The following is a 68,364-nucleotide window of genomic DNA, read 5'->3' on the forward strand; positions in this document are numbered from 1 at the left end:
GGCTTAGGGGACGGGGATGGTTTAGGGTCCAGATGAGGGTACGACAATGCTTTGGGGGACCGTACGTGTGAGGGCGCGGGTTAGTGTTAGCGTACGGGTTAGGATTAGGGGACGGGTGAGGGTCAGGCTTCGGGGAAGGGTTAGGGTTAGGGTTCGGGCTAGGGTTAGGGTTAGGAGACGGGGACGGTTTAGGGTCCAGGTGAGTGTACGACAACGCTGTAGGGGGAGCGTACGTGTGAGGGCGCAGGTTAGTGTTAGCGTACGGGTTAGGATTAGGGGGCGGGTGAGGGTAAGGCTTCGGGGAAGGGTTAGGGTTAGGGTTCGGGCTAGGGTTAGGGTTAGGGGACGGGGACGGTTTAGGGTTCAGGTGAGGGTACGACAACGGTTTAGGGGGAGGGTACGTGTGAGGGCGCGGGTTAGTGTCAGCGTACGGGTTAGGATTATGGGACGGGTGAGGGTAAGGCTTTGGGGAAGGGTTAGGGTTAGGGTTCGGGCTAGGGTCAGGGTTAGGGAACGGGGATGGTTTAGGGTCCAGGTGAGGGTAAGAGAAACGTTTAGGGGGAGCGTACGTGTGAGGGCGCGGGTTAGTGTGAGCGTACGGTTTAGGATTAGGGGACGGGTGAGAGTAAGGCTTCGGGGAAGGGTTAAGGTTAGGGTTCGGGCAAGTGTTAGAGTTAGGGGACGGGGACGGTTTAGGGTCCAGGTGAGGGTACGACAACGGTTTAGGGGGAGCGTACGTGTGTTGGCGCGGGTTAGTGTGAGTGTACGGGTTAGGATTAGGGGACGGGTGAGTGTAAGGCTTCGGGGAAGGGTTAGGGTTAGGGTTCGGGCTAGGGTTAGGGTTAGGGGACGGGGACGGTTTAGGGTCCAGGTGAGGGTACGACAACGGTTTAGGGGGAGCGTACGTGTGAGGGCGCAGCTAAGTGTGAGCGTACGGTTTAGGATTAGGGGACGGGTGAGGGGAAGGCTTCGGGGAAGGGTTAGAGTTAGGGTTCGGGCTAGGGTTAGGGTTAGGGGACGGGGACGGTTTAGGGTCCAGGTGAGGGTGCGACAACGGTTTAGGGGGAGCGTACGTGTGAGGGCGCGGGTTAGTGTGAGCGTACAGGTTAGGATTAGGGGATGGGTGAGTGTAAGGCTTCGGGGAAGGGTTAGGGTTAGGGTTCGGGCTAGGGTTAGGGTTAGGGGACGGGGACGGTTTAGGGTCCAGGTGAGGGTACAACAACGTTTTAGGGGGAGCGTACGTGTGAGGGCGCGGGTTAGTGTGAGCGTACGGGTTAGGATTAGGGGACGGGTGAGGGGAAGGCTTCGGGGAAGGGTTAGGGTTAGGGTTCGGGCTAGGGTTAGGGTTAGGGGACGGGTACGGTTTAGGGACCAGGTGAGGGTACGTCTACGGTTTAGGGGGAGCGTACGTGTGAGGGCGCTGGTTAGTGTGAGCGTACGGGTTAGGACTAGGGGACGGCTGAGGGGAAGGCTTCTTGGAAGGATTAGGGTTAGGGTTCGGGCTAGGGTTAGGGTTAGGGGATGGGGACGGTTTCGGTTCAAGGTGAGGGTACGACAACGGTTTAGGGGGAGCGTACGTGTGAGGGCGCGGGTTAATGTGAGCGTACGGGTTAGGATTAGGGGACGGGTGAGGGGAAGGCTTCGGGGAAGGGTTAGGTTTAGTGTTCGGGCTAGGGTTAGGGTTAGGGGACGGGGACGGTTTAGGGTCCAGGTGAGGGTACGACAACGGTTTAGGGGGAGCGTACGTGTGAGCGCGTGGGTTAGTTTGAGCGTACGGGTTAGGATTAGGGGACGGGTGAGGGGAAGGCTTCGGGGAAGGGTGAGAGTTAGGGTTCGGGCTAGGGCTAGGGTTCGGGGACGGGGACGGTTTAGGGTCCAGGTGAGGTACGACAACGGTTTAGGGGGAACGTACGTGTGAGGGCGCGGGTTAGTGTGAGCGTACGGGTTAGGATTAGGGGACGGGTGAGTGAAAGGCTTCGGGGAAGGGTTAGGGTTAGGGTTCGGGCTAGGGTTAGGGTTCGGGGACGGGGACGGTTTAGGGTCCAGGTGAGGGTACGACAACGGTTGAGGGGGAGCGTACGTGTGAGGGCGCGGGTTAGTGTGAGCGTACGGGTTAGGATTAGGGGACGGGTGAGGGGAAGGCTTCTGGGAAGTGTTAGGGTTAGGGTTCGGGCTAGGGTTAGGGTTAGGTCACGGGGACGGTTTAGGGTCCAGGTGAGGGTACGACAACGGTTGAGGGGGAGCGTACGTGTGAGGGCGCGGGTTAGTGTGTGCGTATGGGTTAGGATTAGGGGACGGGTGAGGGGAAGGCTTCGGGGAAGGGTTAGGGTTAGGGTTTGGGCTAGGGTTAGGGGACGGGGACGGTTTAGGGTCCAGGTGAGGATACGATAACGGTTTAGGGGAAGTGTACGTGTGAGGGCGCGGGTTAGTGTGAGCGTACGGGTTAGGATTAGGGGACGGGTGAGGGGAAGGCTTCGGGGAAGGGTTAGGGTTAGGGTTCGGGCTAGGGTTAGGGTTAGGGGACGGGGACGGTTTAGGGTCCAGGTGAGGGTACGACAACGGTTTAGGGGGAGCGTACGTGTGAGGGCGTGGGTTAGTGTTAGGTAAGGGTTAGGATTAGGGGACGGGTGAGGGGAAGGCTTCGGGGAAGGGTTAGGGTTAGGGTTCGGGTTAGGGTTAGGGGACGGGGACCGTTTAGGGTCCACGTGAAGGCACGACAACGGTTTAGGGGGAGCGTACGTGTGAGGGCACGGGTTAGTGTGAGCGTACGGTTTAGGATTAGGGGATGGGTGAGGGGAAGGCTTCGGGGAAGTGTTAGGGTTAGGGTTCCGGCTAGGGTTAGGGTTAGGGTACGGGGACGGTTTAGGGTCCAGTTGAGGGTACGACAACGGTTGAGGGGGAGCGTACGTGTGAGGGAGCGGGTTAGTGTGAGCGTACGGGTTAGGATTAGGGGACGGGTGACGGAAGGCTTCGGGGAAGGGTTAGGTTTAGGGTTCGGGCTAGGGTTAGGGTTAGGGGACGGGGACGGTTTAGGGTCCAGGTGAGGGTACGACAACGGTTTAGGGGGAGCGTACGTGTGAGGGCGCGGGTTAGTGTGAGCGTACGGGTTAGGATTAGGGGACGGGTGAGGGGAAGGCTTCGGGGAAGGGTTAGGGTTAGGGTTCGGGCCAGGGTTAGGGTTAGGGGACGGGGACGGTTTAGGGTCCAGGTGAGGGTACGACAACGGTTTAGGGGGAGCGTACGTGTGAGGGCGCGGGTTAGTGTGAGCGTACGGGTTAGGATTAGCGGACGGGTGAGGGGAAGGCTTCAGGGAAGGGTTAGGGTTAGGGTTCGGGCTAAGGTTAGGGTTAGGGTACGGTGACGGTTTAGGGTCCAGGTGAGGGTACGTCAACGGTTTAGGGGGAGCGTACGTGTGAGGGCGCGGGTTAGTGTGAGCGTACGGGTTAGGATTAGGGGACGTGTGAGGGCAAGGCTTCGGGGAATGGTTAGGGTTAGGGTTCGGGCTAGGGTTAGGGTTAGGGGACAGGGACGGTTTAGGGTCCAGGTGAGGGTACGACAACGGTTTAGGGGGAGCGTACGTGTGAGGCCGCGGGTTAGTGTGAGCGTACGGGTTAGGATTAGGGGACGGGTGAGGGGAAGGCTTCGGGGAAGGGTTAGGGTTAGGGTTCGGGCTAGGGTTAGGGTTAGGGGACGGGGACGGTTTAGGGTCCAGGTGAGGGTACGACAACGGTTTAGGGGGAGTGTATGTTTGAGGGTGCGGGTTAGTGTGAGCGTACGGGTTAGGATTAGGGGACGGGTGAGGGGAAGGCTTCGGGGAAGGGTTAGGGTTAGGGTTCGGGCTAGGGTTAGTGTTAGGGGACGGGGACGGTTTAGGGTCCAGGTGAGGGTACGACAACGGTTTAGGGGGAGCGTACGTGTGAGCGCGCAGGTTAGTTTGAGCGTACGGGTTAGGATTAGGGGATGGGTGAGGGGAAGGCTTCGGGGAAGGGTGAGAGTTAGGGTTCGGGCTAGGTCTAGGGTTCGGGGACGGGGACGGTTTACGGTCCAGGTGAGGTACGACAACGGTTTAGGGGGAACGTACGTGTGAGGGCGCGGGTTACTGTGAGCGTACGGGTTAGGATTAGGGGACGGGTGAGGGGAAGGCTTTGGGTAAGGATTAGGGTTAGGGTTCGGGCTAGGGTTAGGGTTAGGGGTGGGGTCGGATTAGGGTCCAAGTGAGTGTACGACAACAGTTTAGGGGGAGCGTACGTGTGAGGGCACGGGTTAGTGTTAGCGTACGGGTTACGATTAGGGGACGGGTGAGGGGAAGGCTTCGGGGAAGGGTGAGGGTTAGGGTTCGGGCTAGGGTTAGGGTAGGGGAAGGGGACAGTTTAGGGTCCACGTGAGTGTACGACAAAGGTTTAGGGGGAGCGTACGTGTGAGGGCGCGGGTTAGTGTGAGCGTACGGGTTAGGATTAGGGGACGGGTGAGGGGAAGGCTTCGGGGAAGGGTTAGGGTTAGGTTTCGGGCTAGGGTTAGGGTTAGGGGACGGGGACGGTTTAGGGTCCAGGTGAGGGTACGACAACGGTTTAGGGGGAGCGTACGTGTGAGGGCGCGGGTTAGTGTGAGCGTACGGGTTAGGATTAGGGGACGGGTGAGGGGAAGGCTTCTGGGAAGTGTTAGGGTTAGGGTTCGGGCTAGGGTTAGGGTTAGGTGACGGGGACGGTTTAGGGTCCAGGTGAGGGTACGACAACGGTTGAGGGGGAGCGTACGTGTGAGGGCGCGGGTTAGTGTGAGCGAACGGGTTAGGATTAGGGGACGTGTGAGGGCAAGGCTTCGGTGAAGGGTTAGGGTTAGGGTTCGGGCTAGGGTTAGGGTTAGGGGACGGGGACGGTTGAGGGTCCAGGTGAGGGTACGACAACGGTTTAGGGGGAGCGTACGTGTGAGGGCGCGGGTCAGTGTGAGCGTACGGGTTAGGATTAGGGGACGAGTGAGGAGAAGGCTTCGGGGAAGTGTTAGGGTTAGGGTTCGGGCTAGGGTTAGGGTTAGGGGACGGGGACGGTTTAGGGTCCAGTTGAGGGTACCACAACGGTTGAGGGGGAGCCTACGTGTGAGGGCGCGGGTTAGTGTGAGCGTACGAGTTAGGATTAGGGGACGGGTGAGGGGAAGGCTTCGGGGAAGGGTTAGGCTTAGGGTTCGGGCTAGGGTTAGGGTGAGCGGACGGGGACGGTTTAGGGTCCAGGTGAGGGTACGACAACGGTTGAGTGGGAGCGTACGTGTGAGGGCGCGGGTTAGTGTGAGCGTACGGGTTAGGTTTAGGTTATAGACGAGGGGAAGGCTTCGGGGAAGGGTTAGAGTTAGGGTTCGGGCTAGGTTTAGGGTTAGGGGACGGGGACGGTTTAGGGTCCAGGTGAGGGTACGACAACGGTTTAGGGGGAGCGTACGTGTGAGGGCGCGGGTTAGTGTGAGCGTACGGGTTAGGATTAGGGGACGGCTGAGGGGAAGGCTTCGGGGAAGGGTTAGGGTTAGGGTTCGGGCTAGGGTTAGGGTTAGGGGATGGGGACGGTTTCGGTTCCAGGTGAGGGTACGACAACGGTTTAGGGGGAGCGTACGTGTGAGGGCGCGGGTTAGTGTGAGCGTACGGGTTAGGATTAGGGGACGGGTGAGGGGAAGGCTTCGGGGAAGGGTTAGGGTTAGGGTTGGGCTAGGGTTACGGTTAGGGGACGGGGACGGTTTAGGGTCCAGGTGAGGGTACAACAACAGTTGAGGGGGAGCGTAGGTGTGAGGGCGCGGGTTAGTTTGAGCGTACGGGTTAGCATTAGGGGACGGGTGAGGGGAAGGCTTCGGGGAAGGGTGAGGGTTAGGGTTCGGGCTAGGGCCAGGGTTCGGGGACGGGGACGGTTTAGGGTCCAGGAGAGGTACGACAACGGTTTAGGGGGAACGTACGTGTGAGGGCGCGGGTTAGTGTGAGGGTACGGTTTAGGATTAGGGGACGGGTGAGGGGAAGGCTTCGGGTAAGGATTAGGGTTAGGGTTCGGGCTAGGGTTAGGGTTAGGGGTGGGGTCGGATTAGGGTCCAAGTAAGTGTACGACAACGGTTTAGGGGGAGCGTACGTGTGAGGGCACGGGTTAGTGTGAGCGTACGGGTTACGATTAGGTGACGGGTGAGGGGAAGGCTTCGGGGAAGGGTGAGGGTTAGGGTTCGGGCTAGGGTTAGGGTTAGGGGAAGGGGACGGTTTAGGGTCCAGGTGAGGGTACGACAACGGTTTAGGGGGAGTGTACGTGTGAGGGCGCGGGTTAGTGTCAGCGTACGGGTTAGGATTAGGGGACGGGTGAGGGGAAGGCTTCGGGGAAGGGTTAGGGTTAGGGTTCGGGCTAGGGTTAGGGTTAGGGGACGGGGACGGTTTAGGGTCCAGGTGAGGGTACGACAACGGTTTAGGGTCAGCGTACGTGTGAGGGCGCGGGTTAGTGTGAGCGTACGGGTTAGGATTAGGGGACGGGTGAGGGGAAGGCTTCTGGGAAGTGTTAGGGTTAGGGTTCGGGCTAGGGTTAGGGTTAGGTGATGGGGACGGTTTAGGGTTAGGGTTAGGGTTAGGGTTAGGGTTAGGGTTAGGGTTAGGGTTAGGGTTCGGGCTAGGGTTAAGGTTAGGGGACGGGGACGGTTTAGGGTCCAGGTGAGGGTACGACAACGGTTTAGGGGGAGCGTACGTGTGAGCGCGCGGGTTAGTTTGAGCGTACGGGTTAGGATTAGGGGACGGGTGAGGGGAAGGCTTCGGGGAAGGGTGAGAGTTAGGGTTCGGGCTAGGTCTAGGGTTCGGGGACGGGGACGGTTTAGGGTCCAGGTGAGGTACGACAACGGTTTAGGGGGAACGTACGTGTGAGGGCGCGGGTTAGTGTGAGTGTACGGGTTAGGATTAGGGGACGGGTGAGGGGAAGGCTTCGGGTAAGGATTAGGGTTAGGGTTCGGGCTAGGGTTAGGGTTAGGGGTGGGGTCGGATTAGGGTCCAAGTGAGTGTACGACAACGGTTTAGGGGGAGCGTACGTGTGAGGGCACGGGTTAGTGTGAGCGTACGGGTTACGATTAGGGGACGGGTGAGGGGAAGGCTTCGGGGAAGGGTGAGGGTTAGGGTTCGGGCTAGGGTTAGGGTTAGGGGAAGGGGACAGTTTAGGGTCCAGGTGAGGGTACGACAAAGTTTTAGGGGGAGCGTACGTGTGAGGGGGCGGGTTAGTGTGAGCGTACGGTTTAGGATTAGGGGACGGGTGAGGGGAAGGCTTCGGGGAAGGGTTAGGGTTAGGGTTCGGGCTAGGGTTAGGGTTAGGGGACGGGACGGTTTAGGGTCCAGGTGAGGGTACGACAACGGTTTAGGGGGAGCGTACGTGTGAGGGCGCGGGTTAGTGTGAGCGTACGGGTTAGGATTAGGGGACGGGTGAGGGGAAGGCTTCTGGGAAGTGTTAGGGTTAGGGTTCGGGCTAGGGTTAGGGTTAGGTGATGGGGACGGTTTAGGGTCCAGGTGAGGGTACGACAACGGTTGAGGGGGATCGTACGTGTGAGGGCGCGGGTTAGTGTGAGCGAACGGGTTAGGATTAGGGGACGGGTGAGGGGAAGGCTTCGGGGAAGGGTTAGGGTTAGGGTTCGGGCTAGGGTTAGGGTTAGGGGACGGGGACGGTTTAAGGTCCAGGTGAGGGTACGACAACGGTTTAGGGGGAGCGTACATGTGAGGGCGCGGGTTAGTGTGAGCATACGGGTTAGGATTAGGGGACGGGTGAGGGGAAGGCTTCGGGGAAGGGTTAGGGTCTGGGTTCCGGCTAGGGTTAGGGTTAGGGCACGGGGACGGTTTAGGGTCCAGGTGAGGGTACGACAACGGTTTAGGGGGAGCGGACATGTGAGGGCGCGGGTTAGTGTGAGCGTACGCGTTAGGATTAGGGGACGGGTGAGGGGAAGGCTTCGGGGAGGGGTTAGGGTTAGGGTTCGGGCTAGGGTTAGGGTTAGGGGACGGGGACGGTTTAGAGTCCAGGTGAGGGTACGACAACGGTTTAGGGGGAGCGTACGTGTGAGGGCGCGGGTTAGTGTTAGCGTACGGGTTAGGATTAGGGGACAGGTGAGGGGAAGGCTTCGGGGAAGGGTTAGGGTTAGGGTTCGGGCTAGGGTTAGGGTTAGGGGACAGGGACGGTTTAGGGTCCAGGTGAGGGTACGACAACGGTTTCGGGGGAGCGTACGTGTGAGGGCGCGGGTTAGTGTGAGCGTATGGGTTAGGATTAGGGGACGGGTGAGGGGAAGGCTTCAGGGAAGGGTTAGGGTTAGGGTTCGAGCTAGGGTTAGGGTTAGGGGACAGGGACGGTTTAGGGTCCAGGTGAGGGTACGTCAACGGTTTAGGGGGAGCGTACGTGTGAGGGCGCGGGTTAGTGTGAGCGTACGGGTTAGGATTAGGGGACGTGTGAGGGCAAGGCTTCGGTGAAGGGTTAGGGTTAGGGTTCGGGCTAGGGTTAGGGTTAGGGGACGGGGACGGTTTAGGGTCCAGGTGAGGGTACGACAACGGTTTAGGGGGAGCGTACGTGTGAGGGCGCGGGTCAGTGTGAGCGTACGGGTTAGGATTAGGGGACGAGTGAGGGGAAGGCTTCGGGGAAGAGTTAGGGTTAGGGTTCGGGCTAGGGTTAGGGTTAGGGGACGGGGACGGTTTAGGGTCCAGTTGAGGGTACGACAACGGTTGAGGGGGAGCGTACGTGTGAGGGCGCGGGTTAGTGTGAGCGTACGAGTTAGGATTAGGGGACGGGTGAGGGGAAGGCTTCGGGGAAGGGTTAGGCTTAGGGTTCGGGCTAGGGTTAGGGTGAGCGGACGGGGACGGTTTAGGGTCCAGGTGAGGGTACGACAACGGTTGAGTGGGATAGTACGTGTGAGGGCGCGGGTTAGTGTGAGCGTACGGGTTAGGTTTAGGTTATAGACGAGGGGAAGGCTTCGGGGAAGGGTTAGGGTTAGGGTTCTGGCTAGGTTTAGGGTTAGGGGACGGGGACGGTTTAGGGTCCAGGTGAGGGTACGACAACGGTTTAGGGGGAGCGTACGTGTGAGGGCGCGGGTTAGTGTGAGCGTATGGTTAGGATTAGGGGACGGCTGAGGGGAAGGCTTCGGGGAAGGGTTAGGGTTAGGGTTCGGGCTAGGGTTAGGGTTAGTGGATGGGGACGGTTTCGGTTCCAGGTGAGGGTACGACAACGGTTTAGGGGGAGCGTACGTGTGAGGGCGCGGGTTAGTGTGAGCGTACGGGTTAGGATTAGGGGACGGGTGAGGGGAAGGCTTCGGGGAAGGGTTAGGGTTAGGGTTGGGCTAGGGTTACGGTTAGGGGATGGGGACAGTTTAGGGTCCAGGTGAGGGTACAACAACAGTTGAGGGGGAGCGTAGGTGTGAGGGCGCGGGTTAGTGTGAGCGTACGGGTTAGGATTAGGGGACGGGTGAGGGGAAGGCTTCGGGGAAGGGTTAGGGTTAGGGTTCGGGCTAGGGTTAGGGTTAGGGGACGGGGACGGTTTAGGGTGCAGGTGAGGGTACGACAACGGTTTAGGGGGAGCGTACGTGTGAGGGCGCGGGTTAGTGTGAGCGTACGGTTTAGGATTAGGGGACGGGTGAGGGGAAGGCTTCGGGGAAGGGTTAGGTTTAGGGTTCGGGCTAGGGTTAGTGTTAGGGGACGGGGACGGTTTAGGGTCCAGGTGAGGGTACGACAACGGTTTAGGGGGAGCATACGTGTGAGGGCGCGGGTTAGTTTGAGCGTACGGGTTAGCATTATGGGACGGGTGAGGGGAAGGCTTCGGGGAAGGGTGAGGGTTAGGGTTCGGGCTAGGGCCAGAGTTCGGGGACGGGGACGGTTTAGGGTCCAGGAGAGGTACGACAACGGTTTAGGGGGAACGTACGTGTGAGGGCGCGGGTTAGTGTGAGGGTACGGGTTAGGATTAGGGGACGGGTGAGGGGAAGGCTTCGGGTAAGGATTAGGGTTAGGGTTCGGGCTAGGGTTAGGGTAGGGGTGGGGTCGGATTAGGGTCCAAGTAAGTGTACGACAACGGTTTAGGGGGAGCGTACGTGTGAGGGCACCGGTTAGTGTGAGCGTACGGGTTACGATTAGGTGACGGGTGAGGGGAAGGCTTCGGGGAAGGGTTAGGGTTAGGTTTCGGGCTAGGGTTAGGGTTAGGGTCGGGGACGGTTTAGGGTCCAGGTGAGGGTACGACAACGGTTTAGGGGGAGCGTACGTGTGATGGCGCGGGTTAGTGTGAGCGTACGGGTTAGGATTAGGGGACGGGTGAGGGGAAGGCTTCCGGGAAGGGTTAGGGTTAGGGTTCGGGCTAGGGTTCGGGTTAGGGGACGGGGATGGTTCAGGGTCCAGGTGAGGGTACGACAACGGTTCAGGGGGAGCGTACGTGTAAGGGCGCGTGTTAGTGTGAGCGTACGGGTTAGGATTAGGGGACGGGTGAGGGGAAGGCTTCGGGGAAGGTTTAGGGTTAGGGTTCGGGCTAGGGTTAGGGGACGGGGACGGTTTAGGGTCCAGGTGAGGGTACGACAACGGTTTAGGGGGAGCGTACGTGTGATGTCGCGGGTTAGTGTGAGCGTACGGGTTAGGATTAGGGGACGGGTGAGGGGAAGGCTTCGGGGAAGGGTTAGGGTTAGGGTTCGGGCTAGGGTTAGGGTTAGGGGACGGGGACGGTTTAGGCTCCAGGTGAGGGTACGACAACGGTTTAGGGGGAGCGTACGTGTGAGGGCGCGGGTTAGTGTGAGCGTACGGTTTAGGATTAGGGGACGGGTGAGGGGAAGGCTTCGGGGAAGGGTTAGGGTTAGGGTTTGGGCTAGGGTTAGGGGATGGGGACGATTTAGGGTCCAGGTGAGGGTACAACAACGGTTTAGGGGGAGCGTACGTGTGAGGGCGCGGGTTAGTGTGAGCGTACGGGTTAGGATTAGGGGACGGGTGAGGGGAAGGCTTCGGGGAAGGTTTAGGGTTAGGGTTCGGGCTAGGGTTAGGGTTAGGGGACGGGGACGGTTTAGGGTCCAGGTGAGGGTACGACAACGGTTTAGGGGGAGCGTACGTGTGAGGGCGCGGGTTAGTGTGAGCGTACGGGTTAGGATTAGGGGACGTGTGAGTGGAAGGCTTCGGGGAAGGGTTAGGGTTAGGGGTCGGGCTAGGGTTAGGGTTAGGGGACGGGGACGGTTTAGGGTCCAGGTGCGGGTACGACAACGGTTTAGGGGGAGCGTACGTGTGAGGGCGCAGGTTAGTGTGTGCGTATGGGTTAGGATTAGGGGACGGGTGAGGGGAAGGCTTCGGGGAAGGGTTAGGGTTAGGGTTCGGGCTAGGGTTAGGGGACGGGGACGGTTTAGGGTCCAGGTGAGGGTACGACAACGGTTTAGGGGGAGCGTACGTGTGATGGCGCGGGTTAGTGTGAGCGTACGGGTTAGGATTAGGGGACGGGTGAGGGGAAGGCTTCGGGGAAGGGTTAGGGTTAGGGTTCGGGCTAGGGTTAGGGTTAGGGGACGGGGACGGTTTAGGGTCCAGGTGAGGGTACGACAACGGTTTAGGGGGAGCGTACGTGTGAGGGCGCGGGTTAGTGTGAGCGTACGGTTTAGGATTAGGGGACGGGTGAGGGGAAGGCTTCGGGGAAGGGTTAGGGTTAGGGTTTGGGCTAGGGTTAGGGGATGGGGACGATTTAGGGTCCAGGTGAGGGTACAACAACGGTTTAGAGGGAGCGTACGTGTGAGGGCGCGGGTTAGTGTGAGCGTACGGTTTAGGATTAGGGGACGGGTGAGGGGAAGGCTTCGGGGAAGGTTTAGGGTTAGGGTTCGGGCTAGGGTTAGGGTTAGGGGACGGGGACGGTTTAGGGTCCAGGTGAGGGTACGACAACGGTTTAGGGGGAGCGTACGTGTGAGGGCGCGGGTTAGTGTGAGCGTACGGGTTAGGATTAGGGGACGTGTGAGGGGAAGGCTTCGGGGAAGGGTTAGGGTTAGGGGTCGGGCTAGGGTTAGGGTTAGGGGACGGGGACGGTTTAGGGTCCAGGTGCGGGTACGACAACGGTTTAGGGGGAGCGTACGTGTGAGGGCGCAGGTTAGTGTGTGCGTATGGGTTAGGATTAGGGGACGGGTGAGGGGAAGGCTTCGGGGAAGGGTTAGGGTTAGGGTTCGGGCTAGGGTTAGGGTTAGGGAACGGTGACGGTTTAGAGTCCAGGTGAGTGTACAACAACGGTTTAGGGGGAGTGTACGTGTGAGGGCGCGGGTTAGAGTGAGCGTACGGGTTAGGATTAGGGGACGGGTGAGGGGAAGGCTTCGGGGAAGGGTTAGGGTTAGGGTTCGGGCTAGGGTTAGGGTTAGGGGACGGGGACGGTTTAGGGTCCAGGTGAGGGTACGACAACGGTTGAGGAGGAGCGTACGTGTGAGGGCGCGGGTTAGTGTGAGCGTACGTGTTAGGATTAGGGGACGGGTGAGGGGAAGGCTTCGAGGATTGGTTAGGGTTAGGGTTCGGGCTAGGGTTAGGGTTAGGGGACGGGGACGGTTTAGGGTCCAGGTGAGGGTACGACAACGTTTTAGGGGGAGCGTACGTGTGAGGGCGCGGGTTAGTGTGTGCGTATGGGTTAGGATTAGGGGACGGGTGAAGGGAAGGCTTCGGGGAAGGGTTAGGGTTAGGGTTCGGGCTAGTGTTAGGGTTAGGGGACGGGGATGGTTTAGGGTCCAGGTGAGTGTACGACAACGGTTTAGGGGCAGCGTACGTGTGAGGGCGCGGGTTAGTGTGAGCGTAAGGGTTAGGATTAGGGGACGGGTGAGGGGAAGGCTTCGGGGAAGGGTTAGGGTTAGGGTTCGGGCTAGGGTTAGGATTAGGGGACGGGGACGGTTTAGGGTCCAGGTGAGGGTACGACAACGGTTGAGGGGGAGCGTAGGTGTGAGGGCGCGGGTTAGTGTGAGCGTACGGGTTAGGATTAGGGGACGGGTGAGGGGAAGGCTTCGGGGAAGGGTTAGGTTTAGGGTTCGGGCTAGGGTTAGGGTTAGGGGAAGGGGACGGCTTAGGTTCCAGGTGAGGGTACGACAACGGTTTAGGGGGAGCGTACGTTTGAGGGTGCGGGTTTTTGTGAGCGTACGGGTTAGGATTAGGGGACAGGTGAGGGGAAGGCTTCGGGGAAGGGTTAGGGTTAGGTTTCGGGCTAGGGTTAGGGTTAGGTGACGGGGACGGTTTAGGGTCCAGGTGAGGGTACGACAACGGTTTAGGGGGAGCGTACGTGTGAGGGCGCGGGTTAATGTGTGCGTATGCGTTAGGATTAGGGGACGGGTGAGGGGAAGGCTTCTGGGAAGGGTTAGGGTTAGGCTTCGGGCTAGGGTTAGGGTTAGGGGACGGCGACAGTTTACAGTCCTGGTGAGTGTACCACAACGGTTTAGGGGGAGCGTACGTGTGAGGGCGCGGGTTAGTGTGAGCGTACGGGTTAGGATTAGGGGCCGGGTGAGGGGAAGGCTTCGGGGAAGGGTTAGGGTTAGGGTTTGGGCTAGGGTTAGGGTTAGGGGACGGGGACGGTTTAGGGTCCAGGTGAGGGTACGACAACGTTTTAGGGGGAGCGTACGTGTGAGGGCGCGGGTTACTGTGAGCGTACGGTTTAGGATTAGGGGACGGGTTAGGGGAAGGCTTCGGGGAAGGGTTAGGGTCAGGGTTTGGGCTAGGGTTAGGGGACGGGGACGGTTTAGGGTCCAGGTGAGGGTACGACATCGGTTTAGGGGGAGCGTACGTGTGAGGGCGCGGGTTAGTGTGAGCGTACGGGTTAGGATTAGGGGACGGGTGAGGGGAAGGCTTCGGGGAAGGGTTAGGGTTAGGGTTCGGGTTAGGGTTAGGGTTAGGGGACGGGAACGGTTTAGGGTCCAGGTGAGTGTACGACAACGGTTTAGGGGGAGCGTACGTGTGAGGGCGCAGGTTAGTGTGTGCGTATGGGTTAGGATTAGGGGACGGGTGAGGGGAAGGCTTCGGGGAAGGGTTAGGGTTAGGGTTCGGGCTAGGGTTAGGGTTAGGGAACGGTGACGGTTTAGAGTCCAGGTGAGTGTACAACAACGGTTTAGGGGGAGTGTACGTGTGAGGGCGCGGGTTAGAGTGAGCGTACGGGTTAGGATTAGGGGACGGGTGAGGGGAAGGCTTCGGGGAAGGGTTAGGGTTAGGGTTCGGGCTAGGGTTAGGGTTAGGGGACGGGGACGGTTTAGGGTCCAGGTGAGGGTACGACAACGGTTGAGGAGGAGCGTACGTGTGAGGGCGCGGGTTAGTGTGAGCGTACGTGTTAGGATTAGGGGACGGGTGAGGGGAAGGCTTCGAGGAATGGTTAGGGTTAGGGTTCGGGCTAGGGTTAGGGTTAGGGGACGGGGACGGTTTAGGGTCCAGGTGAGGGTACGACAACGTTTTAGGGGGAGCGTACGTGTGAGGGCGCGGGTTAGTGTGTGCGTATGGGTTAGGATTAGGGGACGGGTGAAGGGAAGGCTTCGGGGAAGGGTTAGGGTTAGGGTTCGGGCTAGGGTTAGGGTTAGGGGACGGGGATGGTTTAGGGTCCAGGTGAGTGTACGACAACGGTTTAGGGGCAGCGTACGTGTGAGGGCGCGGGTTAGTGTGAGCGTAAGGGTTAGGATTAGGGGACGGGTGAGGGGAAGGCTTCGGGGAAGGGTTAGGGTTAGGGTTCGGGCTAGGGTTAGGATTAGGGGACGGGGACGGTTTAGGGTCCAGGTGAGGGTACGACAACGGTTGAGGGGGAGCGTAGGTGTGAGGGCGCGGGTTAGTGTGAGCGTACGGGTTAGGATTAGGGGACGGGTGAGGGGAAGGCTTCGGGGAAGGGTTAGGTTTAGGGTTCGGGCTAGGGTTAGGGTTAGGGGAAGGGGACGGCTTAGGTTCCAGGTGAGGGTACGACAACGGTTTAGGGGGAGCGTACGTTTGAGGGTGCGGGTTTTTGTGAGCGTACGGGTTAGGATTAGGGGACAGGTGAGGGGAAGGCTTCGGGGAAGGGTTAGGGTTAGGTTTCGGGCTAGGGTTAGGGTTAGGTGACGGGGACGGTTTAGGGTCCAGGTGAGGGTACGACAACGGTTTAGGGGGAGCGTACGTGTGAGGGCGCGGGTTAATGTGTGCGTATGCGTTAGGATTAGGGGACGGGTGAGGGGAAGGCTTCTGGGAAGGGTTAGGGTTAGGCTTCGGGCTAGGGTTAGGGTTAGGGGACGGCGACAGTTTACAGTCCTGGTGAGTGTACCACAACGGTTTAGGGGGAGCGTACGTGTGAGGGCGCGGGTTAGTGTGAGCGTACGGGTTAGGATTAGGGGCCGGGTGAGGGGAAGGCTTCGGGGAAGGGTTAGGGTTAGGGTTTGGGCTAGGGTTAGGGTTAGGGGACGGGGACGGTTTAGGGTCCAGGTGAGGGTACGACAACGTTTTAGGGGGAGCGTACGTGTGAGGGCGCGGGTTACTGTGAGCGTACGGTTTAGGATTAGGGGACGGGTTAGGGGAAGGCTTCGGGGAAGGGTTAGGGTCAGGGTTTGGGCTAGGGTTAGGGGACGGGGACGGTTTAGGGTCCAGGTGAGGGTACGACATCGGTTTAGGGGGAGCGTACGTGTGAGGGCGCGGGTTAGTGTGAGCGTACGGGTTAGGATTAGGGGACGGGTGAGGGGAAGGCTTCGGGGAAGGGTTAGGGTTAGGGTTCGGGTTAGGGTTAGGGTTAGGGGACGGGAACGGTTTAGGGTCCAGGTGAGTGTACGACAACGGTTTAGGGGGAGCGTACGTGTGAGGGCGCGGGTTAGTGTGAGCGTACGGGTTAAGATTAGGGGATGGGTGAGGGGAAGGCTTCGTGGAAGGGTTAGGGTTAGGGTTTGGGCTAGGGTTAGGGTTAGGGGACGGGGAAGGTTTAGGGTCCAGGTGAGGGTACGACAACGGTTGAGAGGGAGCGTACGTGTGAGGGCGCGGGTTAGTGTGAGCGTACGGGTTAGGATTAGGGGACGGGTGAGGGGAAGGCTTCGGGGAAGGGTTAGGGTTAGGGTTCGGGCTAGGGTTAGGGTTAGGGGTCGGGGACGGTTTAGAGTCCAGGTGAGTGTACAACAACTGTTTAGGGGGAGCGTACGTGTGAGGTTGCGGGTTAGAGTGAGCGTACGGGTTAGGCTTAGGGGACGGGTGAGGGGAAGGCTTTGGGGAAGGGTTAGGGTTAGGGTTCGGGCTAGGTTTAGGGTTATAGGACGGGAACGGTTTAGGGTCCAGGTGAGGGTACGACAACGGTTTAGGGGGAGCCTACGTGTGAGGGCGCGGGTTAGTGTGAGTGTACGGTTTAGGATTAGGGGACGGTTGAGGGGAAGGCTTCGGGGAAGTGTTGGGGTTAGGGTTTGGGCTAGGGTTAGGGGACGGGGACGGTTTAGGGTCTAGGTGAGGGTACAACAACGGTTTAGGGGGAGTGTACGTGTGAGGGCGCGGGTTAGTGTGAGCGTACGGTTTAGGATTAGGGGACGTGTGAGGGGAAGGCTTCGGGGAAGGGTTAGGGTTAGGGTTTGGGCTAGGGTTAGGGGACGGGGACCCTTTAGGGTCCAGGTGAGGGTACGACAACGGTTTAGGGGTTGCGTACGTGTGAGGGCGCGGGTTAGTGTGAGCGTACGGGTTAGGATTAGGGGACGGGTGAGGGGAAGGCTTCGCGGAAGGGTTAGTGTTAGGGTTCGGGCTAGGGTTAGGGTTAGGGGACGGGAACGGTTTCGGGTCCAGGTGAGGGTACGACAACGGTTTAGGGGGAGCGTACGTGTGAGGGCGCGGGTTAGTGTGAGCGTACGGTTTAGGATTAGGGGACGGGTGAGGGGAAGGCTTCGGGGAAGGGTTAGGATTAGGGTTCGGGCTATGGTTAGGGTTAGGGGACGGGGACGGTTTAGAGTCCAGGTGAGGGTACGACAACGGTTTAGGGGGAGCGTACGTGTGAGGGCGCGGGTTAGTGTGAGCATACGGGTTAGGATTAGGGGACGGGTGAGGGGAAGGCTTCGGGGAAGCGTGAGGGTCAGGGTACGGGCTAGGGTTAGGGTTAGGGGACGGGGACGGTTTAGGGTCCAAGTGAGGGTACGACAACGGTTTAGGTGGAGCGTATGTGTGAGGGCGCGGGTTAGTGTGAGCATACGGGTTAGGATTAGGGGACGGGTGAGGGGAAGGCTTCGGGAAAGTGTTAGGGTTAGGGTTCGGGCTAGGGTTAGGGTTAGGGGATGGGGACGGTTTAGGGTCCAGGTGAGGGTACGAAAACGGTTTAGGGGGCGCGTAGGTGTGAGGGCGCGGGTTAGTGTGAGCTTACGGGTTAGGATTAGGGAACGGGTGAGGGGAAGGCTTCGGGGAAGGGTTAAGGTTAGGGTTCGGCCTAGGGTTAGGGTTAGGGGACGGGGACGGTTTAGGGTCCAGGTGAGGGTACGACAACGGTTTAGGGGGAGCATACGTGTGAGGGCACGGGTTAGTGTGAGCATACGTGTTAGGATTAGGGGACGGGTGAGTGGAAGGCTTCGGGGAAGGGTTAGGGTTAGGGTTCGGGCTAGGGTTAGGATTAGGGGACGGGGACGGTTTAGGGTCCAGGTGAGGGTACGACAACGGTTGAGGGGGAGCGTAGGTGTGAGGGCGCGGGTTAGTGTGAGCGTACGGGTTAGGATTAGGGGACGGGTGAGGGGAAGGCTTCGGGGAAGGGTTAGGGTTAGGGTTCGGGCTAGGGTTAGGGTTACGAGACGGGGACGGTTTAGGGTCCAGATGAAGGTACGACAACGGTTGAGGGGGAGCGTACGTGTGAGGGCGCGGGTTAGTGTGTGCGTATGCGTTAGGATTAGGGGACGGGTGAGGGGAAGGCTTCTGGGAAGGGTTAGGGTTAGGCTTCGGGCTAGGGTTAGGGTTAGGGGACGGCGACAGTTTACAGTCCTGGTGAGTGTACCACAACGGTTTAGGGGGAGCGTACGTGTGAGGGCGCGGGTTAGTGTGAGCGTACGGGTTAGGATTAGGGGCCGGGTGAGGGGAAGGCTTCGGGGAAGGGTTAGGGTTAGGGTTTGGGCTAGGGTTAGGGTTAGGGGACGGGGACGGTTTAGGGTCCAGGTGAGGGTACGACAACGTTTTAGGGGGAGCGTACGTGTGAGGGCGCGGGTTAGTGTGAGCGTACGGTTTAGGATTAGGGGACGGGTTAGGGGAAGGCTTCGGGGAAGGGTTAGGGTCAGGGTTTGGGCTAGGGTTAGGGGACGGGGACGGTTTAGGGTCCAGGTGAGGGTACGACATCGGTTTAGGGGGAGCGTACGTGTGAGGGCGCGGGTTAGTGTGAGCGTACGGGTTAGGATTAGGGGACGGGTGAGGGGAAGGCTTCGGGGAAGGGTTAGGGTTAGGGTTCGGGTTAGGGTTAGGGTTAGGGGACGGGAACGGTTTAGGGTCAAGGTGAGTGTACGACAACGGTTTAGGGGGAGCGTACGTGTGAGGGCGCGGGTTAGTGTGAGCGTACGGGTTAAGATTAGGGGATGGGTGAGGGGAAGGCTTCGGGGAAGGGTTAGGGTTAGGGTTTGGGCTAGGGTTAGGGTTAGGGGACGGGGACGGTTTAGGGTCCAGGTGAGGGTACGACAACGGTTGAGAGGGAGCGTACGTGTGAGGGCGCGGGTTAGTGTGAGCGTACGGGTTAGGATTAGGGGACGGGTGAGGGGAAGGCTTCGGGGAAGGGTTAGTGTTAGGGTTCGGGCTAGGGTTAGGGTTAGGGGTCGGGGACGGTTTAGAGTCCAGGTGAGTGTACAACAACGGTTTAGGGGGAGCGTACGTGTGAGGTTGCGGGTTAGAGTGAGCGTACGGGTTAGGCTTAGGGGACGGGTGAGGGGAAGGCTTCGGGGAAGGGTTAGGGTTAGGGTTCGGGCTAGGTTTAGGGTTATAGGACGGGAACCGTTTAGGGTCCAGGTGAGGGTACGACAACGGTTTAGGGGGAGCCTACGTGTGAGGGCGCGGGTTAGTGTGAGCGTACGGGTTAGGATTAGGGGACGGGTGAGGGGAAGGCTTCGGGGAAGCGTGAGGGTCAGGGTACGGGCTAGGGTTAGGGTTAGGGGACGGGGACGGTTTAGGGTCCAAGTGAGGGTACGACAACGGTTTAGGTGGAGCGTATGTGTGAGGGCGCGGGTTAGTGTGAGCATACGGGTTAGGATTAGGGGACGGGTGAGGGGAAGGCTTCGGGAAAGTGTTAGGGTTAGGGTTCGGGCTAGGGTTAGGGTTAGGGGACGGGGACGGTTTAGGGTCCAGGTGAGGGTACGAAAACGGTTTAGGGGGCGCGTACGTGTGAGGGCGCGGGTTAGTGTGAGCTTACGGGTTAGGATTAGGGAACGGGTGAGGGGAAGGCTTCGGGGAAGGGTTAAGGTTAGGGTTCGGCCTAGGGTTAGGGTTAGGGGACGGGGACGGTTTAGGGTCCAGGTGAGGGTACGACAACGGTTTAGGGGGAGCATACGTGTGAGGGCACGGGTTAGTGTGAGCATACGTGTTAGGATTAGGGGACGGGTGAGGGGAAGGCTTCGGGGAAGGGTTAGGGTTAGGGTTCGGGCTAGGGTTAGGGTTAGGGGACGGGGACGGTTTAGGGTCCAGGTGAGGGTACGACAACGGTTGAGGGGGAGCGTACGTGTGAGGGCGCGGGTTAGTGTGAGCGTACGGGTTAGGATTAGGGGACGGGTGAGGGGAAGGCTTCGGGGAAGGGTTAGGGTTAGGTTTCGGTCTAGGGTTAGAGTTAGGGAACGGGGACGGTTTAGGGTCCAGGTGTGGGTACGACAACGGTTTAGGGGGAGCGTATGTGTGAGGGCGCGGGTTAGTGTGAGCGTACGGGTTAGGATTAGGGGATGGGTGAGGGGAAGGCTTCGGGGAAGGGTTAGGGTTAGGGTTCGGGCTAGGGTTAGGGTTACGAGACGGGGACGGTTTAGGGTCCAGATGAGGGTACGACAACGGTTGAGGGGGAGCGTACGTGTGAAGGCGCGGGTTAGTGTGAGCGTACGGGTTAGAATTAGGGGACGGGTGAGGGGAAGGCTTCGGGGAAGTGTTAGGGTTAGGGTTCGGGCTAGGGTTAGGGTTAGGGGACGGGGACGGTTTCGGGTCCAGGTGAGGGTACGACAACGGTTTAGGGGGACCGTACGTGTGAGTGCGCGGGTTAGTGTGAGAGTACGGGTTAGGATTAGGGGACGGGTAAGGGGAAGGCTTCGGGGAAGGGATAGGGTTAGGGTTCGGGCTAGGGTTAGGGTTAGGGGACGGGGACGGTTTAGGGTCCAGGTGAGGGTACGACAACGGTTGAGGGGGAGCGTACGTGTGATGGCGCGGGTTAGTGTGAGCGTATGGGTTAGGATTAGGGGACGGGTGAGGGGAAGGCTTCGGGGAAGGTTTAGGGTTAGGGTTCGGGCTAGGGTTAGGGTTAGGGGACGGGAACGGTTTAGGGTCCAGGTGAGGGTACGACAACGGTTTAGGGGGAGCGTACCTGTGAGGGCGCGGGTTAGTGTGAGCGTACGGGTTAGGATTAGGGGACGGGTGAGGGGAAGGCTTCGGGGAAGCGTTAGGGTTAGGGTTAGGGTTAGGGGACGGGGACGGTTTAGTGTCCAGGTGAGGGTACGACAACGGTTTAGGTGGAGCGTATGTGTGAGGGCGCGGGTTAGTGTGAGCGTACGGGTTAGGATTAGGGGACGGGTGAGGGGAAGGCTTCGGGGAAGGGTTAGGGTTAGGGTTCGGGCTAGGGATAGGGTTAGGGGACGGAGACGTTTTAGGGTCCAGGTGAGGGTACGACAACGGTTGAGGGGGAGCGTACGTGTGAGGGCGCGGGTTAGTGTGAGCGTACGGGTTAGGATTAGGGGACGGGTGAGGGGAAGGCTTCGGGGAAGGGTTAGGGTTAGGGTTCGGGCTAGGGTTAGCGTTAGGGGACGGGGACGGTTTAGGGTCCAGGTGAGGGTACGACAACGGTTTAGGGGGAGCGTACGTTTGAGGGCGCGGGTTAGTGTGAGCGTACGGGTTAGGATTAGGGGACGGGTGAGGGGAAGGCTTCGGGGAAGGGTTAGGGTTAGGGTTCGGGCTAGGGTTCGGGTGAGGGGACGGGGACGGTTTAGGGTCCAGCTGAGGGTACGACAACGGTTTAGGGGGAGCGTACGTGTGAGGGCGTGGGTTAGTTTGAGCGTACGGGTTAGGATTATGGGACGGGTGAGGGGAAGGCTTCGGGGAATCGTTAGGGTTAGGGTTAGAGTTAGGGGACGGGGACGGTTTAGGGTCCAGGTGAGGGTACGACAACAGTTTACGGGGAGCGTATATGTGCGGGCGCGGGTTAGGGTGAGCGTACGGGTTAGGATTAGGGAACGGGTGAGGGGAAGGCTTCGGGGAAGGGTTAGTGTTAGGGTTCGGGCTAGGGTTAGGGTTAGGGGACGGGGACGGTTTAGGGTCCAGGTGAGGGTACGACAATGGTTTAGGGGGAGCGTACGTGTGAGGGCGCGGGTTAGTGTGACCGTACGGGTTGGATTAGGGGAGGGGTGAGGGGAATGCTTCGGGGAATGGTTAGGGTTAGGGTTCGGGCTAGGGTTAGGGTTAGGGGACAGGGACTGTTTATGGTCCAGGTGAGGGTACGAAAACGGTTTAGGGGAACCGTACGTGTGAGGGCGTGTGTTAGTGTGAGCGTACGGGTTAGGATTAGGGGACGGGTGATGGGAAGGCTTCGGGGAAGCGTTAGGGTTAGGGTTCGGGCTAGGGTTAGGGTTAGGGGACGGGGACGGTTTAGGGTCCAGGTGAGGGTACGACAACGGTTTAGGGGGAGCGTACGTGTGAGGGCGCGGGTTAGTGTGAGCGTACGGGTTAGGATTAGGGGACGGGTGAGGGGAAGGCTTCGGGGAAGGGTTAGGGTTAGGGTTCGGGCTAGGGTTAGGGTTAGGGGACGGGGACGGTTTAGGGTCCAGATGAGGGTACGACAACGGTTGAGGGGGAGCGATCGTGTGAGGGCACGGGTTAGTGTGAGCGTACGTGTTAGGATTAGGGGACGGGTGAGGGGAAGGCTTCGGGGAAGTGTTAGGGTTAGGGTTCGGGCTAGGGTTAGGGTTAGGGGACGGGGACGGTTTAGGGTCCAGGTGAGGGTACGACAACGGTTTAGGGGGAGCGTACGTGTGAGTGCGTGGGTTAGTGTGAGCGTACGGGTTAGGATTAGGGGACGGGTGAGGGGAAAGCTTCGGGGAAGCGTTAGGGTTAGGGTTAGGGTTAGGGGACGGGGACGGTTTAGGGTCCAGGTGAGGGTACGACAACGGTTTAGGGGGAGCGTACGTGTGAAGGCGCAGGTTAGTGTGAGCGTACGGGTTAGGATTAGGGGACGGGTGAGGGAAAGGCTTCAGGGAAGGGTTTGGTTGATGGTTCGGGCTAGGGTTAGGGTTAGGGGACGGGGACGGTTTAGGGTCCAGGTGAGGTACGACAAAGGTTTAGGGGGAACGTACCTGTGAGGGCGCGGGTTAGTGTGAGCGTACGGAGTAGGATTAGGGGACGGTTGAGGGAAAGGCTTCGGGGAAGGATTAGGGTTAGGGTTCGGGCTAGGGTTAGGGTTAGGGGTGGGGTCGGATTAGGGTCCAAGTGAGGGTACGACAACGGTTTAGGGGGAGCGTACGTGTGAGGGCACGGGTTAGTGTGAGCGTACGGGTTACGATTAGCGGACGGGTGTGGGGAAGGCTTCTGGGAAGGGTTAGGGTTAGGTTTCGGGGTAGGGTTAGGGTTAGGGGACGGGGACGGTTTAGGGTCCAGGTGAGGGTACGACAACGGTTTAGGGGGAGCGTACGTGTGAGGGCGCGGGTTAGTGTGAGCGTACGGGTTAGGATTAGGGGACGGGTGAGGGGAAGGCTTCAGGGAAGGGTTAGGGTTAGGGTTCGGGCTAGGGTTAGGGTTAGGTGACGGGGACGGTTTAGGGTCCAGGTGAGGGTACAACAACGGTTTAGGGGGCGCGTACGTGTGAGGGCGCGGGTTAGTGTGAACATACGTGTTAGGATTAGGGAACGGGTGAGGGGGAGGCTTCGCGGAAAGGTTAGGGTTAGGGTTCGGGCTAGGGTTAGGGTTAGGGACGGGGACGGTTTAGGGTCCAGGTGAGGGTACGACAACGTTTTAGGGGGAGCGTACGTGTGAGGGCGCGGGTTAGTGTGTGCGTATGGGTTAGGATTAGGGGACGGGTGAAGGGAAGGCTTCGGGGAAGGGTTAGGGTTAGGGTTCGGGCTAGGGTTAGGGTTAGGGGACGGGGATGGTTTAGGGTCCAGGTGAGTGTACGACAACGGTTTAGGGGCAGCGTACGTGTGAGGGCGCGGGTTAGTGTGAGCGTAAGGGTTAGGATTAGGGGACGGGTGAGGGGAAGGCTTCGGGGAAGGGTTAGGGTTAGGGTTCGGGCTAGGGTTAGGATTAGGGGACGGGGACGGTTTAGGGTCCAGGTGAGGGTACGACAACGGTTGAGGGGGAGCGTAGGTGTGAGAGCGCGGGTTAGTGTGAGCGTACGGGTTAGGATTAGGGGACGGGTGAGGGGAAGGCTTCGGGGAAGGGTTAGGTTTAGGGTTCGGGCTAGGGTTAGGGTTAGGGGAAGGGGACGGCTTAGGTTCCAGGTGAGGGTACGACAACGGTTTAGGGGGAGCGTACGTTTGAGGGTGCGGGTTTTTGTGAGCGTACGGGTTAGGATTAGGGGACAGGTGAGGGGAAGGCTTCGGGGAAGGGTTAGGGTTAGGTTTCGGGCTAGGGTTAGGGTTAGGTGACGGGGACGGTTTAGGGTCCAGGTGAGGGTACGACAACGGTTTAGGGGGAGCGTACGTGTGAGGGCGCGGGTTAATGTGTGCGTATGCGTTAGGATTAGGGGACGGGTGAGGGGAAGGCTTCTGGGAAGGGTTAGGGTTAGGCTTCGGGCTAGGGTTAGGGTTAGGGGACGGCGACAGTTTACAGTCCTGGTGAGTGTACCACAACGGTTTAGGGGGAGCGTACGTGTGAGGGCGCGGGTTAGTGTGAGCGTACGGGTTAGGATTAGGGGCCGGGTGAGGGGAAGGCTTCGGGGAAGGGTTAGGGTTAGGGTTTGGGCTAGGGTTAGGGTTAGGGGACGGGGACGGTTTAGGGTCCAGGTGAGGGTACGACAACGTTTTAGGGGGAGCGTACGTGTGAGGGCGCGGGTTACTGTGAGCGTACGGTTTAGGATTAGGGGACGGGTTAGGGGAAGGCTTCGGGGAAGGGTTAGGGTCAGGGTTTGGGCTAGGGTTAGGGGACGGGGACGGTTTAGGGTCCAGGTGAGGGTACGACATCGGTTTAGGGGGAGCGTACGTGTGAGGGCGCGGGTTAGTGTGAGCGTACGGGTTAGGATTAGGGGACGGGTGAGGGGAAGGCTTCGGGGAAGGGTTAGGGTTAGGGTTCGGGTTAGGGTTAGGGTTAGGGGACGGGAACGGTTTAGGGTCCAGGTGAGTGTACGACAACGGTTTAGGGGGAGCGTACGTGTGAGGGCGCGGGTTAGTGTGAGCGTACGGGTTAAGATTAGGGGATGGGTGAGGGGAAGGCTTCGGGGAAGTGTTAGGGTTAGGGTTTGGGCTAGGGTTAGGGTTAGGGGACGGGGAAGGTTTAGGGTCCAGGTGAGGGTACGACAACGGTTGAGAGGGAGCGTACGTGTGAGGGCGCGGGTTAGTGTGAGCGTACGGGTTAGGATTAGGGGACGGGTGAGGGGAAGGCTTCGGGGAAGGGTTAGGGTTTGGGTTCGGGCTAGGGTTAGGGTTAGGGGTCGGGGACGGTTTAGAGTCCAGGTGAGTGTACAACAACGGTTTAGGGGGAGCGTACGTGTGAGGTTGCGGGTTAGAGTGAGCGTACGGGTTAGGCTTAGGGGACGAGTGAGGGGAAGGCTTTGGGGAAGGGTTAGGGTTAGGGTTCGGGCTAGGTTTAGGGTTATAGGACGGGAACGGTTTAGGGTCCAGGTGAGGGTACGACAACGGTTTAGGGGGAGCCTACGTGTGAGGGCGCGGGTTAGTGTGAGTGTACGGTTTAGGATTAGGGGACGGTTGAGGGGAAGGCTTCGGGGAAGTGTTGGGGTTAGGGTTTGGGCTAGGGTTAGGGGACGGGGACGGTTTAGGGTCTAGGTGAGGGTACAACAACGGTTTAGGGGGAGTGTACGTGTGAGGGCGCGGGTTAGTGTGAGCGTACGGTTTAGGATTAGGGGACGTGTGAGGGGAAGGCTTCGGGGAAGGGTTAGGGTTAGGGTTTGGGCTAGGGTTAGGGGACGGGGACCCTTTAGGGTCCAGGTGAGGGTACGACAACGGTTTAGGGGTTGCGTACGTGTGAGGGCGCGGGTTAGTGTGAGCGTACGGGTTAGGATTAGGGGACGGGTGAGGGGAAGGCTTCGCGGAAGGGTTAGTGTTAGGGTTCGGGCTAGGGTTAGGGTTAGGGGACGGGAACGGTTTCGGGTCCAGGTGAGGGTACGACAACGGTTTAGGGGGAGCGTACGTGTGAGGGCGCGGGTTAGTGTGAGCGTACGGGTTAGGATTAGGGGACGGGTGAGGGGAAGGCTTCGGGGAAGCGTGAGGGTCAGGGTACGGGCTAGGGTTAGGGTTAGGGGACGGGGACGGTTTAGGGTCCAAGTGAGGGTACGACAACGGTTTAGGTGGAGCGTATGTGTGAGGGCGCGGGTTAGTGTGAGGATACGGGTTAGGATTAGGGGACGGGTGAGGGGAAGGCTTCCGGAAAGTGTTAGGGTTAGGGTTCGGGCTAGGGTTAGGGTTAGGGGATGGGGACGGTTTAGGGTCCAGGTGAGGGTACGAAAACGGTTTAGGGGGCGCGTACGTGTGAGGGCGCGGGTTAGTGTGAGCTTACGGGTTAGGATTAGGGAACGGGTGAGGGGAAGGCTTCGGGGAAGGTTTAAGGTTAGGGTTCGGCCTAGGGTTAGGGTTAGGGGACGGGGACGGTTTAGGGTCCAGGTGAGGGTACGACAACGGTTTAGGGGGAGCATACGTGTGAGGGCACGGGTTAGTGTGAGCATACGTGTTAGGATTAGGGGACGGGTGAGGGGAAGGCTTCGGGGAAGGGTTAGGGTTAGGGTTCGGGCTAGGGTTAGGGTTAGGGGACGGGGACGGTTTAGGGTCCAGGTGAGGGTACGACAACGGTTGAGGGGGAGCGTACGTGTGAGGGCGCGGGTTAGTGTGAGCGTACGGGTTAGGATTAGGGGACGGGTGAGGGGAAGGCTTCGGGGAAGGGTTAGGGTTAGGTTTCGGTCTAGGGTTAGAGTTAGGGAACGGGGACGGTTTAGGGTCCAGGTGTGGGTACGACAACGGTTTAGGGGGAGCGTATGTGTGAGGGCGCGGGTTAGTGTGAGCGTACGGGTTAGGATTAGGGGATGGGTGAGGGGAAGGCTTCGGGGAAGGGTTAGGGTTAGGGTTCGGGCTAGGGTTAGGGTTACGAGACGGGGACGGTTTAGGGTCCAGATGAGGGTACGACAACGGTTGAGGGGGAGCGTACGTGTGAAGGCGCGGGTTAGTGTGAGCGTACGGGTTAGAATTAGGGGACGGGTGAGGGGAAGGCTTCGGGGAAGTGTTAGGGTTAGGGTTCGGGCTAGGGTTAGGGTTAGGGGACGGGGACGGTTTCGGGTCCAGGTGAGGGTACGACAACGGTTTAGGGGGACCGTACGTGTGAGTGCGCGGGTTAGTGTGAGAGTACGGGTTAGGATTAGGGGACGGGTAAGGGGAAGGCTTCGGGGAAGGGATAGGGTTAGGGTTCGGGCTAGGGTTAGGGTTAGGGGACGGGGACGGTTTAGGGTCCAGGTGAGGGTACGACAACGTTTCAGGGGGAGCGTACGTGTGAGGGCGCGGGTTAGTGTGTGCGTATGGGTTAGGATTAGGGGACGGGTGAAGGGAAGGCTTCGGGGAACGGTTAGGGTTAGGGTTCGGGCTAGGGTTAGGGTTAGGGGACGGGGATGGTTTAGGGTCCAGGTGAGTGTACGACAACGGTTTAGGGGCAGCGTACGTGTGAGGGCGCGGGTTAGTGTGAGCGTAAGGGTTAGGATTAGGGGACGGGTGAGGGGAAGGCTTCGGGGAAGGGTTAGGGTTAGGGTTCGGGCTAGGGTTAGGATTAGGGGACGGGGACGGTTTAGGGTCCAGGTGAGGGTACGACAACGGTTGAGGGGGAGCGTAGGTGTGAGGGCGCGGGTTAGTGTGAGCGTACGGGTTAGGATTAGGGGACGGGTGAGGGGAAGGCTTCGGGGAAGGGTTAGGTTTAGGGTTCGGGCTAGGGTTAGGGTTAGGGGAAGGGGACGGCTTAGGTTCCAGGTGAGGGTACGACAACGGTTTAGGGGGAGCGTACGTTTGAGGGTGCGGGTTTTTGTGAGAGTACGGGTTAGGATTAGGGGACAGGTGAGGGGAAGGCTTCGGGGAAGGGTTAGGGTTAGGGTTCGGGCTAGGGTTAGGGTTAGGTGACGGGGACGGTTTAGGGTCCAGGTGAGGGTACGACAACGGTTTAGGGGGAGCGTACGTGTGAGGGCGCGGGTTAGTGTGTGCGTATGCGTTAGGATTAGGGGACGGGTGAGGGGAAGGCTTCTGGGAAGGGTTAGGGTTAGGCTTCGGGCTAGGGTTAGGGTTAGGGGACGGCGACAGTTTACAGTCCTGGTGAGTGTACCACAACGGTTTAGGGGGAGCGTACGTGTGAGGGCGCGGGTTAGTGTGAGCGTACGGTTTAGGATTAGGGGACGGGTTAGGGGAAGGCTTCGGGGAAGGGTTAGGGTCAGGGTTTGGGCTAGGGTTAGGGGACGGGGACGGTTTAGGGTCCAGGTGAGGGTACGACATCGGTTTAGGGGGAGCGTACGTGTGAGGGCGCGGGTTAGTGTGAGCGTACGGGTTAGGATTAGGGGACGGGTGAGGGGAAGGCTTCGGGGAAGGGTTAGGGTTAGGGTTCGGGTTAGGGTTAGGGTTAGGGGACGGGAACGGTTTAGGGTCCAGGTGAGTGTACGACAACGGTTTAGGGGGAGCGTACGTGTGAGGGCGCGGGTTAGTGTGAGCGTACGGGTTAAGATTAGGGTATGGGTGAGGGGAAGGCTTCGGGGAAGGGTTAGGGTTAGGGTTTGGGCTAGGGTTAGGGTTAGGGGACGGGGACGGTTGAGGGTCCAGGTGAGGGTACGACAACGGTTGAGAGGGAGCGTACGTGTGAGGGCGCGGGTTAGTGTGAGCGTACGGGTTAGGATTAGGGGACGGGTGAGGGGAAGGCTTCGGGGAAGGGTTAGGGTTAGGGTTCGGGCTAGGGTTAGGGTTAGGGGTCGGGGACGGTTTAGAGTCCAGGTGAGTGTACAACAACGGTTTAGGGGGAGCGTACGTGTGAGGTTGCGGGTTAGAGTGAGCGTACGGGTTAGGCTTAGGGGACGGGTGAGGGGAAGGCTTCGGGGAAGGGTTAGGGTTAGGGTTCGGGCTAGGTTTAGGGTTATAGGACGGGAACGGTTTAGGGTCCAGGTGAGGGTACGACAACGGTTTAGGGGGAGCCTACGTGTGAGGGCGCGGGTTAGTGTGAGTGTACGGTTTAGGATTAGGGGACGGTTGAGGGGAAGGCTTCGGGGAAGGGTTGGGGTTAGGGTTTGGGCTAGGGTTAGGGGACGGGGACGGTTTAGGGTCTAGGTGAGGGTACAACAACGGTTTAGGGGGAGTGTACGTGTGAGGGCGCGGGTTAGTGTGAGCGTACGGTTTAGGATTAGGGGACGTGTGAGGGGAAGGCTTCGGGGAAGGGTTAGGGTTAGGGTTTGGGCTAGGGTTAGGGGACGGGGACCCTTTAGGGTCCAGGTGAGGGTACGACAACGGTTTAGGGGTTGCGTACGTGTGAGGGCGCGGGTTAGTGTGAGCGTACGGGTTAGGATTAGGGGACGGGTGAGGGGAAGGCTTCGCGGAAGGGTTAGTGTTAGGGTTCGGGCTAGGGTTAGGGTTAGGGGACGGGAACGGTTTCGGGTCCAGGTGAGGGTACGACAACGGTTTAGGGGGAGCGTACGTGTGAGGGCGCGGGTTAGTGTGAGCGTACGGTTTAGGATTAGGGGACGGGTGAGGGGAAGGCTTCGGGGAAGGGTTAGGATTAGGATTCGGGCTATGGTTAGGGTTAGGGGACGGGGACGGTTTAGAGTCCAGGTGAGGGTACGACAACGGTTTAGGGGGAGCGTACGTGTGAGGGCGCGGGTTAGTGTGAGCGTACGGGTTAGGATTAGGGGACGGGTGAGGGGAAGGCTTCGGGGAAGCGTGAGGGTCAGGGTACGGGCTAGGGTTAGGGTTAGGGGACGGGGACGGTTTAGGGTCCAAGTGAGGGTACGACAACGGTTTAGGTGGAGCGTATGTGTGAGGGCGCGGGTTAGTGTGAGCATACGGGTTAGGATTAGGGGACGGATGAGGGGAAGGCTTCGGGAAAGTGTTAGGGTTAGGGTTCGGGCTAGGGTTAGGGTTAGGGGACGGGGACGGTTTAGGGTCCAGGTGAGGGTACGAAAACGGTTTAGGGGGCGCGTACGTGTGAGGGCGCGGGTTAGTGTGAGCTTACGGGTTAGGATTAGGGAACGGGTGAGGGGAAGGCTTCGGGGAAGGGTTAAGGTTAGGGTTCGGCCTAGGGTTAGGGTTAGGGGACGGGGACGGTTTAGGGTCCAGGTGAGGGTACGACAACGGTTTAGGGGGAGCATACGTGTGAGGGCACGGGTTAGTGTGAGCATACGTGTTAGGATTAGGGGACGGGTGAGGGGAAGGCTTCGGGGAAGGGTTAGGGTTAGGGTTCGGGCTAGGGTTAGGGTTAGGGGACGGGGACGGTTTAGGGTCCAGGTGAGGGTACGACAACGGTTGAGGGGGAGCGTACGTGTGAGGGCGCGGGTTAGTGTGAGCGTACGGGTTAGGATTAGGGGACGGGTGAGGGGAAGGCTTCGGGGAAGGGTTAGGGTTAGGTTTCGGTCTAGGGTTAGAGTTAGGGAACGGGGACGGTTTAGGGTCCAGGTGTGGGTACGACAACGGTTTAGGGGGAGCGTATGTGTGAGGGCGCGGGTTAGTGTGAGCGTACGGGTTAGGATTAGGGGATGGGTGAGGGGAAGGCTTCGGGGAAGGGTTAGGGTTAGGGTTCGGGCTAGGGTTAGGGTTACGAGACGGGGACGGTTTAGGGTCCAGATGAGGGTACGACAACGGTTGAGGGGGAGCGTACGTGTGAAGGCGCGGGTTAGTGTGAGCGTACGGGTTAGAATTAGGGGACGGGTGAGGGGAAGGCTTCGGGGAAGTGTTAGGGTTAGGGTTCGGGCTAGGGTTAGGGTTAGGGGACGGGGACGGTTTCGGGTCCAGGTGAGGGTACGACAACGGTTTAGGGGGACCGTACGTGTGAGTGCGCGGGTTAGTGTGAGAGTACGGGTTAGGATTAGGGGACGGGTAAGGGGAAGGCTTCGGGGAAGGGATAGGGTTAGGGTTCGGGCTAGGGTTAGGGTTAGGGGACGGGGACGGTTTAGGGTCCAGGTGAGGGTACGACAACGGTTGAGGGGGAGCGTACGTGTGATGGCGCGGGTTAGTGTGAGCGTATGGGTTAGGATTAGGGGACGGGTGAGGGGAAGGCTTCGGGGAAGGTTTAGGGTTAGGGTTCGGGCTAGGGTTAGGGTTAGGGGACGGGAACGGTTTAGGGTCCAGGTGAGGGTACGACAACGGTTTAGGGGGAGCGTACCTGTGAGGGCGCGGGTTAGTGTGAGCGTACGGGTTAGGATTAGGGGACGGGTGAGGGTAAGGCTTCGGGGAAGCGTTAGGGTTAGGGTTAGGGTTAGGGGACGGGGACGGTTTAGGGTCCAGGTGAGGGTACGACAACGGTTTAGGTGGAGCGTATGTGTGAGGGCGCGGGTTAGTGTGAGCGTACGGGTTAGGATTAGGGGACGGGTGAGGGGAAGGCTTCGGGGAAGGGTTAGGGTTAGGGTTCGGGCTAGGGATAGGGTTAGGGGACGGAGACGTTTTAGGGTCCAGGTGAGGGTACGACAACTGTTGAGGGGGAGCGTACGTGTGAGGGCGCGGGTTAGTGTGAGCGTACGGGTTAGGATTAGGGGACGGGTGAGGGGAAGGCTTCGGGGAAGGGTTAGGGTTAGGGTTCGGGCTAGGGTTAGGGTGAGGGGACGGGGACGGTTTAGGGTCCAGGTGAGTGTACGACAACGGTTTACGGGGAGCGTATATGTGCGGGCGCGGGTTAGGGTGAGCGTACGGGTTAGGATTAGGGAACGGGTGAGGGGAAGGCTTCGGGGAAGGGTTAGTGTTACGGTTCGGGCTAGGGTTAGGGTTAGGGGACGGGGACGGTTTAGGGTCCAGGTGAGGGTACGACAATGGTTTAGGGGGAGCGTACGTGTGAGGGCGCGGGTTAGTGTGACCGTACGGGTTAGGATTAGGGGACGGGTGACGGGAATGCTTCGGGGAAAGGTTAGGGTTAGGGTTCGGGCTAGGGTTAGGGTTAGGGGACAGGGACTGTTTATGGTCCAGGTGAGGGTACGAAAACGGTTTAGGGGGACCGTACGTGTGAGGGCGTGTGTTAGTGTGAGCGTACGGGTTAGGATTAGGGGACGGGTGAGGGGAAGGCTTCGGGGAAGCGTTAGGGTTAGGGTTCGGGCTAGGGTTAGGGTTAGGGGACGGGGACGGTTTAGGGTCCAGGTGAGGGTACGACAACGGTTTAGGGGGAGCGTACGTGTGAGGGCGCGGGTTAGTGTGAGCGTACGGGTTAGGATTAGGGGACGGGTGAGGGGAAGGCTTCGGGGAAGGGTTAGGGTTAGGGTTCGGGCTAGGGTTAGGGTTAGGGGACGGGGACGGTTTAGGGTCCAGATGAGGGTACGACAACGGTTGAGGGGGAGCGATCGTGTGAGGGCACGGGTTAGTGTGAGCGTACGGGTTAGGATTAGGGGACGGGTGAGGGGAAGGCTTCGGGGAAGTGTTAGGGTTAGGGTTCGGGCTAGGGTTAGGGTTAGGGGACGGGGACGGTTTAGGGTCCAGGTGAGGGTACGACAACGGTTTAGGGGGAGCGTACGTGTGAGTGCGCGGGTTAGTGTGAGCGTACGGGTTAGGATTAGGGGACGGGTGAGGGAAAGGCTTCAGGGAAGGGTTTGGTTGAGGGTTCGGGCTAGGGTTAGGGTTAGGGGACGGGGACGGTTTAGGGTCCAGGTGAGGGTACGACAACGGTTTAGGGGGATCGTACGTGTGAGGGCGCGGGTTAGTGTGAGCGTACGGGTTAGGATTAGGGGACGGGTGAGGGAAAGGCTTCAGGGAAGGGTTAGGTTGAGGGTTCGGGCTAGGGTTAGGGTGAGGGGACGGGGACGGTTTAGGGTCCAGGTGAGGGTACGACAATGGTTGAGGGGGAGCGTAAATGTGCGGGCGCGGGTTAGGGTGAGCGTACGGGTTAGGATTAGGGGACGGGTGAGGGGAAGGCTTCGGGGAAAGGTTAGGGTTACGGTTCGGGCTAGGGTTAGGGTTAGGGGACAGGGACGGTTTACGGTCCAGGTGAGGGTACGACAACGGTTTAGGGGGAGCGTACGTGTGAGGGCGTGGGTTAGTGTGAGCGTACGGATTAGGATTAGGGGACGGGTGAGGGGAAGGCTTCGGGGAAGGATTAGGGTTAGGGTTCCGGCTAGGGTTAGGGTTAGGAGTGGGGTCGGATTAGGGTCCAAGTGAGGGTACGACAACGGTTTAGGGGGAGCGTACCTGTGAGGGCACGGGTTAGTGTGAGCGTACGTGTTACGATTAGGGGACGGGTGAGGGGAAGGCTTCGGGGAAGGGTTAGGGTTAGGGTTCGGGCTAGGGTTAGCGTTAGGGGACGGGGACAGTTTAGGGTCCAGGTGAGGGTACGACAACGGTTTAGGGGGAGCGTACGTTTGAGGGCGCGGGTTAGTGTGAGCTTACGGGTTAGGATTAGGGGACGGGTGAGGGGAAGGCTTCGGGGAAGGGTTAGGGTTAGGGTTCGGGCTAGGGTTCGGGTGAGGGGACGGGGACGGTTTAGGGTCCAGCTGAGGGTACGACAACGGTTTAGGGGGAGCGTACGTGTGAGGGCGTGGGTTAGTTTGAGCGTACGGGTTAGGATTATGGGACGGGTGAGGGGAAGGCTTCGGGGAATCGTTAGGGTTAGGGTTAGAGTTAGGGGACGGGGACGGTTTAGGGTCCAGGTGAGGGTACGACAACGGTTTACGGGGAGCGTATATGTGCGGGCGCGGGTTAGGGTGAGCGTACGGGTTAGGATTAGGGAACGGGTGAGGGGAAGGCTTCGGGGAAGGGTTAGTGTTAGGGTTCGGGCTAGGGTTAGGGTTAGGGGACGGGGACGGTTTAGGGTCCAGGTGAGGGTACGACAATGGTTTAGGGGGAGCGTACGTGTGAGGGCGCGGGTTAGTGTGACCGTACGGGTTGGATTAGGGGAGGGGTGAGGGGAATGCTTCGGGGAATGGTTAGGGTTAGGGTTCGGGCTAGGGTTAGGGTTAGGGGACAGGGACTGTTTATGGTCCAGGTGAGGGTACGAAAACGGTTTAGGGGAACCGTACGTGTGAGGGCGTGTGTTAGTGTGAGCGTACGGGTTAGGATTAGGGGACGGGTGATGGGAAGGCTTCGGGGAAGCGTTAGGGTTAGGGTTCGGGCTAGGGTTAGGGTTAGGGGACGGGGACGGTTTAGGGTCCAGGTGAGGGTACGACAACGGTTTAGGGGGAGCGTACGTGTGAGGGCGCGGGTTAGTGTGAGCGTACGGGTTAGGATTAGGGGACGGGTGAGGGGAAGGCTTCGGGGAAGGGTTAGGGTTAGGGTTCGGGCTAGGGTTAGGGTTAGGGGACGGGGACGGTTTAGGGTCCAGATGAGGGTACGACAACGGTTGAGGGGGAGCGATCGTGTGAGGGCACGGGTTAGTGTGAGCGTACGTGTTAGGATTAGGGGACGGGTGAGGGGAAGGCTTCGGGGAAGTGTTAGGGTTAGGGTTCGGGCTAGGGTTAGGGTTAGGGGACGGGGACGGTTTAGGGTCCAGGTGAGGGTACGACAACGGTTTAGGGGGAGCGTACGTGTGAGTGCGTGGGTTAGTGTGAGCGTACGGGTTAGGATTAGGGGACGGGTGAGGGGAAAGCTTCGGGGAAGCGTTAGGGTTAGGGTTAGGGTTAGGGGACGGGGACGGTTTAGGGTCCAGGTGAGGGTACGACAACGGTTTAGGGGGAGCGTACGTGTGAAGGCGCAGGTTAGTGTGAGCGTACGGGTTAGGATTAGGGGACGGGTGAGGGAAAGGCTTCAGGGAAGGGTTTGGTTGAGGGTTCGGGCTAGGGTTAGGGTTAGGGGACGGGGACGGTTTAGGGTCCAGGTGAGGGTACGACAACGGTTTAGGCGGATCGTACGTGTGAGGGCGCGGGTTAGTGTGAGCGTACGGGTTAGGATTAGGGGACGGGTGAGGGAAAGGCTTCAGGGAAGGGTTAGGTTGAGGGTTCGGGCTAGGGTTAGGGTGAGGGGACGGGGACGGTTTAGGGTCCAGGTGAGGGTACGACAATGGTTGAGGGGGAGCGTAAATGTGCGGGCGCGGGTTAGGGTGAGCGTACGGGTTAGGATTAGGGAACGGGTGAGGGGAAGGCTTCGGGGAAGGGTTAGGGTTAGGGTTCGGGCTAGGGTTAGGGTTAGGTGACGGGGACGGTTTAGGGTCCAGGTGAGGGTACGACAACGGTTTAGGTGGAGCGTACGTGTGAGGGCGCGGGTTAGTGTGAGCGTACGGGTTAGGATTAGGGGACGGGTGAGGGGAAGGCTTCGGGGAAAGGTTAGGGTTACGGTTCGGGCTAGGGTTAGGGTTAGGGGACAGGGACGGTTTACGGTCCAGGTGAGGGTACGACAACGGTTTAGGGGGAGCGTACGTGTGAGGGCGTGGGTTAGTGTGAGCGTACGGGTTAGGATTATGGGACGGGTGAGGGGAAGGCTTCGGGGAATCGTTAGGGTTAGGGTTAGGGTTAGGGGACGGGGACGGTTTAGGGTCCAGGTGAGGGTACGACAACGGTTTAGGGGGAGCGTACGTGTGAGGGCGCGGGTTAGTGTGAGCGTACGGGTTAGGATTAGGGGACGGGTGAGGGGAAGGCTTCGGGGAAGTGTTAGGGTTAGGGTTCGGGCTACGGATAGGGTTAGGGGACGGGGACGGTTTTGGGTCCAGGTGAGGGTACGACAACGGTTGAGGGGGAGCGTACGTGTGAGGGCGCGGGTTAGTGTGAGCGTACGGGTTAGGATTAGGGGACGGGTGAGGGGAAGGCTTCGGGGAAGGTTTAGGGTTAGGGTTCGAGCTAGGGTTAGGGTTAGGGGACGGGGACAGTTTAGGGTCCAGGTGAGGTACGACAACGGTTTAGGGGGAACGTACCTGTGAGGGCGCGGGTTAGTGTGAGCGTACGGATTAGGATTAGGGGACGGGTGAGGGGAAGGCTTCGGGGAAGGATTAGGGTTAGGGTTCCGGCTAGGGTTAGGGTTAGTAGTGGGGTCGGATTAGGGTCCAAGTGAGGGTACGACAACGGTTTAGGGGGAGCGTACCTGTGAGGGCACGGGTTAGTGTGAGCGTACGTGTTACGATTAGGGGACGGGTGAGGGGAAGGCTTCGGGGAAGGGTTAGGGTTAGGGTTCGGGCTAGGGTTAGCGTTAGGGGACGGGGACAGTTTAGGGTCCAGGTGAGGGTACGACAACGGTTTAGGGGGAGCGTACGTGTGAGGGCGCGGGTTAGTGTGAGCGTACGGGTTAGGATTAGGGGACGGGAGAGGGGAAGGCTTCGGGGAAGGGTTAGGGTTAGGGTTCGGGCTAGGGTTCAGGTGAGGGGACGGGGACGGTTTAGGGTCCAGCTGAGGGTACGACAACGGTTTAGGGGGAGCGTACGTGTGAGGGCGTGGGTTAGTTTGAGCGTACGGGTTAGGATTATGGGACGGGTGAGGGGAAGGCTTCGGGGAATCGTTAGGGTTAGGGTTAGAGTTAGGGGACGGGGACGGTTTAGGGTCCAGGTGAGGGTACGACAACGGTTTAGGGGGAGCGTACGTGGGAGGGCGCGGGTTAGTGTGAGCGTACGGGTTAGGATTAGGGGACGGGTGAGGGGAAGGCTTCGGGGAAGGGTTAGGGTTAGGGTTCGGGCTAGGGATAGGGTTAGGGGACGGGGACGGTTTTGGGTCCAGGTGAGGGTACGACAACAGTTGAGGGGGAGCGTACGTGTGAGGGCGCGGGTTAGTGTGAGCGTACGGGTTAGGATTAGGGGACGGGTGAGGGGAAGGCTTCGGGGAAGGGTTAGGGTTAGGGTTCGGGCTAGGGTTAGGGTTAGGGGACGGGGACGGTTTAGGGTCCAGGTGAGGTACGACAAAGGTTTAGGGGGAACGTACCTGTGAGGGCGCGGGTTAGTGTGAGCGTACGGAGTAGGATTAGGGGACGGTTGAGGGAAAGGCTTCGGGGAAGGATTAGGGTTAGGGTTCGGGCTAGGGTTAGGGTTAGGGGTGGGGTCGGATTAGGGTCCAAGTGAGGGTACGACAACGGTTTAGGGGGAGCGTACGTGTGAGGGCACGGGTTAGTGTGAGCGTACGGGTTACGATTAGCGGACGGGTGTGGGGAAGGCTTCTGGGAAGGGTTAGGGTTAGGTTTCGGGGTAGGGTTAGGGTTAGGGGACGGGGACGGTTTAGGGTCCAGGTGAGGGTACGACAACGGTTTAGGGGGAGCATACGTGTGAGGGCGCGGGTTAGTGTGAGCGTACGGGTTAGGATTAGGGGACGGGTGAGGGGAAGGCTTCAGGGAAGGGTTAGGGTTAGGGTTCGGGCTAGGGTTAGGGTTAGGTGACGGGGACGGTTTAGGGTCCAGGTGAGGGTACAACAACGGTTTAGGGGGCGCGTACGTGTGAGGGCGCGGGTTAGTGTGAACATACGTGTTAGGATTAGGGAACGGGTGAGGGGGAGGCTTCGCGGAAAGGTTAGGGTTAGGGTTCGGGCTAGGGTTAGGGTTAGGGACGGGGACGGTTTAGGGTCCAGGTGAGGGTACGACAACGGTTTAGGGGGAGCGTACGTGTGAGGGCGTGGGTTAGTGTGAGCGTACGGATTAGGATTAGGGGACGGGTGAGGGGAAGGCTTCGGGGAAGGATTAGGGTTAGGGTTCCGGCTAGGGTTAGGGTTAGGAGTGGGGTCGGATTAGGGTCCAAGTGAGGGTACGACAACGGTTTAGGGGGAGCGTACCTGTGAGGGCACGGGTTAGTGTGAGCGTACGTGTTACGATTAGGGGACGGGTGAGGGGAAGGCTTCGGGGAAGGGTTAGGGTTAGGGTTCGGGCTTGGGTTAGCGTTAGGGGACGGGGACAGTTTAGGGTCCAGGTGAGGGTACGACAACGGTTTAGGGGGAGCGTACGTTTGAGGGCGCGGGTTAGTGTGAGCTTACGGGTTAGGATTAGGGGACGGGTGAGGGGAAGGCTTCGGGGAAGGGTTAGGGTTAGGGTTCGGGCTAGGGTTCGGGTGAGGGGACGGGGACGGTTTAGGGTCCAGCTGAGGGTACGACAACGGTTTAGGGGGAGCGTACGTGTGAGGGCGTGGGTTAGTTTGAGCGTACGGGTTAGGATTATGGGACGGGTGAGGGGAAGGCTTCGGGGAATCGTTAGGGTTAGGGTTAGAGTTAGGGGACGGGGACGGTTTAGGGTCCAGGTGAGGGTACCACAACGGTTTACGGGGAGCGTATATGTGCGGGCGCGGGTTAGGGTGAGCGTACGGGTTAGGATTAGGGAACGGGTGAGGGGAAGGCTTCGGGGAAGGGTTAGTGTTAGGGTTCGGGCTAGGGTTAGGGTTAGGGGACGGGGACGGTTTAGGGTCCAGGTGAGGGTACGACAATGGTTTAGGGGGAGCGTACGTGTGAGGGCGCGGGTTAGTGTGACCGTACGGGTTGGATTAGGGGAGGGGTGAGGGGAATGCTTCGGGGAATGGTTAGGGTTAGGGTTCGGGCTAGGGTTAGGGTTAGGGGACAGGGACTGTTTATGGTCCAGGTGAGGGTACGAAAACGGTTTAGGGGAACCGTACGTGTGAGGGCGTGTGTTAGTGTGAGCGTACGGGTTAGGATTAGGGGACGGGTGATGGGAAGGCTTCGGGGAAGCGTTAGGGTTAGGGTTCGGGCTAGGGTTAGGGTTAGGGGACGGGGACGGTTTAGGGTCCAGGTGAGGGTACGACAACGGTTTAGGGGGAGCGTACGTGTGAGGGCGCGGGTTAGTGTGAGCGTACGGGTTAGGATTAGGGGACGGGTGAGGGGAAGGCTTCGGGGAAGGGTTAGGGTTAGGGTTCGGGCTAGGGTTAGGGTTAGGGGACGGGGACGGTTTAGGGTCCAGATGAGGGTACGACAACGGTTGAGGGGGAGCGATCGTGTGAGGGCACGGGTTAGTGTGAGCGTTCGTGTTAGGATTAGGGGACGGGTGAGGGGAAGGCTTCGGGGAAGTGTTAGGGTTAGGGTTCGGGCTAGGGTTAGGGTTAGGGGACGGGGACGGTTTAGGGTCCAGGTGAGGGTACGACAACGGTTTAGGGGGAGCGTACGTGTGAGTGCGTGGGTTAGTGTGAGCGTACGGGTTAGGATTAGGGGACGGGTGAGGGGAAAGCTTCGGGGAAGCGTTAGGGTTAGGGTTAGGGTTAGGGGACGGGGACGGTTTAGGGTCCAGGTGAGGGTACGACAACGGTTTAGGGGGAGCGTACGTGTGAAGGCGCAGGTTAGTGTGAGCGTACGGGTTAGGATTAGGGGACGGGTGAGGGAAAGGCTTCAGGGAAGGGTTTGGTTGAGGGTTCGGGCTAGGGTTAGGGTTAGGGGACGGGGACGGTTTAGGGTCCAGGTGAGGGTACGACAACGGTTTAGGGGGATCGTACGTGTGAGGGCGCGGGTTAGTGTGAGCGTACGGGTTAGGATTAGGGGACGGGTGAGGGAAAGGCTTCAGGGAAGGGTTAGGTTGAGGGTTCGGGCTAGGGTTAGGGTGAGGGGACGGGGACGGTTTAGGGTCCAGGTGAGGGTACGACAATGGTTGAGGGGGAGCGTAAATGTGCGGGCGCGGGTTAGGGTGAGCGTACGGGTTAGGATTAGGGAACGGGTGAGGGGAAGGCTTCGGGGAAGGGTTAGGGTTAGGGTTCGGGCTAGGGTTAGGGTTAGGTGACGGGGACGGTTTAGGGTCCAGGTGAGGGTACGACAACGGTTTAGGTGGAGCGTACGTGTGAGGGCGCGGGTTAGTGTGAGCGTACGGGTTAGGATTAGGGGACGGGTGAGGGGAAGGCTTCGGGGAAAGGTTAGGGTTACGGTTCGGGCTAGGGTTAGGGTTAGGGGACAGGGACGGTTTACGGTCCAGGTGAGGGTACGACAACGGTTTAGGGGGAGCGTAGGTGTGAGGGCGTGGGTTAGTGTGAGCGTACGGGTTAGGATTATGGGACGGGTGAGGGGAAGGCTTCGGGGAATCGTTAGGGTTAGGGTTAGGGTTAGGGGACGGGGACGGTTTAGGGTCCAGGTGAGGGTACGACAACGGTTTAGGGGGAGCGTACGTGTGAGGGCGCGGGTTAGTGTGAGCGTACGGGTTAGGATTAGGGGACGGGTGAGGGGAAGGCTTCGGGGAAGTGTTAGGGTTAGGGTTCGGGCTACGGATAGGGTTAGGGGACGGGGACGGTTTTGGGTCCAGGTGAGGGTACGACAACGGTTGAGGGGGAGCGTACGTGTGAGGGCGCGGGTTAGTGTGAGCGTACGGGTTAGGATTAGGGGACGGGTGAGGGGAAGGCTTCGGGGAAGGTTTAGGGTTAGGGTTCGAGCTAGGGTTAGGGTTAGGGGACGGGGACAGTTTAGGGTCCAGGTGAGGTACGACAACGGTTTAGGGGGAACGTACCTGTGAGGGCGCGGGTTAGTGTGAGCGTACGGATTAGGATTAGGGGACGGGTGAGGGGAAGGCTTCGGGGAAGGATTAGGGTTAGGGTTCCGGCTAGGGTTAGGGTTAGGAGTGGGGTCGGATTAGGGTCCAAGTGAGGGTACGACAACGGTTTAGGGGGAGCGTACCTGTGAGGGCACGGGTTAGTGTGAGCGTACGTGTTACGATTAGGGGACGGGTGAGGGGAAGGCTTCGGGGAAGGGTTAGGGTTAGGGTTCGGGCTAGGGTTAGCGTTAGGGGACGGGGACAGTTTAGGGTCCAGGTGAGGGTACGACAACGGTTTAGGGGGAGCGTACGTGTGAGGGCGCGGGTTAGTGTGAGCGTACGGGTTAGGATTAGGGGACGGGAGAGGGGAAGGCTTCGGGGAAGGGTTAGGGTTAGGGTTCGGGCTAGGGTTCAGGTGAGGGGACGGGGACGGTTTAGGGTCCAGCTGAGGGTACGACAACGGTTTAGGGGGAGCGTACGTGTGAGGGCGTGGGTTAGTTTGAGCGTACGGGTTAGGATTATGGGACGGGTGAGGGGAAGGCTTCGGGGAATCGTTAGGGTTAGGGTTAGAGTTAGGGGACGGGGACGGTTTAGGGTCCAGGTGAGGGTACGACAACGGTTTAGGGGGAGCGTACGTGGGAGGGCGCGGGTTAGTGTGAGCGTACGGGTTAGGATTAGGGGACGGGTGAGGGGAAGGCTTCGGGGAAGGGTTAGGGTTAGGGTTCGGGCTAGGGATAGGGTTAGGGGACGGGGACGGTTTTGGGTCCAGGTGAGGGTACGACAACAGTTGAGGGGGAGCGTACGTGTGAGGGCGCGGGTTAGTGTGAGCGTACGGGTTAGGATTAGGGGACGGGTGAGGGGAAGGCTTCGGGGAAGGGTTAGGGTTAGGGTTCGGGCTAGGGTTAGGGTTAGGGGACGGGGACGGTTTAGGGTCCAGGTGAGGTACGACAAAGGTTTAGGGGGAACGTACCTGTGAGGGCGCGGGTTAGTGTGAGCGTACGGAGTAGGATTAGGGGACGGTTGAGGGAAAGGCTTCGGGGAAGGATTAGGGTTAGGGTTCGGGCTAGGGTTAGGGTTAGGGGTGGGGTCGGATTAGGGTCCAAGTGAGGGTACGACAACGGTTTAGGGGGAGCGTACGTGTGAGGGCACGGGTTAGTGTGAGCGTACGGGTTACGATTAGCGGACGGGTGTGGGGAAGGCTTCTGGGAAGGGTTAGGGTTAGGTTTCGGGGTAGGGTTAGGGTTAGGGGACGGGGACGGTTTAGGGTCCAGGTGAGGGTACGACAACGGTTTAGGGGGAGCATACGTGTGAGGGCGCGGGTTAGTGTGAGCGTACGGGTTAGGATTAGGGGACGGGTGAGGGGAAGGCTTCAGGGAAGGGTTAGGGTTAGGGTTCGGGCTAGGGTTAGGGTTAGGTGACGGGGACGGTTTAGGGTCCAGGTGAGGGTACAACAACGGTTTAGGGGGCGCGTACGTGTGAGGGCGCGGGTTAGTGTGAACATACGTGTTAGGATTAGGGAACGGGTGAGGGGGAGGCTTCGCGGAAATGTTAGGGTTAGGGTTCGGGCTAGGGTTAGGGTTAGGGACGGGGACGGTTTAGGGTCCAGGTGAGGGTACGACAACGGTTTAGGGGGAGCGTACGTGTGAGGGCACGGGTTAGTGTGAGCGTACGGGTTAGGATTAGGGGACGGGTGAGGGGAAGGCTTCCGGGAAGGGTTAGGGTTAGGGTTCGGGCTAGGGTTAGGGTTAGGGGATGGGGACGGTTTAGGGTCCAGGTGAGAGTACGACAACGGTTGAGGGGGAGTGTTCGTGTGAGGGCGCGGGTTAGTGTGAGCGTACGGGTTAGGTTTAGGGGACGGGTGAGGGGAAGGCTTCGGGGAAGGGTTAGGGTTAGGTTTCGGGCTAGGGTTAGGGTTAGGGGACGGGGACAGTTTAGGGTCCAGGTGAGGGTACGACAACGGTTGAGGGGGAGCGTACGTGTGAGGGCGCGGGTTAGTGTGAGCGTACGGTTTAGGATTAGGGGATGGGTGAGGGGAAGGCTTCGGGGAAGGGTTAGGTTTAGGGTTCGGGCTAGGGTTAGGGTTAGGGGATGGGGACGGTTTAGGGTCCAGGTGAGGGTACGACAACGGTTTAGGGGGAGCGTACGTGTGAGGGCACGGGTGAGTGTGAGCGTACGGGTTAGGATTAGGGGACGGGTGAGGGGAAGCCTTCGGGGAAGCGTTAGGTTTAGGGTTAGGGTTAGGGGATGGGGACGGTTTAGGGTCCAGGTGAGGGTACGACAACGGTTTAGGGGGAGCGTACGTGTGAGGGCGCGGGTTAGGTTGAGCGTACGGGTTAGGATTAGGGGACGTGTGAGGGGAAGGCTTCGGGGAAAGGTTAGGGTTAGGGTTCGGGCTAGGGTTAGGGTTAGGGGACGGGGACGGTTTAGGGTCCAGGTGAGGGTACGACAACGGTTTAGGGGGACCGTACGTGTGAGGGCGCGGGTTAGTGTGAGCGTACGGGTTAGGATTCGGGGACGGGTGAGGGGAAGGCTTCGGGGAAGGGTTAGGGTTAGAGTTCGGGCTAGGGTTAGGGTTAGGGGACGGGGACGGTTGAGGGTCTAGGTGAGGGTACGACAACGGTTTAGGGGGAGCGTACGTGTGAGGGCGCGGGTTAGTGTGAGCGTACAGGTTAGGATTAGGGGACGGGGGAGGGGAAGGCTTCGGGGAAGGGTTAGGGTTAGGGTTCGGGCTAGGGTTAGGGTTAGGGGACGGGGACAGTTTAGGGTCCAGGTGAGGGTATGACAACGGTTTAGGGGGAGCGTACGTGTGAGGGCGCGGGTTAGTGTGAGCGTACGCGTTAGGATTAGGGGACGGGTGAGGGAAAGGCTTCGGGGAAGCGTTCGGGTTAGGGTTAGGGTTACGGGACGGGGACGGTTTAGGGTCCAGGTGAGGGTACCACAACTGTTTAGGGGGAGCGTACGTGTGAGGGCGCGGGTTAGGGTGAGCGTACGGGTTAGGATTAGGGGACGGGTGAGGGGATGGCTTCGGGGAAGGGTTAGGGTTAGGGTTCGGGCTAGGGTTAGGGTTAGGGTACGGGGACGGTTTAGGGTCCAGGTGAGGGTACGACAACGGTTGAGGGGGAGCGTACGTGTGAGGGCGCGGGTTAGTGTGAGCGTACGGGTTAGGATTAGGGGACGGGTGAGGGGAAGGCTTCGGGGAAGGGTTAGGGTTAGGGTTAGGGTTAGGGTTAGGGTTAGGGGACGGGGACGGTTGAGGGTCTAGGTGAGGGTACGAGAACGGTTTAGGGGGAGCGTACGTGTGAGGGCGCGGGTTAGTGTGAGCGTACAGGTTAGGATTAGGGGACGGGTGAGGGGAAGGCTTCGGGGAAGGGTTAGGGTTAGGGTTCGGGCTAGGGTTAGGGTTAGGGGACGGGGACAGTTTAGGGTCCAGGTGAGGGTACGACAACGGTTTAGGGGGAGCGTACGTGTGAGGGCGAGTGTTAGTGTGAGCGTACGGGTTAGGATTAGGGGACGGGTGAGGGGAAGGCTTCGGGGAAGCGTTAGGGTTAGGGTTAGGGTTAGGGTACGGGGACGGTTTAGGGTCCAGGTGAGGGTACGACAACGGTTTAGGTGGAACGTACCTATGAGGGCGCGGGTTAGTGTGAGCGTACGGGTTAGGATTAGGGGACGGGTGAGGGGAAGGCTTCGGGGAAGGGTTAGGGTTTGCGTTCGGGCTAGGGTTAGGGTTAGGGGACGGGGACGGTTTAGGGTGCAGGTGAGGGTACGACAAGGGTTTAGGGGGAGCGTACGTGTGAGGTCGCGGGTTATTGTGAGCGTACGGGTTAGGATTAGGGGACGGGTGAGGGGAAAGCTTCGGGGAAGAGTTAGGGTTAGGGTTCGGGCTAGGGTTAGGGTTGGGGACGGGGACGGTTTAGGGTCCAGGTGAGGGTACGACAACGGTTGAGGGGGAGCATACGTGTGAGGGCGCGCTTTAGTGTGAGCGTAAGGGTTAGGATTAGGGGACTGGTGAGGGGAAGGCTTTGGGGAAGGGTTAGGGTTAGGGTTCGGGCTAGGGTTAGGGTTAGGGGACGGGGACGGTTTAGGGTCCAGCTGAGTGTACGACAACCATTTAGGGGGAGTGTACGTGTGAGGGCAAGGGTTAGTGTGAGCGTACAGGTTAGGATTAGGGGACGGGTGTGGGGAAGGCTTCGGGGAAGTGTTAGGGTTAGGGTTCGGGCTAGGGTTAGGGTTAGGGGATGGGGACGGTTTAGGGTCCAGGTGAGGGTACGACAACAGTTTAGGGGGAGGTTACGTGTGAGAGCGCGGGTTAGTGTGAGCGTACGGGTTAGGATTAGGGGACGGGTGAGGGGAAGGCTTCGGTGAAGGGTTAGGGTTAGGGTTCGGGCTAGGGTTACGGTTAGGGGTCGGGGACGGTTTAGGGTCCAGGTGAGGGTACCACAACGGTTGAGGGGGAGCGTACGTGTGAGGGCGCGGGTTAGTGTGAGCGTACGGGTTAGGATTAGGGGACGGGTGAGGGGAAGGCTTCGGGGAAGTGTTAGGGTTAGGTTTCGGGCTAGGGTTAGGGTTAGGGGACGGGGACGGTTTAGGGTCCAGGTGAGGGTACGACAACGGTTTAGGGGGAGCGTACGTGTGAGGGCGCGGGTTATTGTGAGCGTACGGGTTAGGATTAGGGGACGGGTGAGGGGAAGGCTTCGGGAAAGTGTTAGGTTTAGGGTTCGGGCTAGGATTAGTGTTAGGGGACGGGGACGGTTTTGCGTCCAGGTGAGGGTACGACAACGGTATAGGGGGATCGTACGTGTGAGGGCGCGGGTTAGTGTGAGCGTACGGGTTAGGATTAGGGGACGGGTGAGGGGAAAGCTTCGGGGAAGCGTTAGGTTTAGGGGTAGGGTTAGGGGACGGGGACGGTTTAGGGTCCAGGTGAGGGTACGACAACGGTTTAGGGGGAGCGTACGTGTGAAGGCGCAGGTTAGTGTGAGCGTACGGGTTAGGATTAGGGGACGGGTGAGGGAAAGGCTTCAGGGAAGGGTTTGGTTGAGGGTTCGGGCTAGGGTTAGGGTTAGGGGACGGGGACGGTTTAGGGTCCAGGTGAGGGTACGACAACGGTTTAGGGGGATCGTACGTGTGAGGGCGCGGGTTAGTGTGAGCGTACGGGTTAGGATTAGGGGACGGGTGAGGGAAAGGCTTCAGGGAAGGGTTAGGTTGAGGGTTCGGGCTAGGGTTAGGGTGAGGGGACGGGGACGGTTTAGGGTCCAGGTGAGGGTACGACAATGGTTGAGGGGGAGCGTAAATGTGCGGGCGCGGGTTAGGGTGAGCGTACGGGTTAGGATTAGGGAACGGGTGAGGGGAAGGCTTCGGGGAAGGGTTAGGGTTAGGGTTCGGGCTAGGGTTAGGGTTAGGTGACGGGGACGGTTTAGGGTCCAGGTGAGGGTACGACAACGGTTTAGGTGGAGCGTACGTGTGAGGGCGCGGGTTAGTGTGAGCGTACGGGTTAGGATTAGGGGACGGGTGAGGGGAAGGCTTCGGGGAAAGGTTAGGGTTACGGTTCGGGCTAGGGTTAGGGTTAGGGGACAGGGACGGTTTACGGTCCAGGTGAGGGTACGACAACGGTTTAGGGGGAGCGTACGTGTGAGGGCGTGGGTTAGTGTGAGCGTACGGGTTAGGATTATGGGACGGGTGAGGGGAAGGCTTCGGGGAATCGTTAGGGTTAGGGTTAGGGTTAGGGGACGGGGACGGTTTAGGGTCCAGGTGAGGGTACGACAACGGTTTAGGGGGAGCGTACGTGTGAGGGCGCGGGTTAGTGTGAGCGTACGGGTTAGGATTAGGGGACGGGTGAGGGGAAGGCTTCGGGGAAGTGTTAGGGTTAGGGTTCGGGCTACGGATAGGGTTAGGGGACGGGGACGGTTTTGGGTCCAGGTGAGGGTACGACAACGGTTGAGGGGGAGCGTACGTGTGAGGGCGCGGGTTAGTGTGAGCGTACGGGTTAGGATTAGGGGACGGGTGAGGGGAAGGCTTCGGGGAAGGTTTAGGGTTAGGGTTCGAGCTAGGGTTAGGGTTAGGGGACGGGGACAGTTTAGGGTCCAGGTGAGGTACGACAACGGTTTAGGGGGAACGTACCTGTGAGGGCGCGGGTTAGTGTGAGCGTACGGATTAGGATTAGGGGACGGGTGAGGGGAAGGCTTCGGGGAAGGATTAGGGTTAGGGTTCCGGCTAGGGTTAGGGTTAGGAGTGGGGTCGGATTAGGGTCCAAGTGAGGGTACGACAACGGTTTAGGGGGAGCGTACCTGTGAGGGCACGGGTTAGTGTGAGCGTACGTGTTACGATTAGGGGACGGGTGAGGGGAAGGCTTCGGGGAAGGGTTAGGGTTAGGGTTCGGGCTAGGGTTAGCGTTAGGGGACGGGGACAGTTTAGGGTCCAGGTGAGGGTACGACAACGGTTTAGGGGGAGCGTACGTGTGAGGGCGCGGGTTAGTGTGAGCGTACGGGTTAGGATTAGGGGACGGGTGAGGGGAAGGCTTCGGGGAAGGGTTAGGGTTAGGGTTCGGGCTAGGGTTCAGGTGAGGGGACGGGGACGGTTTAGGGTCCAGCTGAGGGTACGACAACGGTTTAGGGGGAGCGTACGTGTGAGGGCGTGGGTTAGTTTGAGCGTACGGGTTAGGATTATGGGACGGGTGAGGGGAAGGCTTCGGGGAATCGTTAGGGTTAGGGTTAGAGTTAGGGGACGGGGACGGTTTAGGGTCCAGGTGAGGGTACGACAACGGTTTAGGGGGAGCGTACGTGGGAGGGCGCGGGTTAGTGTGAGCGTACGGGTTAGGATTAGGGGACGGGTGAGGGGAAGGCTTCGGGGAAGGGTTAGGGTTAGGGTTCGGGCTAGGGATAGGGTTAGGGGACGGGGACGGTTTTGGGTCCAGGTGAGGGTACGACAACAGTTGAGGGGGAGCGTACGTGTGAGGGCGCGGGTTAGTGTGAGCGTACGGGTTAGGATTAGGGGACGGGTGAGGGGAAGGCTTCGGGGAAGGGTTAGGGTTAGGGTTCGGGCTAGGGTTAGGGTTAGGGGACGGGGACGGTTTAGGGTCCAGGTGAGGTACGACAAAGGTTTAGGGGGAACGTACCTGTGAGGGCGCGGTTTAGTGTGAGCGTACGGAGTAGGATTAGGGGACGGTTGAGGGAAAGGCTTCGGGGAAGGATTAGGGTTAGGGTTCGGGCTAGGGTTAGGGTTAGGGGTGGGGTCGGATTAGGGTCCAAGTGAGGGTACGACAACGGTTTAGGGGGAGCGTACGTGTGAGGGCACGGGTTAGTGTGAGCGTACGGGTTACGATTAGCGGACGGGTGTGGGGAAGGCTTCTGGGAAGGGTTAGGGTTAGGTTTCGGGGTAGGGTTAGGGTTAGGGGACGGGGACGGTTTAGGGTCCAGGTGAGGGTACGACAACGGTTTAGGGGGCGCGTACGTGTGAGGGCGCGGGTTAGTGTGAGCGTACGGGTTAGGATTAGGGGACGGGTGAGGGGAAGGCTTCAGGGAAGGGTTAGGGTTAGGGTTCGGGCTAGGGTTAGGGTTAGGTGACGGGGACGGTTTAGGGTCCAGGTGAGGGTACAACAACGGTTTAGGGGGCGCGTACGTGTGAGGGCGCGGGTTAGTGTGAACATACGTGTTAGGATTAGGGAACGGGTGAGGGGGAGGCTTCGCGGAAAGGTTAGGGTTAGGGTTCGGGCTAGGGTTAGGGTTAGGGACGGGGACGGTTTAGGGTCCAGGTGAGGGTACGACAACGGTTTAGGGGGAGCGTACGTGTGAGGGCACGGGTTAGTGTGAGCGTACGGGTTAGGATTAGGGGACGGGTGAGGGGAAGGCTTCCGGGAAGGGTTAGGGTTAGGGTTCGGGCTAGGGTTAGGGTTAGGGGATGGGGACGGTTTAGGGTCCAGGTGAGAGTACGACAACGGTTGAGGGGGAGTGTTCGTGTGAGGGCGCGGGTTAGTGTGAGCGTACGGGTTAGGTTTAGGGGACGGGTGAGGGGAAGGCTTCGGGGAAGGATTAGGGTTAGGTTTCGGGCTAGGGTTAGGGTTAGGGGACGGGGACAGTTTAGGGTCCAGGTGAGGGTACGACAACGGTTGAGGGGGAGCGTACGTGTGAGGGCGCGGGTTAGTGTGAGCGTACGGTTTAGGATTAGGGGATGGGTGAGGGGAAGGCTTCGGGGAAGGGTTAGGTTTAGGGTTCGGGCTAGGGTTAGGGTTAGGGGATGGGGACGGTTTAGGGTCCAGGTGAGGGTACGACAACGGTTTAGGGGGAGCGTACGTGTGAGGGCACGGGTGAGTGTGAGCGTACGGGTTAGGATTAGGGGACGGGTGAGGGGAAGCCTTCGGGGAAGCGTTAGGTTTAGGGTTAGGGTTAGGGGATGGGGACGGTTTAGGGTCCAGGTGAGGGTACGACAACGGTTTAGGGGGAGCGTACGTGTGAGGGCGCGGGTTAGGTTGAGCGTACGGGTTAGGATTAGGGGACGTGTGAGGGGAAGGCTTCGGGGAAAGGTTAGGGTTAGGGTTCGGGCTAGGGTTAGGGTTAGGGGACGGGGACGGTTTAGGGTCCAGGTGAGGGTACGACAACGGTTTAGGGGGACCGTACGTGTGAGGGCGCGGGTTAGTGTGAGCGTACGGGTTAGGATTCGGGGACGGGTGAGGGGAAGGCTTCGGGGAAGGGTTAGGGTTAGAGTTCGGGCTAGGGTTAGGGTTAGGGGACGGGGACGGTTGAGGGTCTAGGTGAGGGTACGACAACGGTTTAGGGGGAGCGTACGTGTGAGGGCGCGGGTTAGTGTGAGCGTACAGGTTAGGATTAGGGGACGGGGGAGGGGAAGGCTTCGGGGAAGGGTTAGGGTTAGGGTTCGGGCTAGGGTTAGGGTTAGGGGACGGGGACAGTTTAGGGTCCAGGTGAGGGTATGACAACGGTTTAGGGGGAGCGTACGTGTGAGGGCGCGGGTTAGTGTGAGCGTACGGGTTAGGATTAGGGGACGGGTGAGGGAAAGGCTTCGGGGAAGCGTTCGGGTTAGGGTTAGGGTTACGGGACGGGGACGGTTTAGGGTCCAGGTGAGGGTACGACAACTGTTTAGGGGGAGCGTACGTGTGAGGGCGCGGGTTAGGGTGAGCGTACGGGTTAGGATTAGGGGACGGGTGAGGGGATGGCTTCGGGGAAGGGTTAGGGTTAGGGTTCGGGCTAGGGTTAGGGTTAGGGTACGGGGACGGTTTAGGGTCCAGGTGAGGGTACGACAACGGTTGAGGGGGAGCGTACGTGTGAGGGCGCGGGTTAGTGTGAGCGTACGGGTTAGGATTAGGGGACGGGTGAGGGGAAGGCTTCGGGGAAGGGTTAGGGTTAGGGTTAGGGTTAGGGTTAGGGTTAGGGTTAGGGTTAGGGTTAGGGGATGGGGACGGTTGAGGGTCTAGGTGAGGGTACGAGAACGGTTTAGGGGGAGCGTACGTGTGAGGGCGCGGGTTAGTGTGAGCGTACAGGTTAGGATTAGGGGACGGGTGAGGGGAAGGCTTCGGGGAAGGGTTAGGGTTAGGGTTCGGGCTAGGGTTAGGGTTAGGGGACGGGGACAGTTTAGGGTCCAGGTGAGGGTACGACAACGGTTTAGGGGGAGCGTACGTGTGAGGGCGAGTGTTAGTGTGAGCGTACGGGTTAGGATTAGGGGACGGGTGAGGGGAAGGCTTCGGGGAAGCGTTAGGGTTAGGGTTAGGGTTAGGGTACGGGGACGGTTTAGGGTCCAGGTGAGGGTACGACAACGGTTTAGGTGGAACGTACCTATGAGGGCGCGGGTTAGTGTGAGCGTACGGGTTAGGATTAGGGGACGGGTGAGGGGAAGGCTTCGGGGAAGGGTTAGGGTTTGCGTTCGGGCTAGGGTTAGGGTTAGGGGACGGGGACGGTTTAGGGTGCAGGTGAGGGTACGACAAGGGTTTAGGGGGAGCGTACGTGTGAGGTCGCGGGTTATTGTGAGCGTACGGGTTAGGATTAGGGAACGGGTGAGGGGAAAGCTTCGGGGAAGAGTTAGGGTTAGGGTTCGGGCTAGGGTTAGGGTTGGGGACGGGGACGGTTTAGGGTCCAGGTGAGGGTACGACAACGGTTGAGGGGGAGCATACGTGTGAGGGCGCGCTTTAGTGTGAGCGTAAGGGTTAGGATTAGGGGACTGGTGAGGGGAAGGCTTTGGGGAAGGGTTAGGGTTAGGGTTCGGGCTAGGGTTAGGGTTAGGGGACGGGGACGGTTTAGGGTCCAGCTGAGTGTACGACAACCATTTAGGGGGAGTGTACGTGTGAGGGCAAGGGTTAGTGTGAGCGTACAGGTTAGGATTAGGGGACGGGTGTGGGGAAGGCTTCGGGGAAGTGTTAGGGTTAGGGTTCGGGCTAGGGTTAGGGTTAGGGGATGGGGACGGTTTAGGGTCCAGGTGAGGGTACGACAACAGTTTAGGGGGAGGTTACGTGTGAGAGCGCGGGTTAGTGTGAGCGTACGGGTTAGGATTAGGGGACGGGTGAGGGGAAGGCTTCGGGGAAGGGTTAGGGTTAGGGTTCGGGCTAGGGTTACGGTTAGGGGTCGGGGACGGTTTAGGGTCCAGGTGAGGGTACCACAACGGTTGAGGGGGAGCGTACGTGTGAGGGCGCGGGTTAGTGTGAGCGTACGGGTTAGGATTAGGGGACGGGTGAGGGGAAGGCTTCGGGGAAGGGTTAGGGTTAGGTTTCGGGCTAGGGTTAGGGTTAGGGGACGGGGACGGTTTAGGGTCCAGGTGAGGGTACGACAACGGTTTAGGGGGAGCGTACGTGTGAGGGCGCGGGTTATTGTGAGCGTACGGGTTAGGATTAGGGGACGGGTGAGGGGAAGGCTTCGGGAAAGTGTTAGGTTTAGGGTTCGGGCTAGGATTAGTGTTAGGGGACGGGGACGGTTTTGCGTCCAGGTGAGGGTACGACAACGGTTTAGGGGGAGCGTATGTGTGAGGGGGCGGGTTAGTGTGAGCGTACGGGTTAGGATTAGGGGACGGGTGAGGGGAAGGCTTCGGGGAAGGGTTAGAGTTAGGGTTAGGGTTCGGACTAGTGTTAGGGTTAGGGGACGGGGACGGTTGAGGGTCCAGGTGACGGTACGACAACGGTTGAGGGGGAGCGTATATGTGAGGGCGCGGGTTAGTGTGAGCGTACGGGTTAGGATTAGGGGACGGGTGAGGGGAAGGCTTCGGGGAAGGGTGAGGGTCTGGGTTCCGGCTAGGGTTAGGGTTAGGGGACGGGGACGGTTTAGGGTCCAGATGAGGGTACGACAACGGTTTAGGGGGAGCGTACGTGTGAGGGCGCGGGTTAGTGTGAGCGTACGGGTTAGGATTAGGGGACGGGTGAGGGGAAGGCTTCGGAGAATGGTGAGGGTTAGGGTTTGGGCTAGGGTTAGGGTTAGGGGACGGGGACGGTTTAGGGTCCAGGTGAGGGTACGACAACGGTTGAGGGGGAGCGTACGTGTGAGGGCGCTGGTTAGTGTGAGCGTACGGGTTAGGAGTAGGGGACGGGTGAGCGGAAGGCTTCGGGGAAGGGGTAGGGTTAGGGTTCGGTCTAGGGTTAGGGTTAGGGGACGGGCACGGTTTACGGTCCAGGTGAGGGTACGACAACGGTTGAGGGGGAGCGTACGTGTGAGGGCGCGGGTTAGTCTGAACGTACGGAGTAGGATTAGGGGACGGTTGAGGGGAAGGCTTCGGGGAAGGATTAGGGTTAGGGTTCGGGCTAGGGTTAGGGTTAGGGGTGGGGTCGGATTAGGGTCCAAGTGAGGGTACGACAACGGTTTAGGGGGAGCGTACGTGTGAGGGCACGGGTTAGTGTGAGCGTACGGGTTACGATTAGCGGACGGGTGTGGGGAAGGCTTCTGGGAAGGGTTAGGGTTAGGTTTCGGGGTAGGGTTAGGGTTAGGGGACGGGGACGGTTTAGGGTCCAGGTGAGGGTACGACAACGGTTTAGGGGGAGCGTACGTGTGAGGGCGCGGGTTAGTGTGAGCGTACGGGTTAGGATTAGGGGACGGGTGAGGGGGAGGCTTCGGGGAAGGGTTAGGGTTAGGGTTCGGGCTAGGGTTAGGGTTAGGTGACGGGGACGGTTTAGGGTCCAGGTGAGGGTACAACAACGGTTTAGGGGGCGCGTACGTGTGAGGGCGCGGGTTAGTGTGAACATACGGGTTAGGATTAGGGAACGGGTGAGGGGAAGGCTTCGCGGAAAGGTTAGGGTTACGGTTCGGGCTAGGGTTAGGGTTAGGGGACGGGGACGGTTTAGGGTCCAGGTGAGTGTACGACAAGGGTTTAGGGGGAGCGTACGTGTGAGGGCGCGGGTTATTGTGAGCGTACGGGTTAGGATTAGGGGACGGGTGAGGGGAAAGCTTCGGGGAAGAGTTAGGGTTAGGGTTCGGGCTAGGGTTAGGGTTGGGGACGGGGACGGTTTAGGGTCCAGGTGAGGGTACGACAACGGTTGAGGGGGAGCATACGTGTGAGGGCGCGCTTTAGTGTGAGCGTAAGGGTTAGGATTATGGGACGGGTGAGGGGAAGGCTTCGGGGAAGTGTTAGGGTTAGGGTTCGGGCTAGGGTTAGGGTTAGGGGACGGGGACGGTTTAGGGTCCAGTTGAGGGTACGACAACCATTTAGGGGGAGTGTACGTGTGAGGGCAAGGGTTAGTGTGAGCGTACAGGTTAGGATTAGGGGACGGGTGAGGGGAAGGCTTCGGGGAAGGGTTAGGGTTAGGGTTCGGGCTAGGGTTAGGGTTAGGGGATGGGGACGGTTTAGGGTCCAGGTGAGGGTACGACAACGGTTGAGGGGGAGCGTACGTGTGAGGACGCGGGTTAGTGTGAGCGTACGGGTTAGGATTAGGGGACGGGTGAGGGGAAGGCTTCGGGGAAGGGTTAGGGTTAGGGTTCGGGCTAGGGTTAGGGTTAGGGGACGGGGACGGTTTAGGGTCCAGGTGAGGGTGCGACAACGGTTTAGGTGGCGCGTACGTGTGAGGGCGCGGGTTAGTGTGAGCGTACGGGTTAGGATTAGGGTACGGGTGAAGGGAAGGCATTTGGGAAGGGCTAGGGTTAGGGTTCGGGCTAGGGTTAGGGTTAGGGGACGGGGACGGTTTAGGGTTCAGGTGAGGGTACGACAACGGTTTACGGGGAGCGTACGTGTGAGGGCGCGGGTTAGTGTGAGCGTACGGATTAGGATTAGGGGACGGGTGAGGGGAAGGCTTCGGGGAAGTGTTAGGGCTAGGGTTCGGGCTAGGGTTAGGGTTAGGGGACGGGGACGGTTTAGGGTCCAGGTGAGTGTACGACAACGGTTTAGGGGGAGCGTACGTGTGAGGGCGCGGGTTAGTGTGTGCGTACGTGTTAGGATTAGGGGACGGGTGAGGGGAAGGCTTCGGGGAAGGGTTAGGGTTAGTGTTCGGGCTAGGGTTAGGGTTTGGGGACGGGGACGGTTTAGGGTCCAGGTGAGGGTACGACAACGGTTTAGGGGGAGCGTACGTGTGAGGGTACGGGTTAGTGTGAGCATACGGGTTAGGATTAGGGGACGGGTGAGGGGAAGGCTTCGGGGAAGGGTTAGGGTTAGGGTTCGGGCTAGGGTTAGGGTGAGGGGACGGGGACGGTTTAGGGTCCAGGTGAGGGTACGACAATGGTTGAGGGGGAGCGTAAATGTGCGGGCGCGGGTTAGGGTGAGCGTACGGGTTAGGATTAGGGAACGGGTGAGGGGAAGGCTTCGGGGAAGGGTTAGGGTTACGGTTCGGGCTTGGGTTAGGGTTAGGGGACGGGGACGGTTTAGGGTCCAGGTGAGGGTACGACAACGGTTTAGGTGGAGCGTACGTGTGAGGGCGCGGGTTAGTGTGAGCGTACGGGTTAGGATTAGGGGACGGGTGAGGGGAAGGCTTCGGGGAAAGGTTAGGGTTACGGTTCGGGCTAGGGTTAGGGTTAGGGGACAGGGACGGTTTACGGTCCAGGTGAGCGTACGACAACGGTTTAGGGGGAGGGTACGTGTGAGGGCGTGGGTTAGTGTGAGCGTACGGGTTAGGATTATGGGACGGGTGAGGGGAAGGCTTCGGGGAATCGTTAGGGTTAGGGTTAGGGTTAGGGGACGGGGACGGTTTAGGGTCCAGGTGAGGGTACGACAACGGTTTAGGGGGAGCGTACGTGTGAGGGCGCGGGTTAGTGTGAGCGTACGGGTTAGGATTAGGGGAGGGGTGAGGGGAAGGCTTCGGGGAAGTGTTAGGGTTAGGGTTCGGGCTAGGGATAGGGTTAGGGGACGGGGACGGTTTTGGGTCCAGGTGAGGGTACGACAACGGTTGAGGGGGAGCGTACGTGTGAGGGCGCGGGTTAGTGTGAGCGTACGGGTTAGGATTAGGGGACGGGTGAGGGGAAGGCTTCGGGGAAGGGTTAGGGTTAGGGTTCGAGCTAGGGTTAGGGTTAGGGGACGGGGACGGTTTAGGGTCCAGGTGAGGTACGACAACGGTTTAGGGGGAACGTACCTGTGAGGGCGCGGGTTAGTGTGAGCGTACGGATTAGGATTAGGGGACGGGTGAGGGGAAGGCTTCGGGGAAGGATTAGGGTTAGGGTTCCGGCTAGGGTTAGGGTTAGGAGTGGGGTCGGATTAGGGTCCAAGTGAGGGTACGACAACGGTTTAGGGGGAGCGTACGTGTGAGGGCACGGGTTAGTGTGAGCGTACGGGTTACGATTAGCGGACGTGTGTGGGGAAGGCTTCTGGGAAGGGTTAGGGTTAGGTTTCGGGGTAGGGTTAGGGGTAGGGGACGGGGACAGTTTAGGGTCCAGGTGAGGGTACGACAACGGTTTAGGGGGAGCGTACGTGTGAGGGCGCGGGTTAGTGTGAGCGTACGGGTTAGGATTAAGGGACGGGTGAGGGTAAGGCTTCGGGGAAGGGTGAGGGTTCGGGTTTGGGCTAGGGTTAGGGTTAGGGAACGGGGACGGTTTAGGGTCCAGGTGAGGGTACGACAACGGTTTAGGGGGAGCGTACGTGTGAGGGCGCGGGTTAGTGTGAGCGTACGGGTTAGGATTATGGGACGGGTGAGGGGAAGGCTTCGGGGAAGGGTTAGGGTTAGGGTTCGGGCTAGGGTTAGGGTTAGGGGACGGGGACGGTTGAGGGTCCAGGTGAGGGTACGACAACGGTTGAGGGGGAGCGTATATGTGAGGGCGCGGGTTAGTGTGAGCGTACGGGTTAGGATTAGGGGACGGGTGAGGGGAAGGCTTCGGGGAAGCGTTAGGCTTAGGGTTAGGGTTAGGGTACGGGGACGGTTTAGGGTCCAGGTGAGGGTACGACAACGGTTTAGGGGGAACGTACCTATGAGGGCGCGGGTTAGTGTGAGCGTACGGGTTAGGATTAGGGGACGGGTGAGGGGAAAGCTTCGGGGAAGAGTTAGGGATAGGGTTCGGGCTAGGGTTAGGGTTAGGGGACGGGGACGGTTTAGGGTCCAGGTGAGGGTACGACAATGGTTTAGGGGGAGCGTATATGTGAGGGCGCGGGTTAGTGTGAGCGTACGGGTTAGGATTAGGGGACGGGTGAGGGGAAGGCTTCGGGGAAGGGTTAGGGTTAGGGTTCGGGCTAGGGTTAGGGTTTGGGGACGGGGACGGATTAGGGTCCAGGTGAGGATACGACAACGGTTGAGGGGGAGCATACGTGTGAGGTCGCGCTTTAGTGTGAGCGTAAGGGTTAGGATTAGGGGACGGGTGAGGGGAAGGCTTCGGGGAAGGGTTAGGGTTAGGGTTCGGGCTAGGGTTATGGTTAGGGGACAGGGACGGTTTAGGGTCCAGGTGAGGGTACGACAACCATTTAGGGGGAGTGCACGTGTGAGGGCAAGGGTTTTTGTGAGCGTACGGGTTAGGATTAGGGGACGGGTGAGGGGAAAGCTTCGGGGAAGGTTTAGGGTTAGGGTTCGGGCTAGGGTTAGGTTTAGGGGACGGTGACGGTTTAGGGAACAGGTGAGGGTACGACAACGGTTGAGGGGGAGCGTACGTGTGAGGGCGCTGGTTAGTGTGAGCGTACGGGTTAGGATTAGGGGACGGGTGAGCGGAAGGCTTCGGGGAAGGGGTAGGGTTAGGGTTCGGTCTAGGGTTAGGGTTAGGGGACGGGGACGGTTTACGGTCCACGTGAGGGTACGACAACGGTTCAGGGGGAGCGTACGTGTGAGGGCGCGGGTTAGTCTGAGCGTACGGGTTAGGATTAGGGGACGGGTGAGGCGAAGGCTTCGGGGAAGGGTTAGGTTTAGGGTTCGGGCTAGGGTTAGGGTTAGGGGACGAGGACGGTTTAGGGTCCAGGTGAGGGTACGACAACGGTTTATGGGGAGCGTACGTGAGGGCGCTGGTTAGTGTGAGCGTACGGGTTAGGATTAGGGGACGGGTGAGGGGAAGGCTTCGGGGAAGGGTGAGGGTTGGGTTCGGGCTAGGGTTAGGGTTAGGGGACGGGGACGGTTTAGGGTCCAGGTGAGGGTACGACAACGGTTGAGGGGGAGCGTACGTGTGAGGGCACGGGTTAGTGTAAGCGAACGGGTTAGGATTAGGAGACGGGTGAGGGGAAGGCTTCGTGGAAGGGTTAGGGTTAGGGTTCGGGCTAGGGTTAGGGTTAGGGGACGGGGACGGTTTAGGGTCCAGGTGAGGGTACGACAACGGTTGAGGGGGAGCGTACGTGTGAGGGCGCGGGTTAGTGTGAGCGTACGGGTTAGGATTAGGGGACAGGTGATGCGAAGGCTTCGTGGAAGGGTTAGGGTTAGGGTTCGGGCTAGGGTTAGGGTTAGGGGACGGGGACGGTTTACGGTCCAGGTGAGTGTACGACAAAGGTTGAGGTGGAGCGTTCGTGTGAGGGCGCGGGTTAGTGTGAGCGTACGGGTTAGGATTAGGAGACGGGTGTGGGGAAGGCTTCGGGGAAGGGTTAGGGTTAGGGTTCGGGCTAGGGTTAGGGTTAGGGGATGGGGACGGTTTAGGGTCCAGGTGAGGGTACGACAACGGTTTAGGGGGAGGTTACGTGTGAGGGCGCGGGTTAGTGTGAGCGTACGGGTTAGGATTAGGGGACGGGTGAGGGGAAGGCTTCGGGGAAGGGTTAGGGTTAGGGTTCGGGCTAGGGTTACGGTTAGGGGTAGGGGACGGTTTAGGGTCCAGGTGAGGGTACGACAACGGTTGAGGGGGAGCGTACGTGTGAGGGCGCGGGTTAGTGTGAGCGTACGGGTTAGGATTAGGGGACGGGTGAGAGGAAGGCTTCGGGGAAGGGTTAGGGTTAGGTTTCGGGCTAGGGTTAGGGTTAGGGGACGGGGACGGTTTAGGGTCCAGGTGAGGGTACGACAACGGTTTAGGGGGAGCGTACGTGTGAGGGCGCGGGTTATTGTGAGCGTACGGGTTCGGATTAGGGGACGGGTGAGGGGAAGGCTTCGGGAAAGTGTTAGGGTTAGGGTTCGGGCTAGGGTTAGTGTTAGGGGACGGGGACGGTTTTGGGTCCAGGTGAGGGTACGACAACGGTTTAGGGGGAGCGTATGTGTGAGGGCGCGGGGTAGTGTGAGCGTACGGGTTAGGATTAGGGGACGGGTGAGGGGAAGGCTTCGGGGAAGGGTTAGGGTTAGGGTTCGGACTAGTGTTAGGGTTAGGGGACGGGGACGGTTGAGGGTCCAGGTGAGGGTACGACAACGGTTGAGGGGGAGCGTATATGTGAGGGCGCGGGTTAATGTGAGCGTACGGGTTAGGATTAGGGGACGGGTGAGGGGAAGGCTTCGGGGAAGCGTTAGGCTTAGGGTTAGGGTTAGGGTACGGGGACGGTTTAGGGTCCAGGTGAGGGTACGACAACGGTTTAGGGGGAACGTACCTATGAGGGCGCGGGTTAGTGTGAGCGTACGGGTTAGGATTAGGGGACGGGTGAGGGGAAAGCTTCGGGGAAGAGTTAGGGTTAGGGTTCGGGCTAGGGTTAGGGTTAGGGGACGGGGACGGTTTAGGGTCCAGGTGAGGGTACGACAATGGTTTAGGGGGAGCGTATATGTGAGGGCGCGCGTTAGTGTGAGCGTACGGGTTAGGATTAGGGGACGGGTGAGGGGAAGGCTTCGGGGAAGGGTTAGGGTTAGGGTTCGGGCTAGGGTTAGGGTTAGGGGACGGGGACGGTTTAGGGTCCAGGTGAGGGTACGACAACCATTTAGGGGGAGTGTGCGTGTGAGGGCAAGGTTTAGTGTGAGCGTACGGGTTAGGATTAGGGGACGGGTGAGGGGAAAGCTTCGGGGAAGGTTTAGGGTTAGGGTTCGGGCTAGGGTTAGGGTTAGGGGACAGGGACGGTTTAGGGTCCAGGTGAGGGCACGACAACGGTTTAGGGGGAGCGTATATGTGAGGGCGCGGATTAGTGTGAGCGTACGGGTTAGGATTAGGGGACGGGTGAGGGGAAGGCTTCGGGGAAGGGTTAGGGTTAGGGTTCGGGCTAGGGTTAGGGTTAGGGGACGGGGACGGTTTAGGGTCCAGGTGAGGGTACGACAACGGTTGAGGGGGAGCATACGTGTGAGGGCGCGCTTTAGTGTGAGCGTAAGGGTTAGGATTAGGGGACGGGTGAGGGGAGGGCTTCGGGGAAGGGTTAGGGTTAGGGTTCGGGCTAGGGTTAGGGTTAGGGGACAGGGACGGTTTAGGTCCAGGTGAGGGTACGACAACCATTTAGGGGGAGTGTACGTGTGAGGGCAAGGGTTAGTGTGAGCGTACGGGTTAGGATTAGGGGACGGGTGAGGGGAAAGCTTCGGGGAAGGTTTAGGGTTAGGGTTCGGGCTAGGGTTAGGTTTAGGGGACGGTGACGGTTTAGGGAACAGGTGAGGGTACGACAACGGTTGAGGGGGAGCGTACGTGTGAGGGCGCTGGTTAGTGTGAGCGTACGGGTTAGGATTAGGGGACGGGTGAGCGGAAGGCTTCGGGGAAGGGGTAGGGTTAGGGTTCGGTCTAGGGTTAGGGTTAGGGGACGGGGACGGTTTACGGTCCAGGTGAGGGTACGACAACGGTTGAGGGGGAGCGTACGTGTGAGGGCGCGGGTTAGTCTGAGCGTACGGGTTAGGATTAGGGGACGGGTGAGGCGAAGGCTTCGGGGAAGGGTTAGGTTTAGGGTTCGGGCTAGGGTTAGGGTTAGGGGACGAGGACGGTTTAGGGTCCAGGTGAGGGTACGACAACGGTTTATGGGGAGCGTACGTGAGGGCGCTGGTTAGTGTGAGCGTACGGGTTAGGATTAGGGGACGGGTGAGGGGAAGGCTTCGGGGAAGGGTGAGGGTTAGGGTTCGGGCTAGGGTTAGGGTTAGGGGACGGGGACGGTTTAGGGTCCAGGTGAGGGTACGACAACGGTTGAGGGGGAGCATACGTGTGAGGGCACGGGTTAGTGTAAGCGAACGGGTTAGGATTAGGAGACGGGTGAGGGGAAGGCTTCGTGGAAGGGTTAGGGTTAGGGTTCGGGCTAGGGTTAGGGTTAGGGTACGGGGACGGTTTAGGGTCCAGGTGAGGGTACGACAACGGTTTAGGGGGAGCGTACGTGTGAGGGCGCGGGTTAGTGTGAGCGTACGGGTTAGGATTAGGGGACGGGTGATGCGAAGGCTTCGGGGAAGGGTTAGGGTTAGGGTTTCGGCTAGGGTTACGGTTAGGGTTAGGGTTAGGGGTAGGGAATGGGGACGGTTTAGGGTCCAGGTGAGGGTACGACAACGGTTTAGTGAGAGCGTACGGGTGAGGGCGCGGGTTAGTGTGATAGTACCGGTTAGGATTAGGGGACGGGTGAGGGGAAGGCTTCGGGGAAGTGTTAGGGTTAGGGTTCGGGCTAGGGTTAGGGTTAGGGGACGGGGACGGTTTACGGTCCAGGTGAGTGTACGACAACGGTTGAGGTGGAGCGTTCGTGTGAGGGCGCGGGTTAGTGTGAGCGTACGGGTTAGGATTAGGAGACGGGTGTGGGGAAGGCTTCGGGGAAGGGTTAGGGTTAGGGTTCGGGCTAGGGTTAGGGTTAGGGGACGGGGACGGTTTAGGGTCCAGGTGAGGGTACGACAATGGTTTAGGGGGAGCGTATATGTGAGGGCGCGGGTTAGTGTGAGCGTACGGGTTAGGATTAGGGGACGGGTGAGGGGAAGGCTTCGGGGAAGGGTTAGGGTTAGGGTTCGGGCTAGGGTTAGGGTTAGGGGACGGGGACGGTTTAGGGTCCAGGTGAGGGTACGACAACCATTTAGGGGGAGTGTGCGTGTGAGGGCAAGGTTTAGTGTGAGCGTACGGGTTAGGATTAGGGGACGGGTGAGGGGAAAGCTTCGGGGAAGGTTTAGGGTTAGGGTTCGGGCTAGGGTTAGGGTTAGGGGACGGGGACGGTTTAGTGTGCAGGTGAGGGTACGACAACGGTTTAGGGGGAGTGTATGTGTGAGGGTGCGGGTTAGTGTGAGCGTACGGGTTAGGATTAGGGGACGGGTGAGGGGAAGGCTTCGGGGAAGGGTTAGGGTTAGGGTTCGGGCTAGGGTTAGGGTTAGGGGACGGGGACGGTTTAGGGTCCAGGTGAGGGCACGACAACGGTTTAGGGGGAGCGTACGTGTGAGGGCGCGGGTTATTGTGAGCGTACGGGTTAGGATTAGTGGACGGGTGAGTGGAAGGCTTCGGGAAAGTGTTAGGGTTAGGGTTCGGGCTAGGGTTAGTGTTAGGGGACGGGGACGGTTTTTGGTCCAGGTGAGGGTACGACAACGGTTTAGGGGGAGCGTATGTGTGAGGGCGCGGGGTAGTTTGAGCGTACGGGTTAGGATTAGGGGACGGGTGAGGGGAAGGCTTCGGGGAAGGGTTAGGGTTAGGGTTCGGACTAGTGTTAGGGTTAGGGGACGGGGACGGTTGAGGGTCCAGGTGAGGGTACGACAACGGTTTAGGGGGAGCGTATATGTGAGGGCGCGGATTAGTGTGAGCGTACGGGTTAGGATTAGGGGACGGGTGAGGGGAAGGCTTCGGGGAAGGGTTAGGGTTAGGGTTCGGGCTAGGGTTAGGGTTAGGGGACGGGGACGGTTTAGGGTCCAGGTGAGGGTACGACAACGGTTGAGGGGGAGCATACGTGTGAGGGCGCGCTTTAGTGTGAGCGTAAGGGTTAGGATTAGGGGACGGGTGAGGGGAAGGCTTCGGGGAAGGGTTAGGGTTAGGGTTCGGGCTAGGGTTAGGGTTAGGGGACAGGGACGGTTTAGGGTCCAGGTGAGGGTACGACAACCATTTAGGGGGAGTGTACGTGTGAGGGCAAGGGTTAGTGTGAGCGTACGGGTTAGGATTAGGGGACGGGTGAGGGGAAAGCTTCGGGGAAGGTTTAGGGTTAGGGTTCGGGCTAGGGTTAGGTTTAGGGGACGGTGACGGTTTAGGGAACAGGTGAGGGTACGACAACGGTTGAGGGGGAGCGTACGTGTGAGGGCGCTGGTTAGTGTGAGCGTACGGGTTAGGATTAGGGGACGGGTGAGCGGAAGGCTTCGGGGAAGGGGTAGGGTTAGGGTTCGGTCTAGGGTTAGGGTTGGGGACGGGGACGGTTTACGGTCCAGGTGAGGGTACGACAACGGTTGAGGGGGAGCGTACGTGTGAGGGCGCGGGTTAGTCTGAGCGTACGGGTTAGGATTAGGGGACGGGTGAGGCGAAGGCTTCGGGGAAGGGTTAGGTTTAGGGTTCGGGCTAGGGTTAGTGTTAGGGGACGAGGACGGTTTAGGGTCCAGGTGAGGGTACGACAACGGTTTATGGGGAGCGTACGTGAGGGCGCTGGTTAGTGTGAGCGTACGGGTTAGGATTAGGGGACGGGTGAGGGGAAGGCTTCGGGGAAGGGTGAGGGTTAGGGTTCGGGCTAGGGTTAGGGTTAGGGGACGGGGACGGTTTAGGGTCCAGGTGAGGGTACAACAACGGTTGAGGGGGAGCGTACGTGTGAGGGCACGGGTTAGTGTAAGTGAACGGGTTAGGATTAGGAGACGGGTGAGGGGAAGGCTTCGTGGAAGGGTTAGGGTTAGGGTTCGGGCTAGGGTTAGGGTTAGGGTACGGGGACGGTTTAGGGTCCAGGTGAGGGTACGACAACGGTTTAGGGGGAGCGTACGTGTGAGGGCGCGGGTTAGTGTGAGCGTACGGGTTAGGATTAGGGGACGGGTGATGCGAAGGCTTCGGGGAAGGGTTAGGGTTAGGGTTTCGGCTAGGGTTACGGTTAGGGTTAGGGTTAGGGGTAGGGAATGGGGACGGTTTAGGGTCCAGGTGAGGGTACGACAACGGTTTAGGGAGAGCGTACGGGTGAGGGCGCGGGTTAGTGTGATAGTACCGGTTAGGATTAGGGGACGGGTGAGGGGAAGGCTTCGGGGAAGTGTTAGGGTTAGGGTTCGGGCTAGGGTTAGGGTTAGGGGACGGGGACGGTTTATGGTCCAGGTGAGTGTACGACAACGGTTGAGGTGGAGCGTTCGTGTGAGGGCGCGGGTTAGTGTGAGCGTACGGGTTAGGATTAGGAGACGGGTGTGGGGAAGGCTTCGGGGAAGGGTTAGGGTTAGGGTTCGGGCTAGGGTTAGGGTTAGGGGATGGGGACGGTTTAGGGTCCAGGTGAGGGTACGACAACGGTTTAGGGGGAGGTTACGTGTGAGGGCGCGGGTTAGTGTGAGCGTACGGGTTAGGATTAGGGGACGGGTGAGGGGAAGGCTTCGGGGAAGGGTTAGGGTTAGGGTTCGGGCTAGGGTTACGGTTAGGGGTCGGGGACGGTTTAGGGTCCAGGTGAGGGTACGACAACGGTTGAGGGGGAGCGTACGTGTGAGGGCGCGGGTTAGTGTGAGCGTACGGGTTAGGATTAGGGGACGGGTGAGGGGAAGGCTTCGGGAAAGGTTAGGGTTAGGTTTCGGGCTAGGGTTAGGGTTAGGGGACGGGGACGGTTTAGGGTCCAGGTGAGGGTACGACAACGGTTTAGGGGGAGCGTACATGTGAGGGCGCGGGTTATTGTGAGCGTACGGGTTAGGATTAGGGGACGGGTGAGGGGAAGGCTTCGGGAAAGTGTTAGGGTTAGGGTTCGGGCTAGGGTTAGTGTTAGGGGACGGGGACGGTTTTGGGTCCAGGTGAGGGTACGACAACGGTTTAGGGGGAGCGTATGTGTGAGGGCGCGGGGTAGTGTGAGCGTACGGGTTAGGATTAGGGGACGGGTGAGGGGAAGGCTTCGGGGAAGCGTTAGGGTTAGGGTTCGGACTAGTGTTAGGGTTAGGGGACGGGGACGGTTGAGGGTCCAGGTGAGGGTACGACAACGGTTGAGGGGGAGCGTATATGTGAGGGCGCGGGTTAATGTGAGCGTACGGGTTAGGATTAGGGGACGGGTGAGGGGAAGGCTTCGGGGAAGCGTTAGGCTTAGGGTTAGGGTTAGGGTACGGGGACGGTTTAGGGTCCAGGTGAGGGTACGACAACGGTTTAGGGGGAACGTACCTATGAGGGCGCGGGTTAGTGTGAGCGTACGGGTTAGGATTAGGGGACGGGTGAGGGGAAAGCTTCGGGGAAGAGTTAGGGTTAGGGTTCGGGCTAGGGTTAGGGTTAGGGGACGGGGACGGTTTAGGGTCCAGGTGAGGGTACGACAATGGTTTAGGGGGAGCGTATATGTGAGGGCGCGGGTTAGTGTGAGCGTACGGGTTAGGATTAGGGGACGGGTGAGGGGAAGGCTTCGGGGAAGGGTTAGGGTTAGGGTTCGGGCTAGGGTTAGGGTTTGGGGACGGGGACGGTTTAGGGTCCAGGTGAGGGTACGACAACGGTTGAGGGGGAGCATACGTGTGAGGGCGCGCTTTAGTGTGAGCGTAAGGGTTAGGATTAGGGGACGGGTGAGGGGAAGGCTTCGGGGAAGGGTTAGGGTTACGTTTCGGGCTAGGGTTAGGGTTAGGGGACGGGGACGGTTTAGGGTCCAGGTGAGGGTACGACAACCATTTAGGGGGAGTGTACGTGTGAGGGCAAGGGTTAGTGTGAGCGTACGGGTTAGGATTAGGGGACGGGTGAGGGGAAAGCTTCGGGGAAGGTTTAGGGTTAGGGTTCGGGCTAGGGTTAGGGTTAGGGGACGGGGACGGTTTAGTGTGCAGGTGAGGGTACGACAACGGTTTAGGGGGAGTGTACGTGTGAGGGCGCGGGTTAGTGTGAGCGTACGGGTTAGGATTAGTGGACGGTTGAGGGGAAGGCTTCGGGGAAGGGTTAGGGTTAGGGTTCGGGCTAGGGTTAGGGTTAGGGGACGGGGACGGTTTAGGGTCCAGGTGAGGGTACGACAACGGTTTAGGGGGGGCGTACGTGTGAGGGCGCGGGTTAGTGTGAGCGTACGGGTTAGGATTAGGGGACGGGTGAGGGGAAGGCTTCGGAGAATGGTGAGGGTTAGGGTTTGAGCTAGGGTTAGTGTTAGGGGACGGGGACGGTTTAGGGTCCACGTGAGGGTACGACAAAGGTTGAGGGGTAGCGTACGTGTGAGGGTGCGGGTTAGTGTGAGCGTACGGGTTAGGATTAGGGGACGGGTGAGGGGAAGGCTTCGGGGAAGGGTTAGGGTTAGGGTTCGGGTTAGGGTTAGGGTTAGGGGAAGGGGACGGTTTAGGGTCCAGGTGAGGGTACGACAACGGTTGAGGGGGAGCGTATGTGTGAGGGCGTGGGTTAGTGTGAGCGTACGGGTTAGGATTAGGGGACTGGTGAGGGGAAGGCTTCGGGGAAAGTTGAGGGTTAGGGTTCGGGCTAGGGTTAGGTTTAGGGGACGGTGACGGTTTAGTGAACAGGTGAGGGTACGACAACGGTTGAGGGGGAGCGTACGTGTGAGGGCGCTGGTTAGTGTGAGCGTACGGGTTAGGATTAGGGGACGGGTGAGCGGAAGGCTTCGGGGAAGGGGTAGGGTTAGGGTTCGGTCTAGGGTTAGGGTTAGGGGACGGGGACGGTTTACGGTCCAGGTGAGGGTACGACAACCGTTGAGGGGGAGCGTACGTGTGAGGGCACGGGTTAGTCTGAGCGTACGGGTTAGGATTAGGGGACGGGTGAGGCGAAGGCTTCGGGGAAGGGTTAGGTTTAGGGTTCGGGGTAGGGTTAGGGTTAGGGGACGAGGACGGTTTAGGGTCCAGGTGAGGGTACGACAATGGTTTATGGGGAGCATACGTGAGGGCGCTGGTTAGTGTGAGCGTACGGGTTAGGATTAGGGGACGGGTGAGGGGAAGGCTTCGGGGAAGGGTGAGGGTTAGGGTTCGGGCTAGGGTTAGGGTTAGGGGACGGGGACGGTTTAGGGTCCAGGTGAGGGTACGACAACGGTTGAGGGGGAGCGTACGTGTGAGGGCACGGGTTAGTGTAAGCGAACGGGTTAGGATTAGGAGACGGGTGAGGGGAAGGCTTCGTGGAAGGGTTAGGGTTAGGGTTCGGGCTAGGGTTAGGGTTAGGGGACGGGGACGGTTTAGGGTCCAGGTGAGGGTACGACAACGGTTGAGGGGGAGCGTACGTGTGAGGGCGCGGGTTAGTGTGAGCGTACGGGTTAGGATTAGGGGACGGGTGATGCGAAGCCTTCGGGGAATGGTTAGGGTTAGGGTTTGGGCTAGGGTTACGGTTAGGGGACGGGGACGGTTTACGGTCCAGGTGAGGGTACGACAACGGTTGAGGGGGAGCGTACGTGTGAGGGCGCAGGTTAGTGTGAGCGTACGGGTTAGGATTAGGGGACGGGTGAGGGTAAGGCTTCGGGGAAGGGTTAGGGTTAGGGTTCGGGCTAGGGTTAGGGTTAGGGGATGGGGACGGTTTAGGGTCCAGGTGAGGGTACGACAACGGTTTAGGGGGAGCGTACGGGTGAGGGCGCGGGTTAGTGTGATAGTACCGGTTAGGATTAGGGGACGGGTGAGGGGAAGGCTTCGGGGAAGGGTTAGGGTTAGGGTTCGGGCTAGGGTTAGGGTTAGGGGACGGGGACGGTTTACGGTCCAGGTGAGTGTACGACAACGGTTGAGGTGGAGCGTTCGTGTGAGGGCGCGGGTTAGTGTGAGCGTACGGGTTAGGATTAGGGGACGGGTGAGGGGAAGGCTTCGGGGAAGGTTTAGGGTTAGGGTTCGGGCTAGGGTTAGGGTTAGGGGATGGGGACGGTGTAGGGTCCAGGTGAGGGTACGAAAACTGTTGAGGGGCAACGTACGTGTGAGGGCGCGGGTTAGTGTGAGCGTACGGGTTAGGATTAGGGGACGGGTGAGGGGAAGGCTTCGGGGAAGGGTTAGGGTTAGGGTTCGGGCTAGGGTTAGGGTTAGGGGACGGGGACGGTTTAGGGTCCAGGTGAGGGTACGAAAACGGTTTAGGGGGCGCGTACGTGTGAGGGCGCGGGTTAGTGTGAGCTTACGGGTTAGGATTAGGGAACGGGTGAGGGGAAGGCTTCGGGGAAGTGTTAGGGTTAGGGTTCGGGCTAGGGTTAGGGTTAGGGGACGGGGACGGTTTCGGGTCCAGGTGAGGGTACGACAACGGTTTAGGGGGACCGTACGTGTGAGTGCGCGGGTTAGTGTGAGAGTACGGGTTAGGATTAGGGGACGGGTAAGGGGAAGGCTTCGGGGAAGGGATAGGGTTAGGGTTCGGGCTAGGGTTAGGGTTAGGGGACGGGGACGGTTTAGGGTCCAGGTGAGGGTACGACAACGGTTGAGGGGGAGCGTACGTGTGATGGCGCGGGTTAGTGTGAGCGTATGGGTTAGGATTAGGGGACGGGTGAGGGGAAGGCTTCGGGGAAGGTTTAGGGTTAGGGTTCGGGCTAGGGTTAGGGTTAGGGGACGGGAACGGTTTAGGGTCCATGTGAGGGTACGACAACGGTTTAGGGGGAGCGTACCTGTGAGGGCGCGGGTTAGTGTGAGCGTACGGGTTAGGATTAGGGGACGGGTGAGGGGAAGGCTTCGGGGAAGCGTTAGGGTTAGGGTTAGGGTTAGGGGACGGGGACGGTTTAGGGTCCAGGTGAGGGTACGACAACGGTTTAGGGGGAGCGTACGTGTGAGGGCGCGGGTTAGTGTGAGCGTACGGGTTAGGATTAGGGGACGGGTGAGTGGAAGGCTTCAGGGAAGGGTTAGGGTTAGGGTTCGGGCTAGGGTTAGGGTTAGGGGACGGGGACGGTTTAGGGTCCAGGTGAGGGTACGACAACGGTTTAGGGGGAGCGTACGTGTGAGGGCGCGGGTTAGTGTGAGCGTACGGGTTACGATTAGGGGACGGGTGAGGGGAAGGCTTCGGGGAAGGGTGAGGGTCAGGGTTCGGGCTAGGGTTAGGGTTAGGGGACGGAGACGGTTTAGGGTCCAAGTGAGGGTACGACAACGGTTTAGGTGGAGCGTATGTGTGAGGGCGCGGGTTAGTGTGAGCGTACGGGTTAGGATTAGGGGACGGGTGAGGGGAAGGCTTCGGGGAAGGGTTAGGGTTAGGGTTCGGGCTAGGGATAGGGTTAGGGGACGGAGACGTTTTAGGGTCCAGGTGAGGGTACGACAACGGTTGAGGGGGAGCGTACGTGTGAGGGCGCGGGTTAGTGTGAGCGTACGGGTTAGGATTAGGGGACGGGTGAGGGGAAGGCTTCGGGGAAGGGTTAGGGTTAGGGTTCGGGCTAGGGTTAGGGTGAGGGGACGGGGACGGTTTAGGGTCCAGGTGAGTGTACGACAACGGTTTACGGGGAGCGTATATGTGCGGGCGCGGGTTAGGGTGAGCGTACGGGTTAGGATTAGGGAACGGGTGAGGGGAAGGCTTCGGGGAAGGGTTAGTGTTAGGGTTCGGGCTAGGGTTAGGGTTAGGGGACGGGGACGGTTTAGGGTCCAGGTGAGGGTACGACAATGGTTTAGGGGGAGCGTACGTGTGAGGGCGCGGGTTAGTGTGACCGTACGGGTTAGGATTAGGGGACGGGTGACGGGAATGCTTCGGGGAAAGGTTAGGGTTAGGGTTCGGGCTAGGGTTAGGGTTAGGGGACAGGGACTGTTTATGGTACAGGTGAGGGTACGAAAACGGTTTAGGGGGACCGTACGTGTGAGGGCGTGTGTTAGTGTGAGCGTACGGGTTAGGATTAGGGGACGGGTGAGGGGAAGGCTTCGGGGAAGCGTTAGGGTTAGGGTTCGGGCTAGGGTTAGGGTTAGGGGACGGGGACGGTTTAGGGTCCAGGTGAGGGTACGACAACGGTTTAGGGGGAGCGTACGTGTGAGGGCGCGGGTTAGTGTGAGCGTGCGGGTTAGGATTAGGGGACGGGTGAGGGGAAGGCTTCGGGGAAGGGTTAGGGTTAGGGTTCGGGCTAGGGTTAGGGTTAGGGGACGGGGACGGTTTAGGGTCCAGATGAGGGTACGACAACGGTTGAGGGGGAGCGATCGTGTGAGGGCACGGGTTAGTGTGAGCGTACGGGTTAGGATTAGGGGACGGGTGAGGGGAAGGCTTCGGGGAAGTGTTAGGGTTAGGGTTCGGGCTAGGGTTAGGGTTAGGGGACGGGGACGGTTTAGGGTCCAGGTGAGGGTACGACAACGGTTTAGGGGGAGCGTACGTGTGAGTGCGCGGGTTAGTGTGAGCGTACGGGTTAGGATTAGGGGACGGGTGAGGGAAAGGCTTCAGGGAAGGGTTTGGTTGAGGGTTCGGGCTAGGGTTAGGGTTAGGGGACGGGGACGGTTTAGGGTCCAGGTGAGGGTACGACAACGGTTTAGGGGGATCGTACGTGTGAGGGCGCGGGTTAGTGTGAGCATACGGGTTAGGATTAGGGGACGGGTGAGGGAAAGGCTTCAGGGAAGGGTTA

This window comes from Leucopleurus acutus (genome assembly GCF_964270905.1).
Source record: "Leucopleurus acutus genome assembly, chromosome: 18".
Lineage (NCBI taxonomy): Eukaryota > Metazoa > Chordata > Mammalia > Artiodactyla > Delphinidae > Leucopleurus > Leucopleurus acutus.